Source organism: Medicago sativa, chromosome 4 (assembly GCF_051527215.1).
Source record: "Medicago sativa cultivar Bolivia chromosome 4, Bolivia_mono, whole genome shotgun sequence".
Lineage (NCBI taxonomy): Eukaryota > Viridiplantae > Streptophyta > Magnoliopsida > Fabales > Fabaceae > Medicago > Medicago sativa.
The window spans coordinates 20,351,538-20,423,626 of record NC_140752.1 but is presented as its reverse complement, the minus strand read 5'-3'; the positions used below and the strand labels follow the sequence as shown (position 1 = coordinate 20,423,626).

Here is a 72,089-nt window from a genome sequence, read left to right as displayed (position 1 = left end):
ATACATCGAAGCATTAAACCCAATTCTGAGTTACTCCCTTTAATCTCGGCCTCTCACTCTTTGACATTTCTCAAGATTTCATATAGTAGGTATGGCGGGTTTCCAGTGTGTCCAAAATCTCTTCAATTGCCTGCATTAAAAACCTTGCATCTCGAATATGTCAACTTTGTTGCAACTCACCATCACTATGCCGACCCTTTTTCAAACTGTCATGAGTTAAATACTTTGGTACTTGATGATTGTAAATTGATTGAGGACGCACAAGTCCTTTGCATATCTAATTATGCACTTTCAAATCTAACTATATCTTACGTAGCAGCTCACCAATTTTCACTTTCTACTCCAAATCTTAGTCATTTTACCATCTCGGGTAGGTCTATTTTTCATCAACTCCTGTTCTCCACTTGCAATTTTTCTTTTCTTCAACAAGTAAAAATGCACGGCTTGTCATATGATGGCAAAACATCAATCTTCTTATCATGGTTGCAAGTGCTTGCCCATGTGAAGATTTTGAAAGTATCAAATTATGTCATTCGATCAATACTACATGTAAGTTATTTTAGCATACTTTATCTCTTTATTTTGAGCACATTTGAATATGTGAGACGATGTTACTTTTACTCTTTAAATCTAATACAAAAACATCTCCAAATGTATCATTTGGCTAGTTTCTACTGATCAACTTGGTCTTTAAATGCGTTTTCTGTTAGTTAGTTTAATCCGCTAATATGTCTTTCATTTGATAGTTTGATCTATGGATGAAATTAATTACTAACAAAACACAAACTTGGGGATGCTATTGAAGTTTTGTTACATTTGGATACTATAATGTGACATTGACTTAAAAACTTTTCACTCGTTTATTTTAATGTTCATAACATTTTTGCATTGACGTGTTAGATTTTCTTTTTTCTTCTTCTAATTGTGCAGGACTGGAGCTCAAATCCCATTTCAAAGAATGCTCAGCCTCCATGCTTTGTTAGATTGGAGTCATTGAAAGTAGTGAACAAGTCTTTAGATTCAGGCTTGCATGATGAACAGATAATCGAAGTAGCGGAACACCTGCTTCAAAACACTACTCCAATGCCTAGAGTGTGCATCAAAAAATAAAATGCCTAGAGTGTTGATATCATAACAACTCTTTAGAACATCATGTGCCCAATGTTTTGTATAGATTATAGATCTTCATATTATTTCCTCATATTTCATAGTTTGTCATGATTTTGAGGGTTGATGCCTCAACCTTCTTCTCTTATTGGTTTTAATTCTGTTTTGTAAGTACAAGTTTAGCAGTTTCTCAAAATACTCTTTACTCCTTAATCTCTAATAAAAATCAATTAACACATTAATTCAAACACATCCAATGAACAATTAAGAATAATTAATTAAAATAATAAGAAACTAAAAATCGGGATGTTACACCACTATTCTGTCAAATCAAATAGCGCAAAACACTTAGGATTTTAGCTTTCAAGTTTATATCTTAGAAATCCTAGAGTTTGTTCATTTGTTCAATTTACACTACCATTGTTAAATCCAATGTAAGAACAAATTAACTTGTTTACTTGTGTAAAAATTTAGAAAGTCTCTAGGATGCGTGCTTGAGCAGATAAGTCTCTTTGTGAAACTTGAGCACCTAGGAAGTCGCAATCAATTGTGATTGGACTACTCTTGTATTGTGGGAGAAATCAGAATAAAAATTGTTGTGTCTGCTTTCTCTCTCTATCTCTTTATCTTTGTGTTCTATATTTAATCTGTTGCATTTAGACTCTGAGTCAAAATCTGCATACCTCAGATTCTGATCACGTTTTAACACATAAAAAAAACCGCAAAAAGCCAACACAATTCAACCCTCCTTTCTTGTGTTTTTCTCACCTTCAGTTTGGTATCATAGCACGGTATGTGCTCTGCCACTTAACCATGCCACAGAAAAAGATCCAGTGAGAAAAACATGTCTTCCTTTAGTGAAACTTCCACTCCTTACGTCAACAACACCACAACCTATGAGAAAAAAGTTACTAGGTCAAACCTTCATCCTTCAATGGAGATGTTACACAATTCTCTTGGTGGAAGAGCAAAATGTGTAGTTACATCAGAGGTGTTGATGATGAACTCTGGGACATTGTTGAAGATGGAACCAACTTTGAGGTTGATGAAGGTATGATGGCCGACAGGAAGAATCTGACAATCACTCAGAAGTTCTCTCAAAAGACTTGGACAAGCTATGTTTGGAGAAAATGATAAGTTCTCTCAAAAGTCATGAGATTGAACTTGAAGGTGATGAATAACTAAATAATAAGTGTAAGTCTGTTTCCTTGACATCCAAGGAAAAGACAACCAAATCTTTTCAAACTGGTGAACCAAAATAAAAGGATCCTGGTGATTATGCAGATTTGAAAGAAATGGCTTATATAACCAAGATGTTCCAATACCTGACCAAGAAAAGAGGGTTTCCAAGTAGAAACAGCGACTCCAAGGAATCCAGTTTTAGAGACAAAGATAGTAAGAAAGGATGCTTCAGCTGTGGAAAGAATGGTCACTTCATAGTTGACAGTCCAAAGGCACAGAAGGGTACATCAAGAAAAGAGAGATCCAAGAAGGACACTATAACATCCCAGACTACTTTCAGGAATGTCGACTGACCCCACAAACCAACACGAATCTTTTCAGCATGTTTTGTCCTCACTCGAACGCTTTCTGAGAAACTTCCCAGAAGGTCATCCATCCAAAGACTACTCCAAGTCAAACATGCTTGACTGTGGAGTTCTTATGGAATGTGCTACTGAAAAGAAGATGCATCTTGTTGATATAGGTAGTACCAAACAATTGTTATAAGCCTTCTTTCAACCATGTTGTCCCATACCTGCACGGAGTCAACTGTTTTTTTGGAATGCTACTTTAAGGATGGTTTTGTTAAAATTGATTGTGATGGATCTGTTATGAATCACAGACGCTACTATTGAAGGTGTGGTGTGTAATGTTGATGGTTCTTTTTTATTTGGATTTTCCATTAAATTAAGGGTTGCACTATCACTATAGCTGAGTTTTGGGCTATTTCGTTAACCTCTCTACCGGCGCTAGGATGTTTGAGACTATTTCTAATTTTGCTTCTAAAGCCATATCAACTAAGAATCCAACTTAAGGACTTTATAAAAAATATTGAAATTTTCACGCGTATAAAAGAATTATTTCGTATTTTCAAGGACCAATTGCATATTTAAACCCGAATTTAATTTTTTTTAAGGCTTCAGCCTGAATTTAATGTAAATAATCTGTATATTATTTTGTATATTATTCAGTAAAAAGAATATAATTTAAGCCATCATCGCACCTCAACACTGGTCATGTAAAAACTTACCGTTGAAAGTTTGATCCTCGACATCCCAAGTATGGTTGATTATAGAAACCGGACCCACCCGATCAAACCGGTAATCAATTTCGTTCTGCGGGCGGGTTGTGACGGTGGTGCGGGGCAACGGGCCATGACATTCATCTTTACATGGTTTTAAACAGTTGGGCGCGGTTCTTGAAAAAATTCACTCGGTCTAACCGACCCCGACCGTATAGTTAGACCAAAACAAGAAATTTAACCATTACCAACACACTAAGGCCCAAACGTATACCGGACCAATTCATTACATGATATAAAAATCCATTCCAGCGTCTTTCAATACCCTAGATCTACATCTCAACATCTCATGCGGCTGCCTAAGAACAAACTATGCTCAATTACTATGTTCAACAAACAACAAATTAAACCTTCATAATCACTCTTCTTTCTTCGATATTGTGCCTCTCTTCTATATCCATGGCTCTTCTTTTGTTTGCAACATTTTTTTTAATCAAGACTACCCATTATGCATGGTTTTTCTCTTCATAAGTTGTTGTTTTACGATTATAAGATTGTCATAGTTTCTGGCTTTGCTTTGGATTTCTTTTTTCCACTTGATCTCTCTTTGTGTGTGTGTTTTTTAATTACCACAAATCGTGTAAAACCACCTGTAATAACCGTCAACTACAAACCGCCCCTAACCAATCTGATGCCACAATCGGTCGGGAATGGTTGAGCAATTCTCATATTCGGTTCCGTTCGGATTTGGGATTTTTGGCTCGAAACCGACCGAACCGGTCTGATGCTCAGCCTTAATCCGAAGTCTAAAAAATATATAATTTATCTAAAATCAATTGAGAATCTTCCTTAGCCTTAAAGCATATTATATTGAAATCACATCTAATGTTTCAAGACGAAGCTCGTAGTCCTTAACCCTAAAATTAAGTCCCCTTTCTTACTACTTGTCAGATCTCCATTTTATTTATCTATTATTTTTTACCCTTTATGTTATTTAATGTGTTTCTAGGTATTTTTCATTTTATCAGCAATGTATAATTGTCTCTATGAGTTGAGCAATTTCATATGCAATTTCAAGGGCGAATACGTGTTCAATTCTAGGTCAAGTTAGTTCATGTCTGAATTTCAAAACACTTGGTGACGATGAAGGTGAAGATCACATTGAAGATGACGATCTTATAATTAAAACAATTATCAATCTTACAATCAAATCAACCGAAATACCAAAGGTATATCTTCGACACTAAATCTTTATTTATATTTTTCTTCATTATAAATTGAATATCATCTTTCAATTTAATAAACCAAATCAATTTTTTATTGATTTGATCATATTTTCTAGATCTCTTATAAATTTATATTTAAATATTTATAACTTATGAACATTTTCTTTGTAATAATCAGATTTTCTTTTGTTCATTTTTTTTTATAAAAAAAATGGTTTCAATTTGATTTTTTTTCTTTCTTTGCAATTGTGGATGTTTAATAATCAACAATGCTATGATTTTTTGTTTCAACCATTGCTATCATTTCTTCCAATAATTGCTCGTCCATTTGATGGAGGTTACAAGCAGGGTACTCGTATAGATCATTGAAATTGAGGTAATAGATTGAAATATCACTCAATGCAATGCTTATCTTGTTGTGAATCTCTTGATGAGGGCGATGTAAACTATAATGATGCACCCCAATTTCTAAGATCACTCGTGAACTCCCATCCCATATACCAAAAGCCTATTTTAAAACAGTCTATAAAGAAATTGTGTTGAAATTTCCTTAAACCAAGTCATATCAATTATCAATTATTGTAAATATGAATAATTTAATTCCTGACAAATCTTGAGAAAAACTACTAGTTATAAATTTGATAAATTACTTATAAAAAATTGAATACTGATTTGATAATTACAAATTCAAAATTAATTTTCACCCAAACCATCCAAAATATGTTTTTTTTTAATGTTTGGTGTCAAAAATTTATTTTTACCCTTTGTATACATTTAAGCTAAAACTAAGGTGAACACTTATGGGATTTTTTTAAAAGAAAAGAAATTGAAAAAAAATATTGTTTTTGGTTTTTTTTTATTTTGTAGTTCAGGCTATGGAAAATTTTATTGTTATAGTGGTATATAATATAGTTTAATTCTCTTTTTTATAGACTTTATATAAGATATTTTGTGTTGAGATTTGATGAATCTTTTTGCTCTTTTTTTTTTTTTTTGGTACAAAAGAGGGCCAAAGCCCGAATCTTTTTGCTCTTATAAGTATGATGAAATGGTTTTGCTCTGGGGTTTTGCAGAAACACACAAGAAGCTACTTCCTCCATCTTGGTGGAAATTTATTTCTGCAATTGGGTATATAGCTAGTGTCTCCATATAAATCAAGAGCTTGTAAACTTTCTCAAAAGATAACTTGTGTCCTTGATTTCTTTGTATTTTCTATTTAAAGAATCAATATACAACCAAGCAAACTAAAGAATCACTTGTAATTCCAATGAAGACATTGATTTCCAATGAACTTTTACGACACACAGATGACGATGTTAGGATTTCATTTACAGCTTGCCTCACTGAGTTGCAAGAGTTACAACACCAAATGCCATAGGAAACAAAGAAAGATTTCAGTTACAGAATATGCTTCGTTTCATTGATATATTTATTTATTCTACCTCTATTATTATTGTGGCATGCAGATTATTCTACTATGGATATTGTTGCTCACCGATAAGGATCACCCACATGTCCTACCTCTCACTAGGTTGTTTGAAGCTAAATGGTTCCTTGGAGGCTAAGATGTCCTCCTCTTTGGTTGGAAGACCATTAGACATTTTAGCAACACACATAACAATTACAAAAAGGATGAGAGAGAAAGAAGAGAGAATAGAGAGAGAGGGGGGGGGGGGGGGGGGGGGGGGGGGGGGGATTGGGACATCTAGGGCAAACACAAAAGAGAGTGGCAAGAATAGTAATCCGAGAGTGACATATTTCCACCACCTTGACCAAACAACCTCATTCTTATTCACAAACTTTTATGATGAGGTAAAAACAGCGGAGCTTTGGAAAACTTTTTCTTTGTTTGGAAGGGTGGGGGAAATGTTTATCCCTAAAAAACTTAATAGATGGGGAAGGAGGTTTGGTTTTGCAAAATTTATAGATGTGGAGAATGTTGAATAGTTGGAGAGAAGGATGGAAGATGTATTGTGTGGGGAGTGAAAATTGAAGGTGAATCTGTCTCTAGTCAATAGTGAGGGTTCTTTTCCGATGGAGTCTAGGAGGGAGATCAGTGGTCCGGTGAGCTTGGCATTGGTGGTGAAAGATAAGTCTTTCGAAAATGCGGTGTCTCCGGAGTCAAGTTGGAAGGAGAGAAGGAGGATATGGTGGTGGTGGTTTCTCCATCGGAGGAAGTGTTGGAGGTATTAAGAAAGTGCCATGTGGTGTTTTTGCATTACCCTAGGGATCCAAAATCGGTGCAAACGAGTGTTTTCATGGAGGGGTGATCGAAGGTATTACTGTGTAATATCCCGCTTATTAGGAATTGACGTAATATCTGAAAACGATAAAGTGCAAGTGTTAAGGCAAGGGGTATTTTTGGAATTTCATGCTAAGTTGGTACTTAAGCATGTTGGTACCAACATTCATCACAGTTCTCTTATCTTTCTCTCTCTAGGGTTTTCATGAGTTTCATTGTTCTCCCTTCTCTCTAGAACTAGTCACCACTACTCATTCCCAAACTTGATTCTTCCCTCAAACTTCTCTCAATCCTCCTCTAAGATAGAGATCAAGCAAGTTTATAGATTCATCAAGGTGTTGGCAAGGAAGTGGAAGCAAACTTCACCAACTTAGACTTTCTTCAACTAGGGTTTTGCTTTTAAGGTTATGTTGTCAAGGGCTTGAGGTTGTGAGCTATCTTCAGATTATTTCTAGGTGAGTTCTTAGTTAGATTCCACCCTTGGGTTTGTGTAATCATGCTTGCAAGAAAATATATTTTTCTAGGGTTTATACATAGTGTATTTGTACCCCTTTTCATGCCATGCTTACTTAACTTGTTAATACTTGCTAGATGAAGGTTTTACAGGTATTTTAAGGTCCTTAGAGACATGATACACTTTGGGATACTTGGATTTGAGGTTTTTGGGTCAAAAATACCAATTTTGAGGGTGTTGGACTGTCATAACTCGCCACGGCGAGTAACTACTCGCCATAGCGAGCTAGACCTCCAGAACGGGGGGTTTACTCGCCCCCAACTCGCCACAGCAAGCAACTGCTCGCCTCCCCAGCAATTCACTCGCCATGGCGAGTAAGACAATGAGGGAACTCACTGTTTTGCTTGCTTTTGGCAGACATGGCGATTCGCGAGGCGGTTTTCTCCGTTGTGTTTTCTTGCAAAAGTGAACTCTCAATCCAAGGTTCCATTGAACATATTTTGAAATGATTTTCTTGATTGTGAAACAAGTATTTAACTAATCAAGTAATGCATGGTATGCGGGAGAAGTTATAGGTGAAGAATCGGGTATTGAACTGTGTATGAAGAATGGGAATGAACATAGAGCCTCGACATAGCTTGCCGAGAAATAGATAGTTAGGCATGAATTTTATTTATGCTAAGACGTGAACGATTATCATCTTTTCGTATGTAAGATAAGCAAGTAAGTAAGATAAGAACCTTTATATGGTCAAGACCATTAAGTAAGAGTAGGTGTCGTGTCTTTTGTATTCCTTCCACGGATGGATACAAGAGGTTCCCCAAGGGGGATGGGATAAGCCGTAAGGGACCCGCACGCCACTGAGGGAGTCCGGTGTGCCTTAGCTAGGTAATTTTTTCACCGGTAGTAAGGGATTAACTTTCGGAGTTACTCCACCCGGAATTAATCCGTAAAATGAACTCAGATTTATTATTGGTTTGTTCGACGCTAACTTCTAACTTAATCATGTTTTTGCTTAAAATTGATGTTAGATATGTATAAGTTTAAGAAGTAAAGTAAGTAAGGAAGTTACGACAATGACGAGTTAGGTTTAACCTAATCGTTCGACTTAGAGACGTGTCTTGAATTATAGATCTTGATACATAGAGCGTATCTTGAGATAGCGGTCTTAGACTTTCCCCTTAACCTCCATGACACGTATAGAAAAAACCTTTAGTAAGTCAAGAAGAACCTATGACGGAATTAGTAAGCACTACCGTCTAGAAGAGCAAGACCACACACGTATAATCAACTGGCAGGTTGTATCTTAGACACGTGATAACCGTAGGTCTTTCCCCAAAGGTTATCACTAGCATAGGATTAGAAAGAACTCACTGAGGCATTATGTCTCATCCCCCTCATTATTTGTTCAGGTTCACAGGTTACTGGAGGAAAAGGTAAAGAAAAAGTCTTGGATTGGTCTTAATGTCTTGGAGCCAGCTTGGTGTGGATTAGAGATGCATATGTTACATTATGAGATGTGTTGTACATACTTTGTATATATACTACATGTAGCAAACTTTGGTGTAATAATGTAACATAACAACTTTGGGGTGTGAATGTATCTAAACACGCGACTTGATGTTGTACTCCCTATTGTATAATTAATGTATCCAATATCAGTTTTAGCGCACATTTGAATATTCTAGACACTTTCAAATTGGGCGTTACAAAGTGACGGATATGGGGGATTGTATGGTGCTGCTTCAAGGAAAGGAGGTGGGAGATATTGAAGATGCAAGATCAGTTAAAAAAGAATGGTGGGATGCTAACTTTAAAATGGTGAAACCTTGTTCTCCTAATACAGTTTCACGTAAGAGGAAAGTGTGGGTGAAGCTTTGGGGTGTTCCTCTCCATGTTTGGGATGATAAATTCTTCAAACATATTGGCAAAATGTTTAGGGATTTTATTGATTTTGATGCAGATATGGCGGGGAGAAGGAGATTGGATGTCGCTAGAATTTTCGTTTCTACTTCAAAGTTTGGTTTCATTGAAAATAGGGTTAGAATCAATGTGATGGGAGCTTCTTGCATTATTTCAGTAATAGAAGATGCAAAGGTGCCAGTTAGGGACGAGGTGGCAGATGGTGTGGAAAGCGGGGCTGATTTGGAGGAGATTATTGGTGACGAGGAGAGAAGAAATATGGTTGTGGAGGCTTTTTCTGGGGACATCTCCAACAGTGATGGTGAGGAGCTGGCGTTAGAAGTAGGTACGACCCAGTCTGGTGACATGGGGGATGGGAATAGGGGACAATTTGGACGGGGTTGGCATAGATCTTTTGGGTGTGCAGAAAAGTGGGTTAGCTTGGGAGGATGTTAGGGATACATAAGCAATGGAGTGCTGCCAAGCTGCAGCGGGGAATGGGGGGATGAGGCCTGTTTGAAGCAAACTGATAGGATGGGTGAGGGAGTAGAGTCTACAAAGGTGTTGGGGAGTGGGCGTGTGGGTAAAACTCTGCAGGAGGGAAGTGACAACGGCGTGGAACAACTAGATGATGGGGGAGAATTTCAAATGTTTCTGGAATGATTGGGGAGAATTTCATAAAGTGGGGCAGCTTAATGGGCCTTTAGATGGTAGACTTAGACTTTCAAATGTTTCTGAAAATGAAAGTCTTCCAGCTGAGGGTGTCCGAAAAAGCAAAAAAAACAAAGAAATGTAGCACTAGATTAGGTGCACCGAGGTGTATGACGTTGAAAGAATTAGCTTCTCATGGTTCTAAAGGAAGAGGGAAGATGGGAGAGGACGAGGGAGGTCAGAAAAGGAAAGGTTTGGGGTGTGCGGGGAGGAAGAAAGCAGGAGTCTTGGCGTTTGAGGGTGGGTAGCTGGAGGTGATTTTATCGGCTTGTCCGTCGCTTCCGGTGTCAGGTGTCCAACATATTATGGAAGAGAAGGGGTTTGTAGTGCCAGAAACTCATTTAGATTCGATGGGGGATATCCGTAGGAAAAAGGTGGATGTGGAGCAGTTGTAAGTTGTGGAGAAGGAAGTGGGTATTACTTTTACATTGACGGATGCAAGAGTGGTTGACAAATTAGTTGTATCCAAAGAGGTGGACATGATCAATGATACAAGGTAATCAATGATTTTGTTATCCGTTAATGTTAGAGGACTGGGAAGAGTTTTGAAACGGAAGAAGATTAAGGATTTGGTGAGAAATCAAAAGGTAAATTTTTTGGCTATTCAAGAATAAAAAATGGAGGTGATGACAGACACGGTGTTTAACAATCCATGGGGGGGATGATGATTTTCAATGTGTGTTCCTTCCCTCGGTGGAAAATAGTGGTGGCATTTTATCTATTTGGCGTAATTCGGTGGCAAACTTTAATTATTCTTTTTTGTAGGTGAAGGTTTGGTTGGAGTGTGCCTCGATTGGGGAGTAGAAATAAAAAGGTGTTTTTAGGTGAATGTTTATTCAAATGGTGACTTATCGGCAAAGAAAAGGTTGTGGGAGAATTTGGTGGTGCATAGAAATTCTTTAGGTGGGGGTGCGTGGTGTTTTATCGGTGATTTTAACTCGGGTTTGGAGGCGGAAGAGAAGAGGGGTGAATGTTATGCCTAGTGTGGAGTAGAGGGCGCTATTTAATGGGGTTGTCGAAGAGTTGGAGGTGGAGGATGTGGAATTGATGGGAAGAAAGTTTACTTTGTATCAACTAAATGATTGATCAATTAGTATAATAGATAGGGCGTTGGTATCAGATAAGTGGAGGGAGTATTGGGGAAATTTATCTCTTTGGGCTCTTCCTAGGGATGTTTCCAATCAATGTCCCTTGGTGTGGAAAGTGGATGCTACCGATTGGGGTCCTAAGCCGTTTCATTTTAATAACTTTTGGCCTAAAAACCACAAGTTCAAGAGGGTAGTGGAGGAATCTTGGAGGAAGTATGGTGCAAGTGGGTGGATGGGTTTTGTGTTCAAATCCAAAGTGAAAGGGTTGAAGGTGGATATTAGGGAGTGGAGTAGATTCGAATATGAGAATGTTGACACGAGGTTACTTAAGTTGAAGGAAGGGATTGAGGGGTTGTTCATTGAGAGTAAAGAGGGGTTGTTAACTCATTTAGAAGGGGAATAGTGGAAATCGAAGTTTGAGGAGTTATGGAGGAGTGGAAATGGAAGTTTAATCCAAATCCTTCTTGAATGGTACCAAAATATCATTTGTTTGGATAAAAAATTCCACACTTCTCAGGATATCTAACATATGGACGCCAAAGAAAATCATCGACATTTAAGTCTCATGCCAACTTACCATTGTCAATTTTCAATTCCTGAACCTTATGCCACCTAAACAATAAAGGGTCTATGCGGTTGATCAATATGGGTTGTGGTTGCCAGTTTGTGAACCTCTTCCACACCTAAACTTGAACCAAGTAAAAAGGTGATAGAATAGTAAATTCAACAGGAAATCTATCATCGCCAACATGATATTTTGATATAGATCAATAGTTTATTTCTGAAATAAAGTTAAATCCTTATATATGCTAGCCAAAACAGTTGGTGCCAAACCAATTGGATTTCCTCTAGCGAGATTAACAACAATAGAAAGAAGAAAAAAAACAACTTTTAACCATTTTTTTATAAGGAAAAAGAAAAATTGACAACCAAGTAGCAAGAAGGCTTCGTGTTCAATTTCACTACCTGTATTGAATAACATATTCATCCATAATCATGTGTAAGTGTGACCTTCATTCCTATTAGTAAGTTGTTTTCTTTCAAGGATCAATTCATTTCCACCTCTCTCACAATTCCAACTTTCTTCCACACTGATTCAAACTCTGGTTTGAGTTTATCAAGCCAACAAACCCATTTCAATTGATGGAGGCGCCATCGAGTGAAGTTGATTTCAAAGGCCACTCCTTTAATTCAAAATCAAAAGATGATGAAAATTGGTTATACTTAAGAGTTAGTTCATCAATGGAATATGCAATGGGTTTGAGTAAATGGGTTGTTCTAAGAGTTGGTTCACTATCACCAGCAGGTGACAGCATGAAATCTTCCTTCACCTCTATTATGTTATGTTCCAATGCTTGTTCATTCACCATGGGTATGAGCCTATGCATGAAAAGGCTATAATATTTGACGAGAAACTGTGATGGAGTTGAAACAAAACTTACAATGATGATTTTTTTTTTGTCTAGAAAATGATTGCTTTGTAAAGGCCATACTTTGTTGCACCGAAAATAAATGCCGAAGAAGAGAGAACGGTGAATGTGTGAAAACCCAAATTTATCCTTTCCATGTCATCATTAAAAAGTCTCAAAAGTCAAATCAACATGGGGAATTAGAATATATTAAGACTAAAAACGTAAATAAAAAATACATGATAAAATTGCATAGAAATTCAATTTATAAATTGAATTTTTTATAAATTGAATTTTATGCAATTTTATCATGTAGTTTTTATTAACCTTTTTAGTCAATATATATTTAAATTCTCCCGTGTTGATTTTACTTTTAATTTAATACTTTTTAATTATAACATGGAAAGGATAAACTTGGGTTTTCACCATTCTCCCTGCTTCAGCATTTGTTTTGGGTGCAACAAAGTATGGCCTTTCCAAAGCAATCATTTTCCAAAAGAAAAAAAAATATTCATCATTATGAATTTAGTTTCAACTCCATCATAGTTTCTCGTCAAATATTATAGCTTTTTCATGCATAGTCTCATACTCATGATGAATGAACAAGCATTGGAAGATAACATCTTGGAGGTGAAGGAAGATTTTATGATTTCACCTGCTAGTGATAGTGAAGCAACTCTTAGAACGGCCCCTTTACTCAAACCTATTGGAAATTCCATTGATGAACCAACTCTTAAGTTTAACCAATTTGCATCATCTTTTGATTCTAAATTAAAGTAGTGGCCTTTGAAAATCAACTTCACTGGGTGGCGCCTCCCTCAACAGAAATTGGTTTGTTAGCTTGATAAACTCAAACCGAAGATTGAATCAATGTGGAAGAAAGTTGGAATCTTTGAAGCTATAAGGTGTTGAGGAGAAATAGTGTTTTAATACAAACACATTTCTTTTTCCCTTTGGTGAGGAAACAATAACTTTGGAGAATATCATTGTTTTGGGGCGCTACCCTATCATTGGCGATCCTGTTTTCGCCGAAGTTAAAGACCAAGAAATGAGAGAGGTGGAAAACAAATTGATCCTTGAAAGAAAGCGACTTACAAATAAGAATGAAGGTCACGCTTACACATGATTATGGATGGATATGTTCATCGATAAAGGTAGTGAAATTGAACACGAAGCCTTCCTTGCTACTTGGTTGTCAATTTTTGTTTTTCCTCATAAAAAAATGTTGAAAAGTTGTTTGTTTTCTATTGATGTTAATCTTGCTAGAAGAAATCCAATTACTTTGGCACCAGCTGTTTTGGCTAGCATAAATAAGGATTTAACTTTATTTAAGAAAACAATTATTGATCTGTCAAAATATCTTGTTGGTGATGATATATTTCCTATTGAATTTACTCTTCTATCACATTTTTACCTTGTTCAAGTTTGGGTGTGGGAGAGGTTCACAAACTTGCAACCACAGGTAGTCCACAACCCATGTTGACCAACCACAGAGAACCTTTATTGTTTAGGTTCCACAAGGTTCATGTCTTGAAAATTGACAATGTTAAGTTGGCATTAGACTCAACTGTCGATGATTTTCTTTTGCGTCCATATGTTAGATATCATGCAAAGTGTGGAATTTTTCATTTTCTATATGCTTGAGTTTCTGAGCTTGTTGGATTTGAGTCTATAGAGCAATATCTTTCACGTAGAGTTTCTATGAAATTTGGAGTTGACCAAGATGTTTCAGTTATGTGGCTAGGTTCAACGATACAAAGTATATTGTTGGAAAACTACTATAGGCCCATGTCTGATAAAAATTTGCAATTTCCACCAAGACTATTTGAGGCAGATGTTACCATGTGTAATGTAAAGTGGTGGAAGCAAGCGGTGTTGGGTGATGGAGATTTTGATAAGAAGATTGTGAAGTGGAAGAGAAGTGTGAGTTCAAGGAAACGTAAAACTCGTGTAGGAAAAGCTGACAAAAGCGGTATTCATGTTGGAGGTCAGCCTGGATTTCGTTCCCATCTTGAGGATACTCCTGCCTTTAGAATTATTATTTTTTTCCTGATGTCCCTGCTGAAAATTCTGCACATGATTGTGCGAAAGCTGAAGAAAATATTGATGCTTCCTCCATATCTATTGGGGATTTTAATCATGTGAAAGAGTCCAACAATGTAATTGTTGAAAAACAAGATCTTCTGTTTCACTCCGTTATGGCTGTTCAAAAAGAAGCTAAAGAAACGATTAAAGAAAAAGGAAGAAAATAAATTCATCATGAAGCGGTTTTGTTAGAAGAGGAATACTTGAAGAATCAAGAAGAACTTGTGTGTCTGGCAAGACAAAAAGAAGATGACAGCGATTCTCTTTTCATACTCTCGATTTTGTTGATAACAAATGAAGGATAAATTGTAAGAGTAGTTTTGATGAGTTATGATAATATATTTTTATTAACTTCCAGTTTAATATTTATTTTCAGCACTTGTCTTTGTCTCAGATGCTTGCTATGTTTTATGCAGTATTTTTTTTTTTTTTTACTCCAGCTACAATTGAAAGAAATTTAAAACAAGAATTTTTTTATTGTTAGTTTTAATCCTTTGTAAGTATAATATACCTATAGCAAACAAAATGATGCAGGATTTCATACCAATAACATAAAAAAGCATGGAAAAGTCCTTATGATATATGTATTTGAAATTAAACATTTGAGTTTAGCAAGATATGCAGTACGGATGCAAATATTGGACACGATACCAACATTCGTATGTAATCAACAGTAAAGTGGTAATTTGAGAAAATGGAACTGATCGAATATAACCACATATGTCAGTGTCGTGTTGGTTTTAAGAAGTGTTTAATTTGGATTTTTATTGAAAACTTTTAATGCATCAGTAAGGGTAAAACCTCAGCAAGGAATTTTATAGAAGCTAGTTAGCTAGAGCACGCAAGAGTAAGATCTGTAAATATTAATGTTGATGAAGATCTGATTTGGATGATGATTCCATGAATGATCCACCTATAACAGAAAAAGAATGAAGACTTAATCACACACCAAGAAACAAAGGCCTTATTGGAAATAGGTCAAAACATAGAATAGAGAATGTAACATCAAGTGCATATACAGTAACATGTGTACGTTATCCGAGGACCATGTAAAGACTTAAAGGACATATTAACATACTGATCCTTATTGAAAATAGAGAAATTTATAGGATTTATCCTCTTCAGAAAAATTATATTGTAGTAGATCTCGTGCAAGTTTACTATTATGGTAAATCGGAGTTACAATTCTTTTCATATGGCGTTGAATAATGTCACAGATGAAATCGCGAGGCCTGGGGCTCTTTTTACCACCGTTTTGGATTCGATTGTTGAACATTTGGAGGAACCTGTGAGTCATAATGATACTTCGCTAGAAATTGTTAATGATGTGCAACCTAAATGAGGAAAAGAAAGTGGTTGCCCTTCGTACACTGTTTCCCTCCAATACGTTAACTGACAAAGCTGATTTCTAGTGAAGTTAACTTACCGGTATATAAGCCACGTATCTGTCTTTACCATTATTCTTCCTTTGTACGAAAAACTTCCTTAAACCTGATAAGTTATCATACGTTCTCCATTTCCTTAGTTGAATTACTCTGCATCCAGATGAATTATTGCACGGGATATTACACGACCCCAACAACGGGAGCTTCCACAAACTACCTACATTATTAGTCGATCAAGGCTAAATTTTGTAGGTCACATCGTTTTGTCCGGTAGGACTAGTGTTTGCCTATAAATATTAAACTTGTAAATATTTCCAAGAGAGGCAATCAATCAAACAAGCTTTACTCATTTTAATCCTTTATTGTTTTGCTTTACTTTACATTATTAGCATTTCTTAGTTCAATAGCTAAAAAATCACAACACCGTAAACACTCTTTACATTGTGCTTGTTATATAGTGTGTCATCTGATTCCATTCAAATTTAGAGCAAGCCGCTAAATATGTATTTCTTGATTAATGCAATATAGTGCGTTGTCTGGTTAATGTTAGCAACTTCTTCAGTCGATAATCTTCTTGAATTACTTGATGTAATACCAAATGTTAGGATTGTAATAGACATTTGCTTAGACAATGGACACCGAATAATAGTATTCCTATGATTTATGATGTCCTAAACAATTGTGATTAGGCAATTCCCTTCATCTCAAGGAATAATTCTTATGTCATTGCTGCATGTGGAAGTCAAGTTTCATTGTTCAACATGATGTCCTCTAATGTGAGCTTTCAATATACTTTCAAGGGTCAACAGAAGTACATTACTAGTTATATAGCTTTTCCGCTTTGTTGAATACGATAGTTTTTTCGCGTGCTAATGCTCAGCTTTATACATGACTTTTGCATAAAGCTAAGTCAGTGTTGTCAAATAGAATATTTTGACCATGATTAAAGTTCTCTCTATTTCATTCTTTACATGATACATTTTCAATATTTGTTCAAATCTGCTTGTAATGCAATATAGTGGTAGGTGATATGAATCGTGAAATACCAGGGATAAAGGTCATAGTGATCGGCAAGAAAGAGTGCACAGGAGTATTCATGTGGAAGATACCAATAGACACTCATAGTAGAATGAATTAGATTTGATAAAAGATAAATGAATATTGGTACAATGAGGTAGCTTATTTATAGAGTAACCAACTAACCAAACTACTCCCTAACCAAGGTATTCAAAAACCTTTCTTCTTCTATCCTGCTTGTATCTTTTAGCCTTTCTTCCACATTTTTTTCTGATAGATTTGTATGTTGTGAATTCAATTTTATTTGCTGCTTTTTTTTTTAATGTATACCTTTCTGCTAGATATGTTTATCATGAATTCATGTTTTTATAGACAAGTGTTGATTGTTAATTTATTAGGAAAAATCAATTGGTTGTCCTTAAGTCATTACCTTCAGCTGAACTCCAAATTATCTTTCTGCAGGATTTGTGAGTGGTTTCAATTTTAGAAACTTGTTTCTCTTTAAAGAGTTTATCGGCAAAACCACACATATTAGATGACGATGTTATGTTTTCAGTTGCAGCTTGCCTCGCTGAGATTGTGAAACTAAAATATGTATTCAAGGGACAGACCGATAAAATCTGATGCAATTTAGACTAGAATCCGATACATATTAGAAATTGCTTGAAAAATAGTAAAGAATAAGGGTTTTAGAAAGATGAATATAATTTGTTCAATGTTGATTGATGTTCAAATGAGGCGCAGGGCACACTGTTAAATATAACCATAAAGACTAAAAGAGTAAAATGACATAAGGTAAAACTATTATTTAAAATAAACTAATTAATAAACAAATATCTAATTCCTGCAACAAATTGCAAGAATTACAACACCAAATTCCCCCTTATGTATAAATGAAAGTGCTCGTTTTAATTTGATTTAATTGTAATTTTTCAATTAAAAATGCAAGTATAATATATATTATATATGATGAATATAATTTTGTGTAGCCATTTTTAGATTGTTCAAATTATGCATAATGAACATCCCGTATCACCGTGAATAGGAATTTGGATTTCCCCTCATCATTATTTTCACTTGCATTTTCACATCTCTCGGTTACTCTTCTTGGTCCTCAAAGCTTCTTTCTTTGAAGTTGATGACTTTTAGCCAAGTTTTATTTGGGGCTCAATTTTTAGGGATGTAGAGAAATCTGAAAGCGTCCTAACTGCTGAGAAAATGGCTGAAGTGTAAAGGGGAAAAAAAGAGGAAGATAACATAATCACTTGCGAAGCTGAAGAAGAAACCATGGAGAAGGAAGCAACAAAAGTGCATGAAGAAGCAAATTACCGTGAATGAATTGCTGAGGTCAAAGCTCTTGAATAAAGGACTTTCATCTAAGATGTTGATGAAGGAGAAGTTTTTGACGAGGGCTCTCTCAAGTGTCTCAAGTGTCTGACTTTGAAAACTCAAGACTTAAACCTTGTATCATGCAAGCAGTTGAGATTTTGTGAAGATCTACTAGTACGCACAAATAGTAACTTCTATTTGCAAGAATCAATCTGAATCCCCGGAACGTAATCATTCAATAGTGGTACTTAACATTTAACCAGAGGAAGTATATGATCAATCCAAGATTAATAAGAAATGAAGTAAAAAATCATCTCGATCCAAAATGGCGCGTGATAATGGCTATCCCCTTACATCTTCTCATAACGCTACTTTCATAAAGATGGAGATGCAGTCGAATCTTAAACATGTCTGTGATGCCCTAGTTTGTGATTTGAAAAAAGGGAGGATTGCTAATAGAACATCTTCTGACAATGTCAATGATTTTCCTTCCAATGAAAGTCCTGCTTCTACCAAGGGTATTAGACCGTCAAATTCTTAAAATATGAGCAATGCTCATAAAGCTTTAATTTCGAAACCTCAATATGGAGATAATACAAATGATTTTTTCCCTAAGATGTCGGTAAAGGAAATTTGTAGCATTTGAGATAAAAATGATCATCCCAAATTTGAGTCAATATTGAAGGATTGCAATTTGAATCCTTTACTTGAAAAGACTTCTTTGGAATCCCATGGTTAATGGTTTTAGGAAGCATAAGAAATATAAATCAAGGAAGGATTATAAAGTGAAACATGAGACACCTAATAGAATAATAAAATTATCTCTAAAGTTTGAGTATGGATATGATGGAAAAATTGTCGTGCCTCCAGAATAAGATGGAATCTGAGGTTCTTTGTGAAGATAAGGAGAAACATAAGTTGAGTATGGATATGAAGGTAGAAAATAGATAAGGAAGACACACGTATAAAATAGAAGATAAAAATGTGTAGACAAACTGCTACTTCTAATATAGCTCCAACAAATCGTCTGCGACGATTGTATTCCTTATAAAATAGAAGATAACAAAGTTTGAATCAGAATTTGATGCACAATTTGTATGTTGATCGAATTTTCCATTACCATTAATTATTCCTTATAATTTAGAACCTTAAATTTTGTTATTAACAATGACATGGCAGCTTTCTCAACAATCTCTTCGGCATATTTATGTTGAGAGAAAAGGAGACCTCCTGAATGTCTAGTAACTAAGATACTCAAAAAATAACTAGCTAATAGGCCATAAATCCTTCACAGCAAATTCACAAGTGAGCTGAGACATGATGTACTAACGAAGAGTATCAGATGAAGCAGAAAGGATGATGTCATCGACATATAAGAGAATGTATGCCATGTCATTACCATTGTGATAGATGAACAAGGAATGGTCACATGCACCACATGAGAAGCCCAATGTAGCATCAAATTCAGTGAAGCGTTGGTACCATGCACGAGAGGCTTGTTTAAGGCCATATAGCGACTTCTTTAGTAGACAGACATAATCAAGATTGTGAGGATCACGAAAGCCTATAAGTTGATGCATATAAACAGATTCATTAATGTTACCATGTAAGAATGCATTCTTGACATCCAATTGATAATTACAAATTCAAAATTAATTTTCACTCAGACCATCAAAAATATATCTTCAATATGTTTTTTTTTTATGGTTGGTGTCAAAAATTTATTATTACCCTTTGTATACATAATACATTTAAGCTAAGACTAAGGTGAACACTTGTGGGATTTTTTTTGTAAGAAAAGGAATTGAAAAAAATATTGTTTTTGGTTTTTTATTTTGTAGTTCACTTCCATGAACATCCCAATCAACTTATTGGCTTTGGACATAATTTGTTATTGTGCTCAATCCCTACTTAATTGGTGTGTAATTTGTTGGGCTTAGCTTTACTAGCTAATTGCCAATGAGAGTTGTTTTTATCCTTCTATGACTTTTTTTTTAAAAATAAAATATTAAACTAACTCAGACCTTGAGGAGCAACACACTTCAAAATCTCAAGTCAACAACACTATATCAACTCAAATTGATCTCCTTCTATGACTTCTTAAAAGTTGATCTCCGTCTTGAAGTCAGTTTTGTTCAGATTTATAAATCCGAAAACACACACACACACACATGGTGTTTATTTCTCTTGTGAACTAGGGCTGACAATGAACCGATCCAACTCGAAAATAGTTCGAGACTCGATTCGGTAATTAATTTGTTGAACTTGATTCATGAACCAAATGAGTCGAACTTGAACCGGAAACTAAGCTCGTTAAATAAATGAGTTGAACTTAAACTATGTATAGTTCGACTCGTTTGGTTCATGAGTCAACTCGTTAAAAATATAAGTTTATTTAAAATATCATTTATATAAGCCATTATACAAATTATAACATTTTTTTAAAAAAAGCTTGCCCTTATTATTTTCAAATTTAGTCCTTAAATAACAAATCTACTAATTTTGTGATTTAAATTTAAAATGTTGTTTATCGTTGGAAGAACTTTTTTTAGGTGATTATTGATGAAAGTTGTTTGTGTTGGTGTTGTAGTTTCAGGTGTGAAGGGAATGGAATAAAATGGTGTTCGTGGAATGAGATTGCTGCATTTGGTAGGCACGGGTATGAGATAATTACATATATGTTTATGATTGTATGATAGATTAGCAAGCGGATTCATTTTTTTAAGGGAAACACTAGCAAGCAATTTTATAACACTCTTTGGTTTTATAGTCCCACATCGAAAATTTTAAAAGAGCACAACATGGACACAGACTATAAAAGAAGAACACGTGAATGTTGCACTCTGTAATACCAATGCTAGCTTATTAATTTCTTTATATAAATGAAGTTGGAGATAAAACGTAATATTGGTGTTTTTTGTTTTTGCTATTTTTTAAAAAAAGTTGAAGATATATCTATTAGCTTTTTTGTCTTTTGGTTTGTATGGTTCATTTGATTCGAGTTATCGAGTCGAATCGAGTTGTTCGTGAGCTTAAATTGAGTCGAGTTTGAGTTTCATAAAATGAAACCGAATTGAACCTAACAAGCTGAACCGAACTGTTCATAAACTTTAAACGAGTCGAACTCGGGCTGAAAAGAGAGTTTGTGTCGAACTCGAGTCAAGTTTCGAGTCGAGCAAATTCTTATCGAGTCGAGTTCAGACAGATTCGATTCGACTCGACTCATTTCCAGTCCTATTGTGAACTAATTCTTGTTATGAATCAACTTTTAAGAAGTCATGAAGGGTTAAAAGCTACCCCATTTTCTATGGTATTTTGAAAGTTGCAATACCAAAAAAAATTGATATAGAATGACACATCTGTAATTTTTTTTTATTAAATAGAGAATTTTAGTTATTTTTAAGTTGGAGTAATAATTACATTGTGTGGCTTTTATTTTTTATTTAGAGTAGAAATATGATGACTATTGCATCATCTTGTTTTGATCAATCTGTGATAAATGACTGTGCACAAAGGAGGTGGTAGTAAGATGGGAAAAATGTTCATATATGTATATAGTACATCATTCAATTCATATGCATATAAATACTTTATTGTGGGAGAAGTTGTCGTGATATGTCACTTATTTTTCTTACATTATTTTTTTCTATATTTATTACAAGAATTGTTTTCCCCTGAAAGAAAGAGATAAAACAGATTTTTGACTCTACTCTTTTCTTTTTTTTTCTTTTTTGGTACAAGACTCTACTCTATTATTCATGGAATTATTTAGCTGACGTGAGGATTTAGCCTATTATTTTGAACATTGTTTGGTAAGGGTTGAATACAAAGGTCAAAGGATTCTGGTTTGACCATGTTGATGAAGATTTATAAATATTTAATTTCTGACGTAAATTGAATGAAGGCATAAGAGTATAGTGACTGGGTTTATATATTTAATTTCTGACGTAAAAATAAAACTGAGTAAAATATTTGACAGTATACATCAAAGGATAATCATTTTAGCATTAAATTAGTTAATTGTCCTCTAAAATTAAATCCTAATAAAATACTATACACCTAAACTCAATCATGTCACAACTCCATTACTACTATAGTGGAGTGGTCGTTTAAAAATTTAGTAAAAGCCACAAATGGAAGGGTTTGTTGCATAGCTGTAGTGTCCTTTGTGGTTCCCATGGGCCAAGTGTGGAGTATAAAATGGCTGCTAATTGTGAGAATCTATATAATGTTTTCATACTTTAAATTACGAATGTTGAGAATCTAATAGTAATCGATGTGATTTGACTTGAAAAATATTTTTAAAAAGTGGTGGATATTCTTAATTAGTTTTAGACAAAAAATGGTGCATATTCTTAATTTTATACTTAATCCAATTTTGTATAGGAAGAATTGTATTGGTTCCAAGTTTTAAGATAATCTTTTCAATGAAGTTTTAAGATAATATTAAAGGGTATCTTAAATTTGTTGGGTCATTTGTAGGTGGCCGCTCGAATTATATCACTAGATATCAGTCATATATATAAAGTAATGATCAAATTACACCGATTAAATGTCACACACTAATGTTACATGATTTAATATTGTTTTACTCGATGCATATTTTTTAAATTTGATCGTTGGATTGTAAGTTTATCTCATATAGATCATTCACGTTAAATGTTACGAAAATCTAAAATCATTTGATATATTATTGAGATACAACAAGTTTATATATATATGATTCAAAAAATATTTATAAGTGGCCGGTATATCTTGGCTTGCAAGTAAATTTTGTTGGGTTGAGTTAGATTTTTTAAAACTCAAATTAAGTCATTTTGACGATTAATAAATATTTTGTATATTAAACACATAAAAATTGGAGTTAACTACGTTTAAAATAGTGGTTAATTATGTTGGATCAATAGTTAATAAGTTGTGACGCATTTTTTTATAAAAAAAAGTTGTGACACATTGTTTTTTTTTAGGGGAGTTGTGACACATTGTTGTGGCAAATGTGTGGTTGATTAGAAATCTCACACTTGATGTAAAAAGTGATTGTATATGTGAGAAATCCAATTCAATTTCTTTAAGATTTTAAATTAAAATATGATGCACAACTTATTTATATGGTTGCTTTTGTTTCAATACGGTCTTTTTTCTCTTCATGACCCAACAAAGTGATGTTGAAATTTGTTGTCAAATTTATGTGTGATATACTATAACATTATTTCTGATTTTTTAGATTGATCATATGCAAAAGAAAAGGATTTGTGATGTGGGTTCGGATCAAAATTTTGAAGCTATGTTTGAACATTGCTTTCTACCACCAACTCAGTTTTCTGTATGCATGTCTTAAAATCAAAGCTACTACAGGACTCGTTGATTTCACTTTTTCACCAACCTGCTTACCAAACAATACCGGTTAGTTACCACATGCACGTATGCATTGCGACGATAATGACGATGGAAGTGGATAAATTATACAATTAAAGATAACTCTGATTAAAGAATTAATATTTTTAAAGTAATTAAAGAGTCTTGATCCAAGTTGATGGCAACTCAAAGGCGTTGGTGGACATGGTAACATGAAAAATGCAATAGTAAACGGAATTTTTTTTTTTTTTAAGAAATCAAAATGAGATATATAATTGAAAATAGAATATCCTCACGACACAAGGTGTACTAAAGAAGAAAGTCAAAATATACAATAAAAGTTCAACATTAAAAAGCACGGATTAGTCAATACCCGCACATAAAAATGGGTTTTGGCACCAATTATGAAAGCTATAATGAAACACTATAGAATTAGCCTTAATCCACCGAAAGAATAGTAACTTCACTTTTTCCAGCAGCTGAACTGGAGAGTTCTCTTTACCACAGAATCTCCTATCGTTTCTTTCCTTCCAAAACACCCAAAGACTAGCAAACCAGACCAAATGCATGAGGAACACCTAGATTTGGCACAATCTGCGCTATACCAAATTGATAAAAATGATCAAAAATATTATATGGATCCACTGTAAACACAAAGCCAGTTCCGAACAAGCTGCCAAATATGACCAAACAGAGGACAAGACAAAAAAAGATGATTCTCTTATTCCTGAAAACCGCAACCAGCGACATACATCTGAGCCTCTAATGTAATATATAATGCCTCTACGATATAAGTTTGTCTTAGCGGGAAATTTATGCTGAAACAACCGCCATGTGACCACGAAAATCTTCAAAGGAATGTCCTTCCTCCATAAAAGAGTCGTAGGGACATGATCAATGGGGGACGGTTTAGCAGTGAGAATGTGGTACGCCCCCACTAACTGTGTACCCAACAACCGGATCGGGAGTCCACCTCCAAGCGTCATTAATATCAACTTGTAACATGTATAACAGACAATAGAAAATTCCTACACTCTACTAACATCTCCTCCTCCCACATCCACAGTCTCTTTCGCCACTTCCAAGCCTCACCACATGCATCCCACCCCCAAGCAAACATTTGCGCCACCGTACACAATTTATTATTAGAAATTCACATTTTTAAAGCGATAAGTGAAGTATTCTAGATTTGAACCACTGCTAGCTATTGCATATATTATGCAATGTTGTTGTCAACTGAATTAATTTTATGAGGAATTTTAAATATTTTTTAAACAAATGATAGATCAATATTGTAGCATCATAATTAGCGAATGAATTAAATTGAAATGTTTGAAAAATATGTAAATCAAATCTAAGAGAGAAATATTTACTTACACACAAACCCAAATAAAAAAAAATGGGAACACACAAAATTATTTTTAAAAAAAAAAGAATAAAATTAAATGATATCAATTGATTTGGGTTATGATCATGAAAGACTTTCTCAATTTGAGGAATTATACGCGTGGAGATCAATATAGTTGAACATTTCATTATCTTTTCTTGCTAAGAACGTTTAGATGAAGTATTTCTTCTAGTTTAACTAATGTTGATTTTTTTGTGAGTAAGCTTAAACAATGTCCTGAGTTTAAGTTTAGTTATGGGCATGCATCAACGTTAAAATTCTCTCAAATAATTAGTCTTCGTAATTACATGTAGAAGATACTTGATTAAAAAAAAACAATAGGGAATCTTTAGCTGCTTAAATATCTTTTTGTACCATAAAGTAGAGTACTAAAATTTCTCTTGACATTTTTTCTATTTAAAAAGATGGTGAGATCTAATTTGGTTGCTCACAGATTTTTTTTTTTTTGCAATCCAATATAATTCTCAACAAAAATAATATCAAAATTTGTCAATGATGTTTTTATACAAATGATAGATTAGTCATTGACTCAAGATAACAAACGACTAATTTGTTCCCAATATAAAAAAATAGGATTAATTTAGGCATTAATTTTGTCGAAACTAAATTGGGCCGCAATAAAATTGTGAGAAGCCAAAGAATATTCATATTCAAAGAATATTTCGTAAAAAACATGTAAAATTAAATCAAAGTCACGATAATTTGTTTTTTGCAAATAATCTAATGGCTAGAATTCACCTTCTAACCTTGAAAAAAAAAAAAGAATTCACCTTTTTATGTTAATAAATGAGGTGTCGAAACTCGAACGTTAATTTATATGTCAAATATCATGTTTGGTCCTTTTAGTTTGACAGAATTTTCAAGTTAGTCTTTTAAGTTTTGAAAGTTTTAATTAGGTTCTTTTAGTTTGACAGAATTCTCAAGTTAGTCCTTTAAGTTTCAAAAGTTTCAAATAGGTTCTTTTAGTTGATAAACTATTTTACCGTTACCCCTGCTGTCGGTTAATAATTAACTGATGCTAATGTAGTCGTTAAGTTGTTGACTTGGATCAAAACGCTGCCTTTTAAATGCTCCAGGGAGTCAAAACGTTACGTTTAATCATCACAAATGATCATTCTAGCACTATAAAAGTCATTTAATAGTGCTAGAAAGACATTTATTGTTGTAAATAGTTGTCTTTCTAACACTATAAATGATCATTTGTGACCATTAAACGTAGCGTTTTGACACCCTCGAGCTTTTAAAAAGCAGCTTTTTGATTCAAGTCAACAACTTATAGTGTGTGTTTGGTTCAGCTTTGAATATAATTGATTCTGACAGAATTGATTCTGATAGAATTGATTCTGACAGAATTGATTTATGTTTGGATACAATTATGTAGAATTGATTAAACAAACAGAATGTTGTTTGGATGATTTTGATCAAAATTGCTTTTGAATGTATAATTACTAAAATAGACATAGCTAAAGGAGAATTGATAAAGAAGGAGAATTGATAAAGGGCAATAAAGGAAAATAATAGGTTGTAATAATAAAATATAAAATTTATTGGAGAATTGATTCTAGAAAAGCTAGAAGCTAGAATTTGTAGCTTCATGGAGAATTGCTTTTGGAGGATAAAAGCAATTCTGAAAAGTAAACCAAACATGTTGGAATATTGTAGAATTGTTTTTGGAACTGTATAGAATTGTTTTTGGCTTTGCAAAAGCCAATCCAAACAAGCGAATGGCTACATCAACATCAGTTAAACGGAGACTGACAGCAGAGGTAACGGTGAAATAGTTTATCAACTAAAAATGACATATTTAAAACTTTTGAAACTTAAAACACTAACTTGGGGATTCTGTCAAATTAAAAGGATTTAATCGAAACTTTCGAAACTTAAAGGACTAACTTAATAATTCTTAAACTAAAAGGACAAAAAATGGTATTTGGCTTAATATATATATATATATAACTATGAATTTTTCCTCGCAACATAGCTATGCTCAAGATGACATAATTTGTTTTTTTTTTGAAGGAAGATGACATAATTTGTTATTTTTTTAATCTGGTTACAGTTGCATATTTTGATCCAAACTCGCTTTTTCATGTGAAAGGTTCCTTTCTCTCCGTTATGTTTCTCCCCAACCACTACTTTATGCATAAAAGAACAAAACAAAAGTCCACCTAAAATTGCCGCCACTGCTGCCTAATACAAAATAGGGAAATTAGTCACTTTAGTCCCTGAATGGGGAACGATTCGTCAATTTAGTCCCTGAATGCAGATAATATGCAAAACAGTCCCTGCATGGTCAATTTCAGGGACTAAAGTGACTAACGAAGTCTACATTCAGGGACTAAATTGACTAACGGAGTCTGCATTCAGGGACTAAATTGACTAACAAAGTCTACATTCAGGGACTATTTTGCAATTTATCTGCATTCAGGGACTAAATTGACGAATCGTTCCCCATTCAGGGACTAAAGTGACTAATTCTCCTACAAAATATTATGTCCCTCTCATAATAAATATCATTTTATGAAGAAAACAAATATTTTAAAGTAATTATCATTTAACTTATTCTTTTATTTAAATCCACCTAAAATTGCCGCCACTTCTACCTAATACAAAATATTATGTCCCTCTCATAATAAATGTATCATTTTATGAAAATAAATATTTTAAAGTAATTATCATTTAACTTATTCCTTTATTTAAATATTCTATACTTTATTTGTAAGATAATGCTTATTATTTTATATAAATGTACATATAAATTAAGTCATCATATCTCAATCGGCAAGGACAATGCATTGTTATAAACGGGGTCGAGTCATCTCATTCACCTAAAAAGGGAATTCTAAACAGTAGGCTACTTGACCAAAAAAAATTAATATTATATACATCATTATCAAATTATTTCATTATTTACTTATGATAAAAATTTGATTTTCTCTACTTTCAATTTTTTTTTATCTTTTATAGTAACACATCTGATTTGTCCGGTAAAGATCAAAGAAAAGTAATAGTGAAATTTTGGGAACTGCATTTGTTGTCACGGTGGTTTACGATGTTCCGATGTGAAGGAGAACAAGTTTCGTCTCCGAAGAAGAATAGTGTTTGCAAACACGTTAGCATTCCAACACTCAAGTCAATGTTTGAAAGAGGTGGATTATGTGCTAAAATTGTGTGAATGAATCACACTTATATAACCATGCAGGGTGATAATTGTCTCCGAGTTTTGCGCGTAAAGGCTGGAGGTTGTTGGAGATGATCTGGACAATGAGGCCTTAGCACATTCACATGCGATGACACACATGGCTTTTCGTGCACCATTACGGTGCTTTCTCAGAGAGAATTCGAACCTTGTCTTTTTGGGCCGCTTTTATTAGGCTTATTTGCATTAGACTTTTAGCCGGTTTGTAATAACATCTAAAAAAATTGGTTACACTTCAAAATGATAAATATATTATTCAAATTTAATAAAATTTTATATCGTAAACAAAACCCTTTCCAAATCAAGAATGCTCAGATTCTCAAACTCAAAAGTGTGCATCTCCATCAAACTTAAACGTTCATCTCCGCCTCTCACACCCCAAAGCATCCATCTCCATTTCTTCAATTTTCAAGTTCATTGTGTATGGGTTTTTTTTTTTGTTTTTTTTTTTGAAACATCAAATTTTATTAAATGACCTGATCCTTGCTCAAGACGAACAGAGACCGGTGAAATTGAGGATACAAACAAAGGCGCCGTATATAAGCGGAACACCCGAAAATAAACACCCTAAAAACACCCTGGAGAACCTCACCCACCAAAATACACGTCACCTCCTAAAACAGACTCCTTCACGAAACCGACCACTGTAAAAATGATATCCAACCATCCATCGCCACTACTCACCCCCAAAGAAAAAACACCCCTAAAAGATAAAACCGCCGTCCTGAACACCAAAGCTGAGCCACATCCGCTAAACTCCTAACCAAAAGATCATTCAACTTCCACCACCTCTCATCCTCCGATCCATCGAGATAAACCAAAAAAAGCCCAAAACCAAACTTGAGCCAAAGAACTGACTCCCGATCTCGCATCAAAAGTGATCGGCCCACCAGACTTTAAGACCAAATCAGAAGGGCACCCCTCACCCTCGATACACCAGAGAAACACCAAATCACGCCAAACAAAATTGCAGCTAGACACCAACTCCCGATCTCGAAGAAAAATTAATCAGCCCATCGGAAACCAGCACACAAAAAAGAATGACAAACGACATGGTATGTGGTAATGCAAACAACAAACATATCAAAAGGAAAAGGCTTAGCTCAACGGGACCCGCTTCCTCCAAACACCCTAAACACCTTGACAACCACAAAAAAGCAAACAAGAGCTAGTGACGACGAACAAGGACCCGAGTAACAGAGGCTGCCTCCAAAATGAATCACCACCCACAAAAACACCCACCTCCTCACCTAAACAACATCAGTCACCCCCTTATATAACTCTCGTCCACAGACCGTTCCGACACCAACTCTGAGTCCAAAAAAAAACCACGCTCCCCCACGCAAAGCCACCCCACCACCATCACCACCAACAGAGTACACACAGTGACGTCAAGGGGTCTGCCACCAAACAAGCAAAATCCGAAGCACCATGACCACAGACACGAACAACCACAACCACCACGATCCTTACGACAGTGTATGGGTAAAAGAAGGAGAAAAAAAAACTGTGTTTTTTGTGTTAAACCCAAACAGACCTAATCCTATAATAAGCAAGTTTGTTTGAGTTGGACCGACGAGTCACTAAACATAATTAAAAAACTAGATAGCTGACCCGTGCGCCGCACGGGTCTTATAAGCTTCAAGACTTCATACATTGATGCCTATAAGGTCAAATGAAGGTTGAAAAAATCAATATATAGTTGACAATGTTGTGTATCATATACTATGAAATAAAATACTCCATCCGTTTCAAAATGAGTGTTGTTTTAGGTGTTTACACACATATTAAGAAATGCAATGATTAAAAGAAAGAGAATGGTTATTTTACCAAATTATCCATATTAACTATTGGTTAGTTTTAAAAGTAATACTCTGGAAGTAGTGTGCAAAGTATTAATTGGAGGGTACAATTGAAAAGAAAAAGTTATTATTGCATTGGAAATTGAAAACAACACTCATTTTGAAACAAATTTTTTTGGTTAAAGCAACACTCATTTTGAAACGGAGGGAGTAGTACATACGACAATAATTGGCTTTTGAGAATTTTATAACAACAATAATGATATGCATCCATATCAAATATTTCGATATACTCATATACAGAATACATTAGATGTCTCATATGTATCTTCACCGTCTTCGTATCTTAAGCCCTTCTCTTGATGTAACTCTCGAAACAACCACGTATAATCGGGGTATAAATACTTTGTCTCCAACATTAGATATTGTGATTTGGAAGTCCTGAATTAGATATTGTAATCGACGTATAAATATCTAATGTCTCCAACATTAGATATTGTAATTCGGCTAATAAGACCCTTCACCAACTTTTTATCTTAACTTGTGATTTGGAAGTCCTGAAGCAACAATAGTGTTTAAAATAGTCTGGGCCTATTTTTGTTAACCCTTGCCATTATTTTTTTTGTATACTTGTCGCTGCCCATCTGTCATCGTTGCCATCAGTCGATCGTGCTCGCATGCTAATACTCCATCCGATCACATTTATAAGCAAATAAGTATTTTTTAGGTTCATTGAATACGTAAGTATTTGGTCTATATAAAGACCAAATACATTAAATATTGAATGAATCTAAAAAATACTTTTTTACTTATAAATATGACCGGATGGAGTACTTCTCTACGGTAATTCAACTCATCCTGAATTAGACAGCCTTGCAGGTCAGGAATCAAGCGTTGTCCCCTTGCACGAACATCTTTGAGTCCACGTGTAGTATATGTAGGAGTGTTAATTTAACCTTTGGAATAATCAATGAGGGGAAGTCTAACAGACATTACCACTCATCTGTTATTGGCTAACGTGTTAATCAATGGGTTTGGGAATCAAAAAGGCGCATGCAAAAAGTTGTGCAGCCAAATGCCATTCCCAAGCATGCATTTAATTAACTAATTTTTTTTTTGTCAAAACAACAAATAGAAACTGAAATTAACTAATTTTATTTCCCATTTTTTGTGAAAACAGCAAAGAGGAACTTAAAATTTAATTCTTGCCAAAGTAACTCCTTTCAATTATATCATTTTTAACGATGTATTTACCACGGATAATGCATGATCAGTAATATTCCATATTAATATATTTCCACAATCAGATTACATAATATAGTGTTAAATATGAACATTGAGAAACAACTAATGTGACACTAATAACAAATATTAGGAATAAAATTATCAAACACGTTGGGTAATGTTTAGATATTTGCTTTCAACCATTTCAAACCTAAACAACTACTGCCATTTTATATTAGTAACCTTAGTTTTATATGGCTATCCACAAAAATTGTGAAATTGCAACTTATAAAAACCATGTATGAAAAACAGCTCATCTAGACATGTTGATTCTAAAACTGATTAGTTTATATAGATGAATTTACAGTTTTAGTTACTTGAAGAGAAGCAAAAAATAGTTGAGTTTAAAACACCGGATTAAACAAATATATGTAAATAATTGTATGCCACCAAAAATAGTAAAAATCTTAAAAGATTCCATTAAAATATGCCAATGCCATAGTAGTTCAAATTACTTGGATACTGTCTCGAACTAACTTCCCAAAAACAAACAACATAAAGGCTAATGACATAAGTGTCCACCTCATATAAATTGAGTGTCACTTAATAATAAGAACTACATGAGAAATAATAAAAACTGGTCTGATGCTAAACAAAACAACGTGTTCCCTTGAATTTGTTTCCTTAAACATCGAAATGCTGATTGACAGCGAAAATCAACAGTTTCGTTCTTCCCAGATGCCAGAACCCCAATATTGACACTTGCAATCTCCTTAATTATACGGGCTGCAATCATCTGTTTCCTTCCCATGAGCAGTCAGTTCTCCATCAAATCAATGAAAATGGTTGCAACCTTTTTTCATTGTAATTGTAGTCATACATAACCATATCAATACTTTGAAGTCAAAATTGATCTACATTAAAAGGGAGAAAAAAACAGTGACTACTTTAAACATGCCACAACCAAGAAAAACCTTCTAATGTTGAATCAAGCACAAAAAACAACTTTTTATTCTTCTGCTAGACACAGAATCATGACATGATGCAGAACACTAAGAATAAATAAAATTTGACATGACAGAGGGGGAGAAAATGATAAGTACAAAGAGATGGATGGAGGAGGAAAGAGGGAGGGAGCCAAAATATTAGGAAGATGAGGGAGGACGGAGCCGCTGGAATCGGATGAGGAGGGAGGGAGGCATGAAGGTTGCGATGGAAAGGATTTGGAAATTAGGTTTCCCTTTTGATTTCAATCTTAGATGAAATCAGCGTGTTACATACCAGACAAACAATGGTATATATGCAAGCAAGGTCTCAATCTTCCCTCCAGACATCAGCAAGATAGGAACGTGTTTTTGGGATATATGAAGGAGATAAAAAGCATGAGGTTAGATAAAGTCTGATTGGGATTTATATAGCATAGTAAGTGGCATAGATAACCATGCTTTGGAAACATAATTTAGTGGACTGTGTGGATATCTGTTGAATTTTGCATGGACTATGCCAACGGTTGACATTATTAGCCAAAGGAATACATTGAAAATGATAAAACATTCAGACCATAATTAATCAATTTCGAAATTCAAATAGTGAATAGAATAAGAGGGAAAAAGATTAGGGTTGCCTCATTAACATTTAATGCTTGAGTAATAGAGGGAAAAAATTAGGTTTAGTGATTAGCTAGACCTAATAAGCTTTAAGAGTAAGTGATATCATAAATTTATATAATTAAACGATATTCTATTCCATGCAAATTCTAATATTTAGACTAAACTTTAGTATTTAAAATGTTTACATTCGAATTTACTTAAAACACACTTTTAAGATTACCACATAAAAGATTTAATCTATATTATAAAAAAATAAAATTTAACAATTGTTTTGAACAGGTCGAATTCACATGTTTAATATCATAATTCATAAATCTATTACCTAAACAAAATCACTTTTGATTTGAATGAATTGATTTAGTTTGAACACAACTTAAACTCATTCAGATAAAATGCATGTTAAATTTGGTGACTATGTTCAATGGTTAAAATCCAAATCCATGAACTACCCTTATCAAAATCCAACCCTTCCACATTAACATTCTTAACCTTAGCATTAATAATTAACAAAATAAACTTTCCAAAATAAAATATTAAAATAAACAAATAAATAATATTTTTCTCTCTCTCTCTCTCTCACAGTACACTGAACCAGTCCTCTTTGGGCGACAACCTCAACAAGAACAAATCTCCCTCTCTCTCTCTCTCTCTCTCTCTCTCTCTCTACAAAACCAACCAAACTGCAAAATCAAAATGATCTCATCAAACAAACCAACTTTCCCATTCACATTTTCTCTCACTTTCTCTCTCAACAATGTCTTCATCTTCTTCCACTTCCCTCTCTCTCACCAACCCCAATCTCACGCGCCTCACATCATCCCCATCCACCACGCGCCTCTCTTCTCTTCCATCCACCATCACCCTCAACCGCACTCCCACCCCCACCACCCACCTCTCTCAATCCCACCATCTTCGCCACACCGCCATCCATGCATCCGTCTCTGCACCACCCTCAACCACCACAGACTCATCTCTCGTTGAGAAATCAGTCAACACGATCCGTTTCCTCGCGGTTGATTCGGTTGAAAAAGCCAATTCGGGTCATCCTGGTTTACCTATGGGTTGTGCTCCAATGGGTCATGTGCTTTATGATGAGGTTATGAGATATAATCCAAAGAATCCGTTTTGGTTTAACCGTGATCGGTTTGTTTTGTCTGCTGGTCATGGTTGTATGCTTCAGTATGCTTTGCTTCATCTTGCTGGATATGACAGTGTTCAGGTAACACCAAAAAACTATCTGGGTCGGGTTGATTTGTTGAAAAGTTTCGAACTTTGTTGTGTTTTTTGTTATGGGTTTGAGAATTTTGGTTGTTTTTGTTTTTTTGGTGTGTTGTGAATCTTGTGATCTTTCTAGTACTGTCATTTCAGATCAAAAGTGTGTTTCATTGTCCCACACGACATATATACTTGTCGTTATATATAACTTTATTTTTTCAAAAGTGTCTGTGTTGTATCGATGTCCATGTCTCTGTTAGTTTTGTATCCAATGTTCTTGTCTGTGTTGGTGCTTTATAGGTTGTGATTTGATGTGAATATTTGACTGTCCTACATGACATAGATACTTGTCGTTATATATAATCACTTTATTTTCTCAAAAGTGTCTGGTGTTGTATCTGATGTTCATGTCTGTGTTAGTGCTTCATAGGTTGTGATTTAATGTAAATGTTTACCGTTTGGGTTTAGGATGTTGGATTCTCAACATGATCATTTTGGACATCGGTGACCGATTGATAAGTTTCGATAAGATGGTGTTCAAAGAAAAGTAGATTTTACTTTTTATCTTATAATTTAAAATACTAAGCTTGAATATGAATCGTCTGATCTTGATCATCCCGAATGAGTGAATGCGTGGAAGGGTGACTGTAGGAAGCTTGATCCCTGGGTTTAGTGGGAATGATGTGATGGATGTAGCACTGATATTTTAGATTGAAGTTGTGTTGGATGGTATGAAATGGTACTGACACATATTGGTATCCAACACGACATAGACACCTTTTGTGTTCGACACTGACACATGTAATTGCATATGATCACTTTCATTTTTATAATTATTATTAGTTTCATTGTTTTGTCTGGTGTCTTGTGTTTTATATTTGGTCTGAAGTTTTTGTTCAGATCTAGTAAGTAAATAGGCATGTGAGTGTTTGTTTCCTTGCATGTTGTTGAGTTCTGTTTGTTGATGTTGAAAGTTGAAAAAGTTTTACCATACTGGCACTTTTTTATTTTTGAATAAAACTGAAAGCAAATTACTCTTTTTGACACTTGGTGGTAAATTTAGATGCTTGTTAAATAAATTAATTTATTACTTTATGAAAAGTGAATGTTGGCCTTTTAAGGGATGGTTAGCGAGTTAAATATGAAAAGAGTGTAATATTAGGATTCTTTTGTTTTTGATCTTTGATATATGGGAACTTGGGACGTATTTATTTGCCTTTTCTTTTGGACTTGTTAACCATTGACTGAAGTGTTGTTATTATGTTTTGGTTTGAATTTTAGGTAGAAGATTTGAAGCAATTTCGTCAATGGGAGAGCAGAACCCCTGGACACCCTGAGAATTTTGAGACTCCTGGAATTGAAGTCACAACAGGTTGAATACAATTTGGAGTTTGTATTACCTGTTATGAGTTTCATTTTAATTTTTATGTATTTTCTATTTTCATGATTAGGACATTATGACTTTGGTTGGTAATTTGTATGTAGTCTATTGGATGTTGTTGTTGTTAGTTTGTTTATTTAATCTTTTCTTGCAAATTTTCCAGGTCCTCTTGGTCAGGGCATTGCCAATGCTGTTGGTTTAGCCCTTGCAGAGAAACACTTAGCTGCCAGATTTAACAAGACCGACAATGAGATCATCGATCATTACACGTAAGATGACCAACCCTTGTATTTCTCCTTTTCATCTTCTCGAAAATAATGGCCTTAGTTGTCTTCCGTTTTGCTTACAATACTTGTTTTCTATAGGTATTGTATATTGGGTGATGGTTGTCAAATGGAGGGAATTGCAAATGAAGCTTGCTCACTTGCAGGACACTGGGGACTAGGGAAGCTAATAGCATTTTACGATGACAATCACATTTCTATTGACGGTGACACCGAAATCGCGTTCACTGAGAGTGTTGAAAAACGTTTTGAGGGACTTGGGTGGCATGTTATTTGGGTAAAGAATGGAAACACTGGCTTTGATGAAATTCGTGCTGCCATTAAGGAAGCAAAAGCTGTCAAAGACAGACCCACATTGATCAAGGTTAGTTTTAAACGGCTAAAATATGATAAGTTTAGCTAAATCTGTCATGCATGTGAAACCAACATGTTGATGTGATTATACTCCCTCAGTTCCAAAATAAATACTCCCTCCGGTCACTATTATAAGCAAATTTTGACTTTTTAGGTTCATTCAATAAATGATGTATGTGGTCTACAATGTAAACCATATACATCATTTATTGAATGAATCTAAAAAGTAGAAATTTGCTTATAATAGTGACCGGAGGGAGTATTGTTTTAGTAAAAAAAAAAAATAAACACTGTTTTTTTTACATGAATTAATTTATTCCAATTTTACTCCTAAATTAATGATGTGTGCGTCACTTTCAAGTCACTATATCCCACTATGTATGGCAAGTGAATAAGGATAGTTTTACGAAATTGTCACATTCATTCATTTATCGCTTTTCTTGATCTATCTAAAAAACCTTAAACTGCACTTTTTTTGGAACTGAGGGAGTATTAAACAACGCTACCAATGTGATTTATTTTACTGAAAACTGCATTGTGTTCTCCTGAGAAGCTGAAAGCTAAATAGAATTTAGAAATGAATTAAAGTCGCAAATCTTGTGCCTAGCAGTTTAATTAAGTGCAGTCTGTTGGTGTTTGCTGATGTTTATCCATTTCGCAGTTCACAACAACTATTGGTTATGGTTCTCCGAATAAATCCAACTCCTACAGTGTGCATGGAAGTGCACTTGGTGCCAAAGAAGTTGATGCCACAAGAAACAATCTTGGATGGCCATATGAGCCTTTCCACGTGCCCGAGGATGTCAAAAAGTATGGATGATGTAGTTATTGATTTCTCGATTTTCTACCACACTGATTAATATGAAACTTATTAAGAATTGCTTTTTTGTTTGCAGGCATTGGAGTCGCCACATCCGTGAGGGTGCTGCTCTTGAATCTGAGTGGAATGCCAAGTTTGCTGAATATGAAAAGAAGTACAAGGAGGAAGCTGCCGTTTTGAAATCTATCATCAGTGGCGATTTACCTGCTGGTTGGGAGAAAGCACTTCCGGTGAGTAAATTCCAAAAAAAAATCTTTTTTAATAATCTTTACATGTGGAGTATGTATCGACCAAATTGATCAAGAATCTGATGTTAACGAGTATCATATTGATCACCGTTCCAATTTGATTTCAGACTTACACTCCAGAGATCCCTGCCGATGCAACCCGAAACCTATCGCAGCAAAACCTTAATGCCCTTGCGAATGTTCTTCCCGGTCTGATTGGCGGCAGTGCAGATCTTGCTTCTTCCAATATGACCTTGCTGAAAAAGTTTGGTGATTTCCAAAGTGATTCTCCAGCAGAGCGTAACGTTAGATTTGGTGTTAGAGAACATGGAATGGGAGCAATCAGCAATGGCATCGCTCTTCACAGCCGTGGACTTATTCCATACTGTGCAACCTTTTTTGTTTTCACCGACTACATGCGTGGTGCCATTAGGCTTTCCGCCCTATCCGAAGCCGGTGTTATATATGTCATGACTCACGATTCAATAGGACTTGGAGAGGATGGACCAACCCACCAGCCTATAGAGCACCTGGCAAGCTTCCGGGCAATGCCAAATATCTTGATGCTCCGTCCCGCTGATGGTAACGAAACAGCTGGGGCATACAAAGTTGCGGTGCTTAACAGGAAGAGACCCTCTATCCTTGCCCTTTCTAGACAAAAATTGCCTAACCTTGCCGGAACTTCTATTGAAGGAGTTGAAAAGGGTGGATACATCGTCTCTGACAACTCAACAGGAAACAAACCTGATGTCATTTTGATCGGAACCGGTTCCGAATTGGAAATTGCATACAAAGCTGGTGAGGATCTAAGAAAAGAAGGAAAGGCTGTTAGAGTTGTTTCCTTTGTTTCTTGGGAACTTTTTGATGAACAATCACAAGCTTACAAGGAGAGTGTTCTCCCTACTGCTGTTACGGCTAGGGTTAGCATTGAGGCCGGATCAACATTCGGGTGGGAGAAAATTGTTGGAAGCAAAGGAAAAGCAATCGGCATTGATCGTTTTGGAGCTAGTGCTCCTGCAGGAACAATATACAAAGAGTTTGGTATCACTAAAGAAGCTGTTATTGCTGCAGCAAAAGAGCTTATTTAGAACTATTAGTTTCTGTTCATTTAAGAACGTTCTCTTTTATTTTTCTTCTGGTTTTGCTCTTGTGTTTGATATATCTACCCAGAAAAGGGTGTTTCAATAGCATCATGTTGTTGCTTGAATAAGAAAAAGGTTAGGTTAATGTTGCTTATGATTGTGAGTTAAGCTAAGCAACATAGATCAAAGTAGAGTACACTAATAAATTTTAATGAACTTGTAAACTTTTCAACAGAGTTTTGTATTGCCACATTATTGAAGTCAACAATATTCATGAGTGTTCAATTGTTCATCTATATCAGTTGTATTTTCTTTCACTTGTTGCCAGTGTGCAATTGCAAATGTTTTTCAACCTTCCAATCAAACATACCCTTAAAATGAATTTATCCTCATAAAATGAATTAAAATGTTGCACTTTCACAAGTTAGATTGACTTATAGCACTTGTGCTTGTTTAAGGTAACATTGGAGAATTTGGAAGTAGCATTTCACAAGGGTCTTTGCAGATTGGCTTATAGCTCTTGTGCTTATTTAAGAAAGTAACCTACAAATGTATTCCTACATTGACAACCTTGTGCTTCATTAAAAGCGTGAATTCTTGAGGTTAAGGTCAGGTAATATTTGACTTTAGAACAAATCTTGAGTGTTTTTTTAATTTAGAAAAAAAAAATTACATTTAAAGGTTATAATTTTTTAAATTTTAGTGCATCTTTTAAAATCTAAACTGAATTCCGGCAAGGAGGTATCTAAATTGTTATGAAGATCATTCTCTACACCCTCCTTTTTACTTCGCACAATTTTTTTTCTTTATTTTATTTCATTGACCAAAATACCAATTTCATGTAAAACCACATTTCTTCGTTATCCACACCACTATTCACGTTGTTTTATCAACTCTTCTTACCCATTTCCTCTCCATCGATGAGGAGTTTGAGGTATATTAAATGATTGTTTTATTCCATTCATATATGCTATTATATATGTAATTTTCTATATGATTGAATATTATACGTTAACGAGACTTCATGAATGCTTCTCCACGTGAAATTTTGTGGTAATTGTTACGGTAGATGTTAAAGTCCCATGTCACTTGTGAATCGAGACTAAGAGTAATTTACAGAGCCGTTCCTACGAATCCGGAGGCTCAGCTTTGTAAATGAAAAGAGACACGTAATAAAATAAAAACGTATTCTTTTTTTTTTTTAAAAGAACAATGTTCTATTTAAATTTTTTAAAAGATAAATACAAGGTGTCGTATATATGCGATACACCTAAAGGTGAAAATCACTGCCGTATACATGAGGAACCTCAAACCACCCTCCCTATAAAACACCCACCTAAGACCAAAAGCAAGAGGATCCAATTCTAATAGGCCTAAAACAAGACGACAGAAGAGGAAAAGGAAATCAAATCAGGGAAGAAGAAAAGGAAAGTCCGATGGAGTGATGATGATGGAACGCGTGGTATCATAGAGAAAGAGAATAAGGAATTTTTTTTTAGTGGGGTAGTACTACTGGGCTATAAAAATTTTTCCTGAGGCCCATACCTTGAGGAGGTCCGGCTCCATTGAGCTCTTTGCACACCCCAAGGTCCGGCCCTGGTAATTTTTATACAATATTTATACTCTTAAATCCAACAAGACACTTTTTACAAATGGTAAAATCGTGAAGAACTTACACTCAAAGTGAACAATACATCCGAACGCAATGTGACGTACTTAAGGGTGGAACAAAACATTAGCAACTTCATTGAGGAAGCGAACCCACAAACTCTCCCTTAGCCTCGGCAAAAGAGCAACTGCTCATGTACACCTTAAAGTCTTACGTTACTTGAGAATGAAAGTCAATGGTAATTTATATATAACATTTACACTCCTCAATCCAACGAGATGTCTTTTATAAAAGACAAAACTCTCCCTTAGCCTCAACAAAAGGGCACTGGTATACCGTCCCACGTTACTTGAGAATCGAAGTCAATAATAGTTTATATACAACACTCACATTCTTCAATCCAACGAGATGTCTTTTATAAAAGACAACCACAATAATCAATTTGAGAGTTTAGGATATTCCGACGTGGAAAATAACGAGACTCCAAACACTAACAAAGAATCAAGACTAGAAATAATTGACCAACTTTATTTTGTCAATGGAGCAAAATTAAAAGCTTTAATACTTCTAAAGATCAATATCATTCCCCCTTATTTTTTTGGTTGACAACATATATTCCAATTGATCCAACGTTCCAATATCCTTTCACGTATTTTCACCAGAACTACTTGATCGTGACTTCAATGTGATCAAAAACAACTCACAAGGTAAGCAGGAATGGATTGAACCACTAATTTGATACAACAATAGTTGAATAACAAAAGCTTCGGAGAGTGTTGAAATTTAAACTCTAGGATGTTTCATATTGACTTTATTTTTAGGATGTATGCTTAAAAAAATGAAGAATTATATGATGCTGAACATACTTGATCATATTAATCTACTTTTTATTTGACAATCATATTATCATACCATATTAGATATATGTATTTTAAAAATAGATATATTCTCGTATAATATACGGTAATATTTCTACAATACTAGTTGTTTTATTACTAACATTTGAAGGGATCCCACATGCACATGGTTGGTGAGAACAAAGACAGTGTTTCTATCCACACAAAAAATGGAAGAAATGAACAAAGACAGTGTCTCCCTCATCAACAGTCGCTGCCGATTCTCACCAACCCACTCATTCCCCTCTTACCAACCCATTCTTTAGATAAATAAAACCCACTCATTCCCCTCTTACCAACCCATTCTTTAGATAAATAAATGAAGAAATATTTTATCACGTATACGCAGTTCCTCTATGTTAATTATTTAAAGTTAAATAAATTTTTTATCTCATAAATATTTTTCCCAAAAAAAAAAAATCCTTTCCATATTTTAAATTTTTCTAGACTTTTTTTTCATCTAAATATTTTAAATTTCAAATATTTTCTGTCACGATTTTTGGTCTATATTTTCAAGTGAACTCATACATATTTTTCAAAAACTTGAGTTAATTTTTTTAGACAAGTTTAATAGATCATAGAAATTATTCTTTCCCTAAAAAAAGTTATTGTTCTTGCAAAAGTTAATTTTTTTTTTAATAAAAGATTAATTGAATGTGAACTCTGATGCCTAACCTGTCTCTTGACTTATAAAAAAAATATGAATTTTTAAGTTTTTAACACCAACAAATTTCTTTTAAATCATAATTTGTTAAAAAAATTCCAATTTTTTATAGTAGATAATGTGTTATAATATTCTAAAAGTCTTTGTAAATATTTATTAAATAATATGAATGATACACATGAGTTGATATAAGGGGAATTAGTCACTTTAGTCTCTGAATAGAAAATAAGTAGTCACTTTAGTCCCTGAATGCAGAGAAATTGCAAAACAATCCTTGAATGTAGACTCTGTTGGTCAATTTCAGGGACTAAAGTGACTAACGGAGTCTACATTCAGGAACTAAATTGACTAACGGAGTCTGCATTCAGGGACTAAATTGACTAACATAGTCTACATTCAGGGACTATTTTGCAATTTATCTGCATTCATAGACTAAAGTGACAACTCCTTTCCTATTCAGGGACTAAAGTGACTAATTCCCCGTTGATTTAATGACAAAACATTTGAATAGAAGAAGGATATGCATTTGCATTTGGAAGATATCTTTGTGCTAGCAAAAACAATTTCTATTTCTCCAATGTGCTCAATACTGGTGGGGGAAGCTTTGAGTTTATATCATGCTAAGGAATGGTTGAGCGATACTCTTATTTGATAATGTGGATTTTGCTTCAGATTTCAAGGTTACTATGGATGCTTGATTGCTTTCCATCATGATCGTGTGATTTCACAGAATTTGATCAGATATTTTGCGTCTGCAGAAGATTGTTTATCACTCACTTCACTAACTTTAAGGTCGAGTTCAATCGATGACAAATAAATGACGTAACTCACCACCTAACAGAAATTGTCACATTATCAGCTAGTCTCAATATCCATTTTTATGCACCTTATTGTATCGAATAATTATTAATAAAATGTTATAAGGATCTTTCTTTTCAAAAAATGTTGCTGCTAAGAATAAAACAGTAATAGTGGAGGCTGTGAATATTACTCTCTTTCCTCTATATCTGAGTTGTTTTGTTATGAGTTTTTTTTAAGGGGAATTGTTTTTTTATGAGTTGTTAATTTGTTATTATGAATTGGAATGTAAACATTTATACAATTTGTCTATTTATTTGATAAAATTTAAATTAGCATATATAGTGTAATTTATTCAATGCTATTTAATTTTTTTTTATTTTCTTCTTAATATAAAATAATTAACTTTTCCTATTTTATTCATTTCTTCAAAATTCATGACATTTCTTTAATAATTTTTTTTAAGGAACATTTCTTTAATAATAACATCAAAGTTCATCACAACATACCAAAATAATATTACATTTTTCTCTCATATAAAAATATATGAATATTTTTTTTCTTCATATTCAACGTTATAACAATTATTTTTTATTCACTTTATTCAGTTTACTAATTATACGGGTGGTTTGAAATCGCGGAGGTCTTTTGTTCAACTTATTTGGCTACTTATAGCTTGGATTTGTATTTGGTGGTTGAAAACCAAAAATGCTATTTTTCTATTTGGTGAACATTTGTGGTGGTCGAGTCATTTGTCGTGTTTAGGCATTGGATAACCACTTTCTGTACCTTGTGTGATCTGCTCGGTTTTTAGCCGTTTTTTCGGCACACCTTGTGCTAAGGAGACTTTTTTTTGGTGGTGTCAGGATTTCGAACCCCGAACCTTGCAAATATTATGCATTGTCCTTACCAACTGAGCTAACAGTGTTAATATAATCAATTTTTCTTGTCCAAAAAACAATTATTTTTTATTTTCAATCTTATTATTCTTTTTATTTCATTGAACCAAAAATTGAACCTATTCTTAGATATCCAATCCAATATTATCAAAACATCGCCTATAGTCAAGATTTTGAACACATTTTCCTTTTTGGTAGGTGAAGTTCATGAATCAAAAACATAATCTTTTTCACTCAAATTATTTTGCTGTAAGCACTTAACCATTGCATTAGTTGGCAACTAAAATATCAATTTCAATCCAACAACTACCACACCAACCCCCAACAAAATCCTCCCAATACAAAGACCAATACATTGAACACCAAATCATAAAATAAATAAAAATAGTTTGAAACTTTAAGCAAAATTGAAATGGCCCAGTTAAGCAAAATCAACAATCTAGTTCAAACTACCCATAATTTTCACAATTCAACAAATTCCAACAAACCCAATTCAGCAAAATCAGTTTCATTGAGGTCAAGCATTTGGGGCTCTTCAAAATCATGGAGTTTGAAGCATAAAAATGGAGTCTTTATTGGAAATTGTGATGCGGGTAGGGGGAATTCTGTTGTGTTGAAGGCTTCTGCTTCTGTTGCTGCTGCTGCTGCGCCGCCGGAGATTGTGTTGGAACCTATTAAGGAGATTTCTGGAAGTATTACATTGCCTGGGTCTAAGTCTTTGTCCAATCGGATTTTGCTTCTAGCTGCTCTATCTGAGGTGAAGTTTTGTTTTTTAGTTAAATTGTTTATGTATTTAGCGTATGTTTGGTTATGCGGTGATGAAAATTGATTTTGATGTTTTGATTTCTTAAATTATTTATGTATTTAATGTGTGTTCGGTTCTGCGATGACGAAAATCTTGATTTTGAAGTTTTGGTCTTTACTTAAATTTTGTATGTATTTATGTGGTTGGTTATGTGGCGACTGATATTGATTTTGAGTGAATTGATTCCGGCTAAAAGTGAGATGAAGGTAAAGTAATTTATGTTTGGATATATTTATGTAAAAGTTAATTGAACAATAAATTTGTGTGAAATTTAATTCTAGAATCAAACGCTCCAATTTTTAGCTTCAAGTTAGAATCAATTGTGGAGGTAGAATCAATTTTACTCGAGCAACCAAACATGTCAAGATTAATTATACACCTCTAGAATCAATTTTGGCTCTTTCAAAAGTGAAACCAAACTTACACTTTTGTACATTTTATGGTTCTGTGATTAGAAGTTGGAATTTATTATCTTTACGCGTGTGTTTGGTTGTGCGGTGGGGAAAATTAATTTTGATAGTATTGATTTTGGTTAAAAGTGATTTTGACTAAAAGTGATTTGTGTTTGGATGCATTTATGTAAAATTGATTCTTAACAATTCATGGTGTTTCGATGCTTTAGATGAAAATTGCTTTTAGACATGTAATTACCAAAAAGGTTTTATTTGTGTTTATATGACAAACGTTGGAATGCTCTGAAGACAAATATTTAAAATAGGTAATTAAGGTAGTTGAAGAATATGTACTGTATGACAATATTGTAGAATCGACTTGCTTACCCGCAGAAGCTAGGATTTCCTGCTTCATGAAGAATCGATTTTGGACCACAAAAGTAATTTAATAAAGGAAATCCAAACACCTTTGTAAGATAGTCACGTTAGATGAAAAAAACCTGCTTCAGGAAGAATCGATTTTTGGACCACAAAATTGTTTGACTAGGTAGCCTAAAGGCTAGGTGTTGGAATAGATCATATAGTTATTCTTATTTTGGATTTTCTTAAATTTAGCCATGAAAGATCTACAATGATAAGTTATAATTTGGGAGGAAAGTTCTCCGCCCTATCATGACTTCAGATGTACACATTCAGAAAAAAATACAAATTTTGTAATCCGAAAGTGTGTATGACAAAATATGTCGTCCTGAAGTACACTTTCATAAACATGGGGTGGAGAAAAGTCTTACCGATAATTTAGCTTCTCACTTTAGTGGAGCCAAATCCACAATTCACATTCTGAATCCAGAAACATGTGTGTGCGAGCATTAAACTCGAGCTCTCTAAAGTGAGTGTTGAACTTTAGAGGATAAAATTCAGAAGTGTAACTGCATATTATAAAATCAACATTGAGAGTTTAGCAACTTCAATATTTGTTATACATATTTATGAATTTTATCACAATCTTAACCATTGATTTTTAAATCAACTATTATCGTTGCACTTTATTCTGTGGTGTATCAACTTCAGTTTAACTTTTGCTGAATTATTTTTGTCTTTCAATTCCTTCATAGATGTCCTGTTGAATAGAGACTATTCTACTGTGTTTTATTCAGGGAACAACTGTTGTAGAGAACTTGTTAGATAGTGAGGATATTCATTACATGCTTGAGGCATTAAAGACCCTTGGACTTCGTGTGGAAGATGACAAAACAACCAAACAAGCTGTTGTGGAAGGCAGTGGTGGGTTATTTCCTGAATCTAAAGATGAAGTTAATTTATTCCTTGGAAATGCCGGTACTGCAATGCGTCCTTTGACGGCAGCCTTGGTTGCTGCAGGTGGAAATACAAGGTTTGTCGTTTAAAAATATATTTAATTCACCATGGTTTTGAAGCAGTGTTGGTAAATAATGGTTGTAGAGGCGCTATCACATGGTGGGATTTGAGAAAATCACTAATGTTCTGCTACTCGTTATTAGTAGAAAATGTTGTCAATTAGCGGTTCTAGCAGTGATATAGCACTTCTGCGCAGTAGAATTTAAATAAACCACTGTTTTATTTTCTGCTATCTGGAGTTGACAACATTGTTTTGAAGTAATAGTCATAGAACTAACCACAACAAAGTACATCTTCTCCTTTTATCCTGTTATAAAGTTCATCCATATTAGTCAATCTTCTTAAAATAAACTCTAATAATGTGTCTTTGTTTAACATGTCAAAGTCTAGCCTATAATGTATTTTATGAAGAATGCACCAAAGGATCATCGGAGTGATGATCTGCAACCTCACTACTTTCTTTTGTAGGAATTGTATATTTTAGCATGTTTTTTTGGTCAGAGTCTCTAAATAGATCTATTCAATGTTCTATATATTTCAGATACATACTTGACGGGGTGCCCCGAATGAGAGAGAGACCAATTGGAGATTTAGTGTCTGGTCTTAAGCAACTTGGTGCAGATGTTGATTGTTTTCTTGGCACAAACTGTCCACCTGTTCGTATAGTTGGGAAGGGAGGGCTTCCAGGGGGAAAGGTAAGGCTACCATTAGTTTTCATTTTATGCCGCGTCGATAATTTATCCGTGCTTGTGTGTTTATATCACATACATTGGCATAGACTTGTTCTCTTTCATTCTTGCCACTTTTTATTTATCTTCGCTTTCCTATACCCACATGGCCACATTTCACTGTAACTGATGTGAGAGTTATCCAGTAATTCAAATGCACAGTCAAGTGCAACATCACAATTTGTTGTGCTTTATGAACTTCGCTATTGGGACTGGGAGTGTAAAGCTCTAACTAAGGAACCTCCCCTCCACATCTTTATAATAACTATTATAATACACTACGGCCTTGTTTGGATAAACAACTTAAATAAGAGATTACCATATAAGTGCTTATGTATAAGCTATTGCTGAGCAAAAAATGAAATAATGTCGAACTGTTTTCTAAGCTCTCGGACATGTCATAAATTGTTTTCATAAGCTATTCCAAACAGTCTCATAAGTGCTTATGCCAGTAGATAAGCTCAAATACATCAATCCAAACAGGCCCTATTTGGTTTTCTAATTAGATCCCTCACCTGTATATCCTTTCTACCATTCATATGCCTATTATGGATCGAGTCACCAATTTTTCTTTGAAAAGAAATAGTTTACATACTTGCTTTAGAATATGCTAAGCTTTTTAAATTATGCATTCACCTCCTTATTCTCTCCAAAAGTCATTTGATCCATTTTTAATCTTATTATCCCATCTCGCATGCAGGTGAAACTGTCTGGATCTATTAGTAGTCAGTACTTGACTGCTTTGCTTATGGCAGCTCCGTTGGCCCTTGGTGATGTTGAGATTGAGATTGTTGATAAACTGATTTCTGTTCCGTATGTCGAAATGACTTTGAAGTTGATGGAGCGCTTTGGAGTCTTCGTAGAACACAGTGCTAATTGGGACAGGTTCTTGGTCCATGGAGGTCAAAAGTACAAGTAGGTTTCTACGGTTTCGAGGCACATCACTTTTTACCGTCTTAATGCAATGAGATTAATAACTGTTGTTTTTCGTATCAGGTCTCCCGGCAATGCTTTTGTTGAAGGTGATGCTTCAAGTGCTAGTTACTTTCTAGCTGGTGCAGCAGTTACTGGCGGAACTATCACGGTTATAGGCTGTGGGACAAGCAGTTTACAGGTATATATGCTGGACATAATCATCTGCAACTATCTTTTCTAGTAAACATTTCCCTGTCCTTTATATGAATCAATATCATCATGTGAACAATGGGACCATTTTTGTCCTCTATCTTTTTATATTTGTTCTCTCATAACTGTCCGACAATACTCAATAATTATTATTCTTTACTTTTTAACACTAAAAAGAATCAATTGTCAAATAAAGAATTCAGATCACCAGATAATGATATTTCACTACTCAAACTGGTGATAAAGCTCATCAATACATTATTGTCAGCGTCATTTTATATGGAACATTGTAGGGACTTAGGTTTCCTTTTGTCTTTGTTCATGGGATTCTACCGTCGTTTGTGTTTCTAATTTCTTCATTGTAAGGTCTCTTGTCTTTCCTTACTTTTATCTATTACTCATTTTTTACTTTTGAAAACTTCCTCGTCCCTTTTATGTGAATATGATAATATCTTTCCAAATAAAAGGATTAAATGTTTAAAATATTCCCTTAAACTGTTCATTACCAAATACAATGATTACACTAAATTACCAAATATATGACTATATGTTTACAAGGTAAATTGATTCTATCATTACCAGGTTGCAAGTAATTTAGCTGAATTATTTTTTCGGTGAGTTCTTTATTGGCACATCTTTGAGTTGATGATTAGAAGGAAGTATGTAGGTTGCAGTTATCAAACCACTATCCAACTTCTCAATTCTCATTGATGAACTGTCAGTCTATTTCAACGCGTTTTGCTGTGTCAGTCTATGTCGTTGTACATGTACAACACTTTTGTTTAACTTTGTCCATTTTTTAAAGGGAGATGTAAAATTTGCTGAAGTTCTTGAAAAGATGGGAGCTAAAGTTACATGGACAGAAAACAGTGTAACTGTTACCGGGCCTCCACGGGATTCTTCCGGTCGGAAAGTCTTGCAAGGCATTGATGTCAATATGAACAAGATGCCAGATGTTGCCATGACACTTGCTGTTGTTGCACTATATGCTAATGGTCCCACTGCTATTAGAGATGGTATGGTTTAAGCTGTTAGTTATTGCTTTAAGAGCTTATTTTAACACATTTGTTTTTATAGTAGCTAGTGAAGTTATTAACATTAATATTAATATCTTGATCTTATCCTAGAACATCTTAGATTATGTCTTAGGATTATTTTCTTGTCGTAGAGTATCTTAGATTATCTCTTAAGATTAGCTTCCATATTTCTTCACTATTATCATATTGTTTCACATGAATAATATTTTCATATAGTATTTTTCTTACTGTATATTCCAGTGGACCATTTTCACACAATCACATCATAATTTTTTCCACTAACCCTGCTTTGCTTGACTATTGAAACTGTTAACAGTACTTTTCTTAACTTTGGAAGCCCCATAATACAATCGCACATGGTTCCTTTTAAGCATCATGATTATTGGAATCTTGAGTATATAAATTGGATTGATATGATATTTTTTTTTTATGTCGAGTGTGATTTAACTTGAGGAGCTTGGAAGTTTTTGTTTCGAGTTGAAGGGTCTCTTTATTGTCTTGAGTTACTTTTTTCTTTTTCAAAACTACATTTTTTTTAAGGGGAAATTATTATTTGTTAAAGTAACACTAATGACTATTTTGCAACTGTTATTGAGGGGATTTAAACTCCGTCCCTTGAGGTTAGAAAGTCAAACATACTTTTACTATAGACGTTTTAAACAGTTGAACAATGGTAGTTTTGTAAAATGTGAACAAAAGGGGGGGATATAAACTTTTCTCATGTAAGCACAACTGGAGGTGCATTATATGCTATAAAGCACTGACGTAGACACAAACATCAGATTCGACACTGACACTGACATGTCGACACTAGTAATAAATTTGAGAAAATAGAATAACTGAATGTAACATGTGTTGGTATTGGACACCAACACTTGTAGGACATCACACACACCTTCAATTTTAAGTGCCAGTGCTACATATACTTTGTCTTATTCATACTTTTATGCGCTTGAACTATCTACTATATCATTTAGCAAACTTGTTTGCAGCACATAAACATATTTATTCTGTATTTCATCTATTTTCCAGTGGCAAGTTGGAGAGTTAAAGAAACTGAAAGAATGATAGCAATCTGCACAGAACTCAGAAAGGTGAGTCTCATGCTCCTACTTCCTTTGTAGTTTCTAAGTCGCTGAATTTTCACATATAACTGATTTATTAACTTAACCCACTTGGGTTGGCCCGGTGGTGTTGGCTTGAGACCTTGGAGTGTGCTCCTCCTCAAGGTCTTAGGTTCGATTCCCCCTGGTGCCAATTTGGGTGGGCTAGTTTAGCTTCTTAAAAAAGAAACTGATTTATTAACTTTGTTGATATTTCAGCTAGGAGCAATAGTTGAAGAAGGTCCTGATTACTGTGTGATAACACCACCTGAGAAATTGAATGTCACATCAATTGATACATATGATGATCATAGAATGGCCATGGCATTTTCACTTGCTGCTTGTGGTGATGTTCCAGTTACCATCAACGATCCTGGTTGCACAAGGAAAACATTCCCTGACTACTTTCAAGTCCTTGAGAGATTTACAAAGCATTAAGCATTCTTGTATATTAAGTAGGCAAGAGAGAGATAAAATACTCACAAAGTTGTGAGTATTTTTTGGCTTGGTTTTGTTTCGTAATATTCACTTGTAAGTACTTTAAAATAAATTGTATTGTTGAAATGAGGTACTATGGATTTTCTGAATGAATGTAGTTTAATTATTAATACTAACTGTGTCTATTTCATTTTACCATGGCAAAAAATTGATTTTAATTGAAGAGTAATGCTAGCAACATTCTCTTTTCAACACTCTCTCTAATACGATAAATGATATTTGAATATCCATTTTAGAGTAAATAGGCAATTTCCCCTCCGAAATTGTAAGTTTCGTCAATTACCCCCCCTGTAGTTAACGAAACATCAATTACCCCCTGAAATTGCATAACGTTAATCAATTTACCCCCTCCGTCAATTTTTCTGTTAACTGTTTACGGTTATGATCAAATGCCCCCCTGAACTTTTGCACTTATGTGCAAAATGCCCCCTAAACTTAAAAGTTATCTCTTATAACTACTTTTCCATCGAACTTTCATAACTAACTTCTAACACTCTTCCTTAATTCATGTTTGTTTCCACTAATCACATCATGCTTCTTAGTTTTCAAATGTTTGTCATGGCATCTCCAACTTGAACTTTTGTCATGCAATGCTCCAAAACCAGCTTTCCTTTAGTTACTTCATCTCTAAGAAAGTGAAATCTTGTTACAATGTCTTTGTTTCTCCTATGTTCTATAAGATGCTTGATTAAATTAATGGAAGATTTGTTGTTAACCATCAATATCACGACTTCTTCTTCTTTGATTCTCAGTTCCAGCATTAGGGAATCAAGTCAAGTAGCTTGACAAGCACTCATTGAAACAAACAACAATGTATTCTGACTCACAAGTAGATAGAGCCACTACTGATTCTTTTTTAAACCACCAGAAAATTGGTGCCTTGCCTAAAAAGAAACAATATACATCTGAGTAATCAATCATCCTTTCATTCTTTGAAAGCCCATCTTAGATCTATAGCTTTTTTGTTTGGTTGTAATGGTACTAACTCCCAAATGTGATTCTTCTCAATTGATTGCAATTATTCTTTCATAGCTTATATCCACTTTGAATTCTTTAATGTTTCATCAAGTGTAACAAGTTCAACTTTTGCAAACAATGCTAAATAAAACGAATAAATTGTCTCATTTATCTGATAACCTGATATCACATCATATATTATCTTTTGACCTCTGATTCATTCGACGTAACTTCTAATATTTGAATCAAGTTCAAATACCAGTCCAGAGTTCTTCCTTAAGTAAGATTCAATGCTTCAATTCTTCATATTATCAAATATAACATCTCTACCAATTTTTACTTCTAGTCATAAAGATTTATATGATCAATAATTGTTAATTGTTTGCCTTTAATATCTTTTGAGTCAATGATAAAAAAAAAGTTCAGGGGGGTATTTGATCATAACCGTAAACAGTTAACAGAAAAATTGACGGAGAGGGTAAATTGATTAACGTTATGCAATTTCAGAGGGGTAATTGATGTTTCGTTAACTACAAGGGGGTAATTGACGAAACTTACAATTTCGAGGGGGAAATTGCCTATTTACTCTCCATTTTATGACAACTTTTGTGACAACTTTCTCTCTCATACTCACATTACTTTTTACTTTATCTCTCTATTGCTATGGTTGTCCCAAAAGTTGTCAACCAAATGATTGTTCAAATAACACTCCTCTAATACTCACTCTCTTATTGGTTTAAATCATTGTGGGTCAACACTTTGAAAATTGAACCAACACAAAGTGGTGGGACATACATTGATTTCATCCAATAAACAAGTGAGTGCTAGAGAGAGTGTTGAAAAATGAGTGTTGCTAGCATTCCTCTTAATTGAATTAGTTAAACACGAGTTTAATGTGGAATGATTGATGTTTCATGTGAAAGTGTGTTGAATAATAAATTTCAGTGTAAAAATGATGACCCAAGGCAAAATTTAGTTTTAAGATGAAATTAATTTCATAGATAAATCAATTCTAATCAAGGACCTTAAACATATCAATATCTATTTATGCCTTCAGAATCACTTTTGACTCTTCTAAAAGTGAATTGGAAATGAGGATTAAATTTATTTCTTCAGTCAATGTGGAGTTCATAGCATCTTAAAAGGATGTAGTTCCAATTAAACCACATCATAAATTTGTAAAATCACTTTCAGTATATATTTAAAGTATCTCTACACAGATTTAAATGATGTGATGTGATTTGATTAAATGCATATGTGTAGAAAAGACCAACTTTTATTTCAAAAAGTTATCTTTTTCAAAGGAGTATCAATGTACTCTTTCCGTTCCAAATTATAAGAAAAAAAACTCATTTTCTTTGTCTCAAATTATAAGAAAAAAGACCAACTTTTATTTCAAAAAGTTATCTTTTCCAAAGGAAAATTAAATGCAAAATGCATTCAATTTGCTCTCTTTCATTTTTTTCAATAACCAATGAAAATTGTTTTTACATCTTCCTATAAAACTTATTTCAAGGATAACACAAGAAACTATGTTGCAAACTACTATATTTTAGTTTTCTTAATAAGTGTGTTTTTTTTTTGCTTATAATATGGGACGAAGGGAGTACAAAATTTAAGTTACCAGTTTTGCATTGGAAATTACAACTTTTTGACTTTTAGAAAGTTGAATTCAACACTTTTTACCATTTTTCAACAAATTATTTCTATTTATGCTCTCTTAACCAATGTCTTAAGGGCACTCTTTAGCATTTTCCATTTATTATTATTGAATGTTCCATTCTATATGGTAAATGGTAACTATATAACATGATGAAACATATGTGTAGAGAACCGCCGTTCCAAGCTCACAAACACCCAGAACCGCCGCACCGGACGTCGTTCTTCTAATCCTGGCAAGATCACCTATGTTCATCAAAACCTTTATCAATGGAAATACGTCGAGTCTTTGTTTTGTTTATGGAAGTGCAATAGTAAATGTTTTGCAGTTTACCACTCTTAAGAAGATGGGTTAAAACAAGGAAGATTTAGTCCCCACTACTAATATGAAAATGTCTAACTCACTAGGAATTTTATTAGTCGATGTAGTGGTGGGTCCAAAAAAAGTCAGATCTTCTTTCTTTGTCATTGACATCAAGCATTCATATTATGTCATCCTTGGTATAGGTTGGTTTTGAGAAGGAAAATAACGTCAATATGCTATAACCACGGAAGATTATATTTAGTCATATATTTATGTTAATTGACTGTTAAGACTTATTTATGCACTACATGAGATTTTTCTGCACCTTTATTTTATGATTTGTCATATTATTAATGCAGACTTAATGTTGCATGATATGCCTCTTACTCTAACTTAATTTTATGTTCTATATTATAATTATTAACAAGATTGGGTTGCATCCAATAAATATTAGTATTTAGTAATAGGGTTCTACATGCTTTTGAAATTGGTAGGACACACTCAACCACTCAAGGTTTGTGTTTGTTTTCTTACACCTAGTTAGCATGAACAAATTTTTAAAAAAGGACCAATGAAGTCCCATGTTTAAAAAATGGTTTTCAATTGAGGTAAATGTCATAACTTTATTGTTTAACAATGTCTCTTTAAAAAGGTAAACAATAATGTTTTGAGATATCCCTCAATTTAAAAGAAAGTTCTAACCATGGTGAATCGGTGGTCATGTTATAAAAAATTGTTCATACAAACTACTCATAAGAAAAAAAACAAAAATATACCTTAAATGTTTGAGTGTATCCACCACCTTTGTATTCAAATGCATGGAGAACTCTATTATTGTTATTTCTTGAAAGCAGCTTTTTCTCATAGCAAGGGTGTAAAATAAAATCTTTTATTTCTTTTTATTATTAAATATGAATAAAAATTAAATTTTTTACTAAAAAAGTTGTGTTTAAATTGAGAAAAATATGTTAAAATTTTGTTATAGTCTCAATACGATGGATAATTCAAAACTATATTTTAGGGTAGAAAATGTTTTTGTGTTTGTTGATTTTAACAAAAAGAATTTTGTTGCAATGATTTTGATAAAATCATTAATTAGATAAAAACAGACATTGTTGATTTGATTAAATGAAAATGCATTTGGTAAGAGAAATTTATTGTGATGAGATAGTTTAGATCCTCATTTCATTCGAAAATGTTTGCAACGATCGAGTTAAAAGAAAATTTAGTATATTTATTGACTTTGAAATTTGTATAATGATCAAACCAAAAGAGGATTTAACATGATCATCGACTTTAAGATTTAAAAGAGGATTTATAAGCACAATTGATAGCTTTAAGATTTTTGTGATGATCAAATCAAAAGAGAATTTGACTAATCATCAACTCTAAAAATTTACGTTGACTATAACAAAAAAAAATTGTAGTCCTCACTGACTTTAAACTTTTGAGGTTTCAAAAAATTTATGTAAAAACCAAAATGTGGCTACCACAAATTATTTTGATTGGTAACTTTATTTTTTTGTACGATTTAATCTTTATGTTATAAAATGTCAATATACTATCACTTTTTATTGGATTTTTCCAATGAAATTTGAGTTTTTATATTTGTATGATGAAAATTTGGTTTGTTTATGTGTTTAATGAATTTTTATTTTATGAGTTTTTTATTTGTTTTTGATAAAGAAAAGGATAAATATGTTGACATTTTATAGCATAAAGAATTAATCGAAAAAAGAAAAAGATAAATAACGAAAATGTTATCTAAAATTAAGTTAAAGGTGGAATGTGTAATTTTATCTAACAACAACATAAGGTTAACTAAAAAATAAATAGCAAGATAAAACTAATCATACAAAAACGTTGTAACAAAAAAAAAAATTAATGGGACGAGGAGATAGAGATGTTTTACAATGGGTTACACTATAGGTAGAGTGAATGGAATGATATATGGAGATGAAGAAGGTATGTTTGCTACTCCTTTTCTACATTTTTTGCAGCTTCCCTTGCAGCTTCCCTATTGGGTTTAGATTTATACTTGAAAATTAGGCTAAAATTCGTGTTGAGCATGTGATGGTTTAACCAAAATGGAGAAACTGAAAAGTAAAATGGAAAAGGAAATTTGAATGATGTTCATAGTAGAAATGTCAGTTAGAGTAGTGAGCTCCAATCTCTGCTTTGTACTTATTTGACAATTTGACTATTCTCTTTGTGATTAATGTATGTATTGTTTTGCACCAAAATTAAAACAAGAAAATAACATAAAAAATGTGAATGAATAGGCGTGAGAATACAAATAGGGGGGTGGCAAGATATAATCAATGTGTTTTATGTTTTTCTTTTTTTTGGTCAAATAGGTCAAATAGTCTAGTGGCTAGAGCTCACACAATTAAATTGTGGAGAAATGGAGTGTCCAGGGTTCGAACCCCGACCTCTACATATAATATGCAATACCCCTACCAACTGAGCTAAGCTCACAGGGATTGTTTTATGTTTTTCTATTATGAATTCAAATAGGTAAATGTACTTATGGGGCCAATAAGTTAAATGAATGGTTCCCTCAAAAAAAAAAGTTAAATGAATGGATCTCATCTTTGATATTTTTTACTTTTTAAGAAAATTAAAATGATAGCAAGTTTAATAAAGTTAAAAGTGTTATCACTTATTTTTGAAAATTTTAATTAATTGAACAATATTGGGATACGACTAAAAACTTTATTTTAATTTTGGTATGTCCTCTTTAAAGATTGTCCTATTAGTGTGTTTAAAACCTTATTTGTGTTAAGACCTTTAATATTTGGCCTACTTCTAAAAATGCTAAAAAATAATCTAATTTTTTTAAGACTTAAATTTATTTTATTATAATTTTTGAATTATTTATTGTTATTATATTATATTTTAACTACATATTTATAGGCTAACCTAACATGCATAACACACATTTTAGTGAGTCTTGGTCCGACCTTATAGGCTAACATAACAATGACATGACTAACAAACATTTTAGAGAGTCTTGGTCCAACCTATTTAAACAAATATAATTTTGAAATAGTCTGAGCCTAGACTGTTCGTTTATTTTTAAATAAGTTACGTCAAGTGAGACTTCAAGGAAGTCATATCATAGGCCTCTGTTGGAGAGTTTGAGCTATGTCCACTCTTTTTTGACATGTCTCGAATAGAACTATCACTAAAGGAGAAAATCTATGAAAAACGCAACAAAGTTGATCTCAAAGTCCACACAATCACAAACAAACACAAAAAAAAAAAAAAAAATAGAAAATAATTTTGTGCGAGCTAGAAAAACTAGAATTAAATTACCAACAGATAAACTAAAGTTTATTTCTTATTTTTCCTTTTTATCATAAAATCTATCTTTTCAATATAAAGTTTAATTTGGTAAAGACAAACCAATATTAAGTGGATTTTTCATTATTTTGAATATAGGTTTTTCGGCCTTGTTTAGATGATTTCATTGTGACTTATATATTTGAGTTAAAATATCTTAACCGAATGTAACTTATTCCTAACACCACTCTAAGTCTAAACTTTACCTCACTAGAAGATAGTTGGAACCTGTGTTAGAGGCTGGACACATCAACACAAAGTGGTGATCAAAGATGCTCTTATCCATATAATCAATGTAATTTGGTTTGTTAGAAATCAAGCAAGGTTCGAAAATAGAAGAATCACTTGAATAAAGTCAGCCACTTTTCTAATCATCTTTGCAGTGTCTTTGTCTGGTAACAAAACCAAAGAGAACTCATCAGGAATCTCTATAAGAGAATTTGTTATCCTCAAGACTTCCAAAGTTGAGATCCACCCTCCCTAGTCCCTAAGCTCCCCTGATAAAGGAAGTGATATTGCAGCCTCCTATCAACAAATGGATCAAATGCAATTATATATGATTGTGATTTGCAGAGAAGCTAGGTAGTAACTACTAGTGGTACAACTATTCATGCTGACCTATCAGGAGCCATGAGAGCTATAGAGGTTGTAGATAGCAATGGTTGAGGAATCTATGGTTCGAAACAGATTCCAAGACTATGTCCATGGTGCCTTGGAACCTAAGAAACAGGTGGACTAATTGGTTAAGTATTACTAGAAACATGAACATCATAGTATTTGAATTCTCACATCTATAGATAATCACTGTGCTGATAAACTGACAAACTTACTAGAAACTCTCGATTTTCCTGCGGAATTTCCTGCGGATTATACTGAAATTTCCGCAGAAAACAGGTTTCCTGCGGATTTTGCCAAGGATTAAGGTTCCCAGGTAATACCTTCGTGGGTAATTGTTTCCTGAGGATTTTAGGAACCGCAGGAAACTTACCTGCGGAAATTTCCTAAGGAAATTGGACTATAATCCGCAGGAAACATTCGGTCAGTGTTTGAGGAGTTTTCCTTGCCCGAACATACTCGCAGGAATTTCCGCAGGAAACGATGGATAGAGATGAATAAACCGCAGATAAATCCGCAGGAAATGGTTTGATATAAATAAAAAAAATAATACACTTTTATACATTCCAGAAAGATATGAATATAAATTATAGAAATATAAATTATAGAAGATACAATTTTTAAACATTTCAGCAATTAGAACAAAAGAATATTTAACAATTGCACATATCACACATGTCTCTTTATAGTTGAACCTCCAATACCCAATTGCTAATGTCTCATACCTCTAAAAGTCTGTTCCACATAGCAAATACAAGTATCATAGTTTGCTCCATGTTTTGACAAGTAGAACTAAAAGTATAAATTCATGAATAGTAGCCAATGTTGCAAATAAAAGTATATCCTATTGACAAAAGAGACACGGCTGTAAAAGCAAAACTGTCATAGAAGCTCAAAGCCGAGAGGAAATCAATCACACAACTTGGTAGTTTTCTGTTAACAACTGTGTTCTCAGAGAATATTTATGAGGATTACCACCCTTAACTGGTATGATATTCGTATCCTGCAAAGAGAAGCAAGGTATTTGGTTAAGATCCGATTACATCATTATTCAAGCAATAATATGTCATATACCATCATACCATCAAGAAAACAGAGGAAAGAAATGGAATCAAAATTTTATAAGAAACAAACAAACTATATTTGTCCTGTATTGTGTAGGATGAATTCAACCCAGCAGTATTTCAAAGTTAGCTCTTAAATTTGGTGGAATGATCTACCAAAGGATCTTAGGGCAGATTTCTTTAGAAACAAGTTTGGTTTTCCTAACTTTAACTTCATCCCTTTTAGAGAATATCTTGGTTTGAGCCTAATACTAAGTTGATGTAGCATCATGCTGCATCACTTATTTGCTTAAAAAAAATGTCTTTTGGTTTCATTTATATTTACAGGTTATTCAAGAGAATAATTCAAATAATTGTTGTAACAAATTAAATTCTCTAACATAGGTACTTGTGCTTCAATTATTTCTGCAACTTTATTGAAGATTATAGGCCAAATACCTCCCTGGGTCCTTTAAGTTTCACGTTTGTAACAGATAGGTCCTTTAAGTTTTTTAGGTAACAGATAGGTCCTTTAAGTTTCTAAGGTTTCAGATAGGTCCTTTAAGTTTCGAGTTTGTTTCAGATAGGTCCTTCATATCAACTCCGTTAAGGACCTATCTGAAACTTTAGAAACTTAAAGGACCTATCTGTTACCTAAAAAACTTAAAGGACCTATCTGTTACAAACATGAAACTTAAAGGACCCAAGGAGGTATTTGGCCAAGATTATAAGCACCAAGAACACAATCTATCTAGGGAAATGTTAACTTGTGCCCTTGGGGCATAAGTTAAGGAACCAAATGTAGAAACTTTTTCTTAAAAGTTGTGCATTCAATGCTTTGAAAGTTTCAAAAGTTATCATTTAAATATAAAATTTATTTATTAATTCTATTTTAAGCTCCTTAACTTGTGCCCTTAGGGCACAAGTTAACAAGACCCATCTATCTATGGTAAGAACCCAATGATGTAGTTGGTTAGAAATAATACAATCTAGGTCAGTATTGCGAAAATCATGAAAAATAAATTTATTTTATTTTATAAAAAAATCTTACTATTTTAGGAAAAATTAAATAAAGAAATAACTTATAAGTGCTGTGAGTACAATATCGAAATTAGGGTTTCAATATCTAATTAGGTCATGCCTTGGGAATGAACTCAAGTAGGGGTGTTTGCGGTGCGGTTTGGTTCGGTTTTGAGGGTAAAAGTCATCTAGACCGCAAGATAAAAAAACATGTGGTTAGGTTTGGTTCAGTTGACTTTAAAAATAAAACATTACAATTTCATTTTCATTCTACAATGTTTCCAACAACATAGACCAAACTGAAAACGTGGACAAAAAGTAATCCTATTTTGTAAGAAATGAAAAAGATTAAGATTTTATCATTCTCTAAAAGTTTAAGTAACACCTAAATACATTTTCGAAATAAAAAGCAAAGAAGGAACTTAACAAAAGAAAAAATATGTCATTTTATAAAAGTTTCCATCGACTTTATGCATATTAGTCTAGGTGACATATGTTTTTTTAACATTTTTCTTATGTAGCGGTTTGGTTTGGTTTGGTTTGGTTTGGTTCGGTTCGGTTGGTAGAATGAAAATTGCACACCAAACCATGCGGTTGAGTAAGTAAATGATCTGATTACATCTGACCAAATGCAGGTTTTTTCTGGCTTCGGTTTGGTTTGGTTAGGTTTGTGGTTTTCTATTGAGTTGGTTCGGTTATGAACACCCCTAATCTCAAGGGTGTTATTTATAGCCTTTGTGGGCTTTGTTTCTTGCGACTTACTCCCTAAGTTACCTATCATAAGGGGAAACGTGTATATTCCATTAATAGTCGAATATCTTGACCGAATATTTTTCCTAAAGGATCAGGCTTGATGGTTTCTGGGGATTATGAAGGGAGGGCACCCTCGCCGGCATAGTTTTAGCCCTTGTCCAGGGCTAACGGACCCTTATCCGAATATTGGCGGTCCACAACCCCCCAAGCACAAGTCCTAGTTAAGGGCGAAGTGGTTTAAATATAACACGGGGTAATCCACAACCCCCCAAGCACGCATCCTAGTTAAGGGCGAAGTGGTTTGAATAGGACACAGGGGGGATCCAAAGATCCCGAAGGACGAGGCCTATAAAGGCGAAGTCATTCAATTATGTTCTGATCTTATTGATCGTAGGTTGTCGAGTTCCTATTTTTGAGCATGATTGTCGAGTTTTTTTTTATCTCTTAGGACGATTTCTTTAATATAGGTGAAGTCCAGTAGTACTTTTGATGTACTCGTTTAGTTTTTCAGGCCATGGAAAGTGATTTTTCCATTTTTCTTTGGTTTTTCTTTTAAGCTATGAAGTCATTTGCTGATTATCTTTTTTGTGAAGGAGAATGTCTTACTCAAAATTTTGCTTTCAGAAATGGTAGGCGGGACTCCTCCCAAGGAGTAAATAATTGAGGGCAGGGCACTTCTTGGGGTGTTGTCTGTTGGAAGTGGTTGGGATCCTCTTGGGTAGTCTTACTTAATCGAGATGCCTTACTTTGAGAAAATAGACGAACTTTGGTGAAATGATTAATTATGGCATAAAAGCTTGCAAATGACTTTATGTTCATGATAATATGATGAAGTATAATTGATTAATGGTTGGTATGCACTTGATGTATTGATTTATTAGGGGAATGTGATTAATCGTCTTTAAATGCAATTTGTGCTAAATGATTTATTGTTGTTTCTTGATGTGGTAAATGATGACGATGGTTTTGGTGAAGATGATTATTGATGATAATAATTCATGATGGTGTGCTTATATGTGTATAATGGTGATGAATATATATATGTATATGAAATGATGATAAAAAGTGTTGATGTTGAATAGTGACGATGAGCATATACATGTACAGCCTTTTCAAAAAAAAAAATATACATGTATAATGTATTGGTGAGTGTTGATGATTTGTATGAATATATGCAATGTTGAGTCATATGTCCATGCATACATGGTAAAGTCCATTGTTGATGATAAGCGTTGATGATGGATCAATCGGTAACATAACTCTAAAATCCAAACCGTACCACTTGCATGTAGAGTCGTGTCCCATAACATTGCATGCATACGAATCTATGTGAAATGATTTATACATGAGTTTGGTGAATGATGTGAATTATGTGAATAAGATGAAATATGTGAATGGTGTGATTTATGTAGATGATGTGAAAGATGCAATTGAAAGATGATTTTTTTTTTCAAAGCAATAGGAAAAATATAATATTAGAGAAGGATGACAGCTCATTTTGTTTCAATTAAAACATTGTCTGGATACAAATGAATATGAGCTAATAAAACTAACCTCAATAAAACCATTAAAATAGCTTTTCAAGTGAAATAATACATAGTTTTTAATTTCATTTGGCAAATTTTTTTGACACTACTATTTTAGCCACACCAAAATATTAGTTTTGGATCCGTCCTTGATTCCATCTCTAGATATCACATGACTAAGGAAACTCACTTCTCGCAACCAAAACTCACACTTCGACAACTTGGCATACATTTTCTTCTCCTTCAAGGTCTCAAATACAATTCTCAGATGCTTTGCATGCTCCTCCTCCAACTTGGAATATACCAAGATATCGTCTATGAACACCACCACAAACTGATCCAGATAGGGATGAAAGATCATATTCACGTATTCCATAAATACGTCTGGTGCATTAGTCATACCAAACGACATTACCGAATATTTATATTGTCCATACCTACCATTTGATCCATAAGATCGTCTATCCTTACAACTGAACCATAAAATTTAAGCATACGATCGAGGTGTCAAGATTTTGAGAAGGAACAGACCGTTAAGATTCTAGCGATTAATGTCTTTTTTTTTTTCAACGTTAAACAATAATTTTTCTTACATATTAATGTTAACTGATTATTGTAGGCCAAAATGTTTCACTATATGAGATTTTTGTTTGCACAGTTATTCCATATTATGCATCTACTTAATATTGTCTTCCAATTAAAATTATTATCAGCAGTACTAAGTCCCTTCCAAGAGATAATACTAACAGAGATTATGCTTTCAAAAGTTGTAGGATAGACTCAACTACCAAATATTTTTTTTTTGTTTTTTTAGGATCAGTAACTAGTAATAACAATTTACGTGACATGATCACCGTCTTTCCCAAGCTGAAAATTTTGTTTTTTATTAACGAGGGACATCTGACAACTTTATTGTTTGTCGATATCTCATAAAAAGGTAAACAATACAATTGTGAGATATGCCTTAACATAAAACAACTTTTTGAACTTGGGAAGCCATACGATCAGGTTATTAAAAATTTGTTTCTACCAGCTATTCGTAAAAAACCAAAAAATAAACCCTAGTGTTTGAGTGTATCAACCAATTTTAAATTCAGAGACATAAAGAATATTGTTCTTTCCCGTATGTAACATGTTTTTTTTTGGTACAAAAGAGGGTCAAAGGCCCAAAGAGAAAGAAAGAAAAACTAAGAAGCTAGACGCATATCTCTAGGCATACAAGCACCAGAAATATCATCAAAAAGGAGTCTTCGAAGCTCACTAGCAGGAGTCTCCAAAACAAGCAAATTCCAAGAATCCAGAGAAAAACTGAAGTCAGAGTCGGAAGCATAATCACATACATTTCAACATTAAGTTAATAATAATAATCTTGACCAAAAAAAAAGAAAAATAATACATAACCCTAAATTAAGTCAAAGTCGGAAGCATAATCACATACATTTCAACATTAAGTTTTCAATAACTGCGCAGAAAAATTTCATGTAGTGCAATATTAAGTCAACAACAATCACTTAGCATCAATATGTGACTTAATAGATTCTTCAATACATTAAAATGAAGAAGAAAAAAAATACATAGGAGCTAGGATATTAACAATACTTTGCTTCTATAAAACTTGATCTCAATACCTTGGTTGAAGACTTATATCTTAGTGTCACATTATCACAAACAAAATTAAAATAAAAAAACAGGTGTTTTAATTAATGTACCTTTCATTATCCAATTTAATCTCAATGTTTAAGTTTTTTTTTTAGGGATCAATGTTTAATTGTAGAATTGATCTAAAAAAGACATCCATATTTGGTGTCTGACATTAGATGTGGAAATAGATACATGCCAAACGTATTAAAGTTTATTAAAATAGGGGAAAGATTGAAGAAAAAAAAAACTTTAAAATGAAAAATTTGTCTTCGAAACTATGTTTTATGTCTGGTATTCACATTTTAAAAAAATTATTAATTGTGCAAAATTTATTTTGATTTTAAATATATTTATTTTCTCATTATTAAATGCAAATTTCAAATTTTAAACAAAAAAGTTCCTTAAAAAAAAATTTAAACAAAAAGGTTGCATGTTTAAATAGAAAAACGTATATAAAAGTTTTGTTATTGTGCTTGATGACAAGATTGATCCCTTGCTTATTATTATTATTATTATTATTATTATATAAGGCTAAATAAGAAACTAATACTAATCAAACAAAAATGCAACAGCAGAAGGAAATTGTAAACATGGCTACAAAATGAGACCTCATATGCAACACATGACGGCAAAGGGCAGAGATAAGAAGCAGTGATGCGAGGGCAGTAAGAAAGCTGGTGGTCGTTGCCGGACTGAAATGATTAGTATTGCATGTGATAAGATGATAGAGAGATGTTTTATAATGGTTACACTATGGGTGTGCTATTTGTGTTGTGTCAAACGCTTTTATGGCTTTTGATGGAAAGGAAGAAGGTTTGTTTGCTGCTCCTTTACAACATTTTCGAGGCCTCCCTTAGCCTCCAATATGGTTTACATATTTATACTAAAAAATTAGGTTAAAATTCATGTTGGATGAGGAAGGTGCTAAAATTGCTGTTTGGCATGTGATGGTTTAACCAAAATGGGGAAAATGAAAAGTATAATGGAAAAGCAAAATTTATATGATGTTCAAAGTAGAAACATCAGTTAGAGTAGGGAGCTGCTATCTATGCTTTGTACTTATTTGCATAAATGTGGAATTTGAAAAAGATACCATATATAAAGCAGTTTTGACTATTCTCTTTTTGACTAAGGTATGTATATAGAGAAGGAGGGAGTATTTTAACTACATATGCATTGGCTAACCTAACATGTCTAACAAACATTTTAGAGAGTCTTGGTCTGACCTTGTAGGCTAACCTAACATGCATGTCTAATAAACGTTTAAGAGAGTCTTGGTCCGACCTATATAAACATGCCTAGACTTTTAATTACAAAATTTTGAATAATTTTAAAAAAAAATCGGAAAAAAACTAAAAAAAATACCATAAAATGCAGAAAAAAATTCTGAAAAAAGCAAGAATTTTAAAACAAAAAATTATTGCTTTTTTTTTTCAGAATTATAAAGCAAGAATAATTTTTAGTTTTTTGTTTTATCACTGGTTTCATTCACAACCATATTGTGCTTTTCCACATATAATAACCCACGAAAAAGGGAAATAAATGAATATGAGAGCAATATTTCAGCCTCAAAACCACGGCAGTTAATTTTGCAAAAGAAAAGGCAAACAGTGAGTAAAAAATACATAGAATTATCACTAAAGTTGTCATGCAGAGCTGCAAAAAGAATTCATAGACAAGAAACACTTGAAGTCGGTCCCGAAATGAATTGGCTCAATATCTATTCTTCTAATCCAATGGAAGAGAAAAATGTTATTTTTGTTATGACTCAAATCAGCAAAGAAAGCTTAATTTTTAATTTTTTTCAGAACAATTATTAGTTTTTTCAGGAATTATAAAACAAAAATTATAATTCCTGCTTTTTTCAGAATTTTTCTGCATTTTATGGTATTCTTTTAGTTTTTTCCGATTTTTTAAAAAAAATTATTCAAAATTTTGTAATTAAAAAATATTTAATTTAAATATTTAATTAGGTGGATAATAAGATAATATTTTAAAATCCACATAGCACCGCAACATCAGCATAAATTAGTTTAAATTTGATTAGGGGGGTAAAATCATGGAAAATGTAAAACAGAGGGGGTGAAATTCCAAATTTTAAAATAGAGGGGGTGAAATTCCGTTTGAGTCAAAATAGAGGGGGCAAAACTGTACTTAAGCCCTTTTTTATTTGATGAGTTACATCAAGTGAGACTTTAAGTAAGTCATGTCATAGGCCCCTCTTGAAGAACATGCGTTATGTCCACTCTTTTTTGACATGCTTCTAATTTAATTACCACTAGTAGAGGGAATCTATGAAAAACGCAACAAAGTTGATTTTTAAAGTGCACACGATCACAAACAAACAAAAAAATAATTAGAAAACAATTTTGCACGAGCTAGAAAAACTAGAATTAAACAACAGATAAAACAAAGTTGATTTCTTATTTTTCCTTTTTATCATAAAATCTATCTTTTCAATATAAAGTTTAATTTCGTAAAAACAAATAAATTTTCTTTAGTGAACTGGATTATTCCTTCTACATGTACCACTTTCCTAGTTATTAAGTGGATTTTTCATTATTTTGGATTTAGGCTTTTCGGCCTTTGTTTAGATGATTTCATTGTGACTTATTATATATTTGAGTTAAAATATCTTAGGGTTAAATATGTTTTTGGTCCCTATAAAATTGCGACCTTCTAAGTTTAGTCCTTACTTAATTTTAATAGCTTTTTTAATCCCTACAAAAAAAATTTACTTATAATTTTAGTCCCTGATAAAATAAATTTTGTTTAATTATCCTTAAACTCTTAAATTTTTTAACGATTCTTTTTATACAAGTTTAGAACACTATGAAAGGTTCACTTACTAAAATCTATAATTTTTTAACATGAAATAAATTAAATATGAATTTTTTAAAACGACAAAAGTTTAAGATATAAGTAACAAAAATATGGACGTAGAAATTAAATTTTTGCGACATTTTTTTCGGAGGACCTTTTAATAATGTTCTTAACACGCCTGTAAAAAATTGTTGAAAAACTTAAGAGTTTAAGCATAAATTAAACAAATTTGGATTGAGTAAGGACTAATATTGAGTGCAGAAATTTTTTGTAGGGATTAAAAATGCTATTAAAATTAAGTAAGGACTAAACTTACAAGGTCGCAATTTTGTAGGGACTAAAAACATAATTAACCCAATATCTTAATAGAATGTGACTTACTCTTAACATCTATGTGCTAGAGGCTGTGTGTTAGAGGTTGGACCCATCAATGCAAAGTAGTGATCAAAGATGCTCTTATCAATATAATCAATGTTATTTGGTTCGGAAATAGAAGAATCACTTGAATAAAGTCAGCCACTTCAATTTTCTCATCATCTTTGCAGTGTCTTTGTCAGGTAACAAAACCAGGAACTCATCAGAGATCTCCATAAGAGAATTTACTATCCTCGTGACTTTCAAAGTTGAGATCCACCCTCCCTAAGATCCATTGATAAAGGAAACGATATTGCAGTCTCCTATAAATGAATGGATCAAATGCAATTATAGTATTCATGCTGACCTATCAGGAGCCATGAATCTCTATGGTTAGAAATGGATTCTAAGACTATGTCCTTGATACTAGAAACATGAACATCACAATATCTCAATTTTCTCACATCTATAGATAGGACAATTACGTGCTGATAAACTCGCAAACTTAGCTCTTGAATTTGGTGGAATGATCTACCAAGGGATCTTAGGGCAAATTTCATTAGAAACAAGTTTGGTCTTCCTAACTTTAAAATTCATCTTTTTTTTAGAAGATCTTGTTTTGACCCTCCTTCTCTTTTGTACAGATTTCCTTTTCCTTTAATAATAATTGGTTGATGTAGCATCATGCTGCATCACTTATTTGCTTAAAAAAAATGTATTTTGGTTTCATTTATATTTACCAGTTAGCCAAGAGAAATTCAAATAATTGTTGTAACAGATTCTCTGATATAGGTACTTGTGCTTCAATTATTTCTGCAACTTTATTGAAGATTATAAGCACCAAGAACACAATCTATCTATGGTAAGAACCCAATGTTGTAGTTGGTTAGAAATAATACAATCTAGGTCAGTATTGCGAAAATCATGAAAAATAAATTTATTTTATTTTATAAAAAAATCTTACTATTTTGGGACAAATTAAATAAAGAAATAACTTGTACTTGCTTGCGGTGAGTACAATATCGAAACTAGGGTTTCAATATCTAATTAGGCCATGCCTTGGAAATGATCACCAAGTAGGCGTGTTTGCGGTGCAGTTTGATTCGATTTTAAGAGTATAAGTAAACTGAACTGCTAGATAAAAAAGCATGTGATTGGGTTTTGTACGATTGATTTTAAAAATAAAACATTACAATTTCATTTTCATTCTACAATGTTTCCAACAACATAGACCAAATTGAAAACGTGGACAAAAAGTAATCCTATTTTGTGAGAAATGCAAAAGACTAAGATTTTATCATTGTCTAAAAGTTCAAGTAGCATATTATAAATACGTTTTTGAAAGAAAAAGCAAAGAAGGAACTTAAAGAGAAAAAAATGTGTCATTTTATAAAAGTTTCCATTGAGTTTCTATGAGTATTTGGTCTAGGTAACATATGTTTTTTTTAACATTTTTCTTATGATGCGGTTTGGTTTGGTTCAGTCGGTAAAATGAAATTCGCAAACCAAACCATGCGGTTTAGTAAGAACACGATCCAATTACATCCGAACCAAATGCGGTTTTTTTCCGGTTTTGGTTTGGTTCGGTTTGTGGTTTTTCTATTGGGTTGGTTCGGTTTTGAACACTCTTAATCTCAAGGGTGGTATTTAATATTTATAGCCTTTTTGAGCCTTCTTTCTTGCAACTTACTTCCTAAGTTACCTATCATAGGGGAAAACATGTATATTCCATTAATAGTCGAATATTTTGACCGAATATTTTGGCTAAAGGCATAGGCTTGATGGTTTCGGGGGATTATGAAGGGAAGGCACCCTCTAGGGCTTACATACCCTTATCCGAATATTGGCGGTCTACAACCTCCCAAACACGAGTCCTAGTTAAGGGCGAAGTGGTTTAAATAAGACAAGGAACGATACACAGCCCCCCCAAGCACGCGTCCTAGTTAAGGTCGAAGTGGTTTGAATAAGACACCACGGGGGGTAGGGGGATCCACAACTCTCGAAGCACGAGGCCTATAAAGGCAAAGTGAGTCAATTATGTTCTTATCCTATCAATTGTAGGTTGCCGAGTTCTTGGTTTTTAGCGTGATTGACGAGTTTTTTTTTTCTCTTTGTGCGATTTCTTTAATATGGATGAACCCCCTAGTACTTTCGATGTACTCATTTAGTTTCTCGGGCCATGGAGAGTGATTTTTCCTTTTTGTTTTGGGTTTTCTTTTTAGTTATGAAGTCGTTTTCTGATTATATTTTTTGTGAAGGGGAATGTCTTACTAAAAATTTTGCTTTCGAAAATGGTAGGCGGAACTCCTCTTGAGGAGTAAACACTTGAGGGAAGTGCTCTTGTGGAGTCTTACATAATCGAGATTCTCCCCTTTGGGGAGTCTTTATATGTTTAGAGATTTCAACCTTGTTGATTCTTCCGTCGTAGGAAGTCTTGTGTATATAGGAATGTGTATTTGAGATTTCAAACAAGAGCAACTTATCCTCATCTTTCTCGGTCTTCATCTTCCTATTGTTTATCTAAATATTATCTCAAAGTAGAATGTTTATCGATTAATCCAAATAATAATAGTGATTCCAAAATTGATAGATACATATACATGATATAATTGATAGCCCACAATTGAACGTGTAATATGAATGATAGTGCTATATGTCGTTTAATCAAAAATTGAAGGATGATAAATGTCATATGCCATGTTACCTTTGAATAATTGGGAACAGGGTTGTTCCTTGAAGGGTGCAAACAACTCTAGAGACGGACCTCTAAAATTTTGGGGCCCAATTTATTTACTTATTTATTTTTAATTTATAATGTAGGTATAAAAGGAAGATATATTAATCACGCGGCAACAATGTCATCTCTGTAGATGTATATTAGTGGTAGAATTTTGTGCTGAAACTCACATGGTCCTGGATTCAACTCCTATGATTCCAGTTTTCTTCTTTATTATAGATAATTAATTTATTTTTAATAAAAACATTATATAACTTTTTTCTTCTTCTTGTTTTTGCTAGAGGAGTTCTTTTAATTTTTTTGCCTATACTTATTGCATTAAATAGCAAAGCTCTAACAATAAACATTAAAATCATTCTCTAAAAAAAACATTATAAACAGGTATAATTTCACTAATAGTCGAATATTCTGACCGAATATTTCGCCTAAAGGCTCAGACTTTATGGTTTTGTGAGACAATGAAGGTAGGTAGGCGGTGTTCTTCTCTATGGCTAACGGACCATTATCCTAATATTTGCGGTCCATAACCTAAGGAGATAAGTTTAACCACACATATTTAAAAAATAATAATTATCCACAACATCATTTTAGAATGAACAATTTATAACTGAATAATATAAAATAGTGATGAAAGAATTACAAATTTGGATCCTTTAAAAATAATTGAGAAAGTTTTGATGATGCTGAACCACTAAAATATATTGAACTCTACAACTTATAAAATTTATAGGTGGGCTGCAATATATTTTAATTGTCAGATCATCCACATGCTTTTAATTTTTTTTAAGGGAGATTAGTCATTTTAGTCCTTGAATAGGAAATGAGACGTCACTTTAGTCCCTGCATTCAGAGAAATTGCAAAACAGTCCCTGAATGTAGACTATGCTGGTCAATTTTAGGGACTAAAGTGACTAACATAGTCTACATTCCGGGACTATTTTGCAATTTATCTGCATTCAGGGACTAAAGTGACTACTCTTTCCCATTCAGGGACTAAAGTGACTAATTTCCCTTTTTTTAACTACTGGTGATCACACTTGGCAACGCACATTGAAATTTAAGACCGTCGATGATCTATATGGTAACTGTAAATAATATTCAGCAATACATGATACAAAAAACTTAAAACAAAATTGAAAAATGAATAAGCATCCTAATTGTATTAATTATAGTTGCATAATATAATCAACAAAAAAAGTACCATACAACCAATCAACAAAAGATAAAAACTTAAGATGGACATGTAGTCCTAAGTACATTTCATTTCGACATCAAAATACAACATTAGATAACTGAAAAATGCAATTACAATACATTCCTTCTAAAAATGCTTCGAAAATCACAAATTCATCGCCAGATATTGCATATCTATGTTTATCTTCCACATGGTCATTAAATCATGTATTAATTTCTAACAAATAGTTATATGTTGACATAACATATTTCTAATAATAATTAAAATTAATTTTTATTTAATGTTTGTTTGAAGAAAATTAACAGATTATATAACCAAAAAACTACATATTACAAAACTATGGTAATGACATTGTGTTGATTGTAGTATTTTGGTCACAACTTTAAATTATCAAATACTTTCGAATAAACCACATTATTGGTAGTGTTGCAAGGTTGACTGTCTTCATCAAAAATTAAAAGTTCATATCATTTTCTAGTTGTAACTCTAGATACCGCAAAACATAGTTGACAATGAATAAATAGCGGACGTGGTAGATACACCTAACCTTTGAAAGGGATTATTCTGGACTTTTGTTAATTTTCATGACAAAACATAAGGATATGGGAAATTGACTTCTTTGAAACTTGAATGGCAAACCAAAATTTGTAAGCACTAAATCCATCATTGGGATAAAAATGGTTTAACTAACAATTTTTCCTGTGATGACAGTTGTTATTATATTTTTCTCTAAATCTCTGACTTGCACCCTTGTACCATTTTCTATGTCATTGGTTTGGTTAATATTTCTCAGAAGTATGATAAAAACTCCAACCATTAGTGTCAAACAATGATGTGGTATACCGAAACATTTAATATCATTCAAAAATTCTGAAGTACACTACTCACCTTGAACATCATAATCCTCGTGAGACTTGCAAGGTGTATCTGAACTTAAGTATTCTTTTAATTAATTCAGAATCAAAGACAATATAAAATCATTAACTTGTTTAACAATGTCTAATGTTGGAGCAAGGATAACTTTGTCTTCAAAGAAATGAGAATTTTGAATATTATGAACAATATTTGGATACACAAATTCAATTACATGACGTAAAAGATATTTACCACTAATTCAAGTATGCATAAATCTATTGGAATTTCAATTTCTGACTCACCACTATCATCAGCTTCCTAGACATCATCACCAATATCCAAAATCCATTTTACAAATGTTTTGATCTCATCATGTGTTTTATTTATTGTATTTCCAATCAACCTCGTATTTTTTTGTCAATTTGAGAATCTTTATTGTCCTCCAAATTTTGGAAGAGCTAACAATGACCTTGAAAATGTCCCCTCTTGTTCCATTTCTAATGACATGTAAAATTTGTTGAAAGTCTCCACCCATAACAACTACTTTTCCACTAAATTGTCGCTTAAAATTTGCCTTATTTTCAACTCTCATAGTATCCCTCATTCTCCGATCAAAATCTACTCATCATAGATGCTTCATCCCATATAAATAAACTTGTTGGTTTAACTCTAGGGCATTGTTGAATGATGTTGCATGAATATTTCGCATTAATTTGTAACGGAATGGAACATGTAGAATGCGTTGTTTTACCATTTGGTAACAACAAAGAAGTAATATCATCACTTGCAACATTAAGCACAATTTTATGGTGCGATTTTATGGTAGTAGATAATGTTCTCCACATGAATGTCTTTCTTGTTTCACCAATTTCAAACGTATTTATCTAACTAAATATCAACTATACTACTTACAATCATATATGAAAACTAAATCATTGAGACAAAAAATATAGTTGTGTAAAATAACATTTCAAATGTTAAAACAATCATAGTTGCATGAAGGGTACAATAACGATTATTTTTATGAGGTTCGACATTAGAGTTAAAAAATCACCACTACATCTATATATAAACATGAATTTTTAAATGGAAAATATTAGTGTGTGCATTAAAATCATAAAGGATACTCAACAGTTTTAAATTAACATCTTATGATAGTACTACGGTACCACT

At 33.4% G+C, this 72,089-nt stretch overlaps 2 protein-coding genes and 1 pseudogene across 2 annotated transcripts; all 3 read left to right on the top strand.

The window, feature by feature from the left end:
* LOC146927102 (uncharacterized) overlaps positions 1-1,181 on the top strand; it is a 9,058-nt pseudogene extending 7,877 nt beyond the window's left edge.
* Positions 1,182-33,533: 32,352 nt separating this feature from the next.
* LOC146927101 (transketolase, chloroplastic-like) lies at positions 33,534-38,454 on the top strand. Its single transcript, XM_085700485.1, has 7 exons — positions 33,534-34,014; positions 35,292-35,382; positions 35,555-35,660; positions 35,757-36,039; positions 36,691-36,839; positions 36,926-37,079; positions 37,205-38,454. The coding sequence occupies exons 1-7, from the start codon at positions 33,550-33,552 to the stop codon at positions 38,162-38,164; spliced, it is 2,208 nt and encodes a 735-aa protein (XP_085556611.1). The 5' UTR covers positions 33,534-33,549; the 3' UTR covers positions 38,165-38,454.
* A 4,848-nt stretch (positions 38,455-43,302) lies between these two features.
* On the top strand, positions 43,303-50,201 carry LOC146927100 (3-phosphoshikimate 1-carboxyvinyltransferase 2). Its single transcript, XM_085700484.1, has 8 exons — positions 43,303-43,781; positions 45,379-45,614; positions 46,140-46,293; positions 47,027-47,241; positions 47,323-47,440; positions 48,257-48,467; positions 49,521-49,582; positions 49,811-50,201. The coding sequence occupies exons 1-8, from the start codon at positions 43,437-43,439 to the stop codon at positions 50,027-50,029; spliced, it is 1,560 nt and encodes a 519-aa protein (XP_085556610.1). The 5' UTR covers positions 43,303-43,436; the 3' UTR covers positions 50,030-50,201.
* Positions 50,202-72,089: the final 21,888 nt, after the last annotated feature.

Coding starts and splice junctions, on each gene's coding strand:
- LOC146927101 (XM_085700485.1), top strand. CDS start 33,550: ATGTCTTCATCTTCTTCCACTTCCCTCTCTCTCACCAACCCCAATCTC. Junction 36,040..36,690: donor ACAGACCCACATTGATCAAG/GTTAGTTTTAAA, acceptor TCCATTTCGCAG/TTCACAACAACTATTGGTTA. Junction 37,080..37,204: donor GTTGGGAGAAAGCACTTCCG/GTGAGTAAATTC, acceptor ATTTGATTTCAG/ACTTACACTCCAGAGATCCC.
- LOC146927100 (XM_085700484.1), top strand. CDS start 43,437: ATGGCCCAGTTAAGCAAAATCAACAATCTAGTTCAAACTACCCATAAT. Junction 43,782..45,378: donor TTCTAGCTGCTCTATCTGAG/GTGAAGTTTTGT, acceptor TGTTTTATTCAG/GGAACAACTGTTGTAGAGAA. Junction 47,242..47,322: donor CATGGAGGTCAAAAGTACAA/GTAGGTTTCTAC, acceptor TTTTCGTATCAG/GTCTCCCGGCAATGCTTTTG.